The 71,861-nt window shown below is 48.1% G+C and overlaps 1 protein-coding gene across 6 annotated transcripts; it reads left to right on the top strand.

Annotated features, from left to right (window-relative positions):
• The first annotated feature begins 50,475 nt into the window (after positions 1 to 50,475).
• Positions 50,476 to 70,054, top strand: LOC119177751 (uncharacterized). 6 transcript variants are annotated; one of them, XM_075883592.1, is made up of 5 exons: positions 50,476 to 50,665; positions 50,895 to 50,994; positions 65,875 to 65,942; positions 68,522 to 68,608; positions 69,890 to 70,054. In XM_075883592.1, exons 2-5 carry the CDS (start codon positions 50,975 to 50,977, stop codon positions 70,024 to 70,026), a joined length of 312 nt encoding a protein of 103 aa, XP_075739707.1. In that variant the 5' UTR covers positions 50,476 to 50,665; positions 50,895 to 50,974; the 3' UTR covers positions 70,027 to 70,054. The 6 variants fall into 6 exon arrangements, with proteins under 6 accessions (XP_075739707.1, XP_075739708.1, XP_075739709.1 ...); XM_075883593.1 differs by lacking the exon at positions 50,476 to 50,665 and adding an exon at positions 50,675 to 50,817; XM_075883597.1 differs by lacking the exons at positions 50,476 to 50,665; positions 50,895 to 50,994 and adding exons at positions 51,003 to 51,151; positions 67,882 to 68,085.
• Positions 70,055 to 71,861: the final 1,807 nt, after the last annotated feature.

Genomic DNA, 71,861 nt, shown 5'->3' with positions numbered 1-71,861 from the left:
GCACAGAAGAAATCTCTCACCGGCACCACCTTGGTGGTCAAAATGTTATAGTTGTTACACACTACTACAACGGCTACGAGGGACAAACGGGTGTCGCTATAGAGAGAGAGAGAGAGAGAATTAACTTTATTAAAGGTCCTGAAGGGGACTGGGCACCCCTTATGGGGGCCAGCCCGGTGGCTCCGCCCACGTGGGGACTGGGAGTCGGAGCTCACCAGCTACCTTTTGGGCCTTCTGGACGGCCTGGTGTTTAAGGGCCCTGTCGGGGCTCCTGAGGTGGTTGAACCAGTCGTTCTCAGTGGCAGGGGACCCGAAGCTAGCGTTTAGCACGGGACACTGCCACAGCATGTGACTTAAATCGCACCTTGAATTTTGGCATTTGGGGCATTCTGGCCTTATATCTGGTAGGTATTTGCTGCAGATATAGGGGCTGGGGTAACTGCGCGTTTGCAGCAGTCGAAGCGTTAATTGTTGTGCTTCATTTAGTGCTGAGTGAGGTGAGGGGAATCCCTTTCTAAATAACTTATAGTGCGAGCGAATTTCATGATATGATAGGAGTGGCTCCCGGTGCGTGTTGGTGTCCCCGGCCAGTGAGCCGGACCGCGACCCCCCGCGGCACGTAAGATCACGCGCGAGGTTATGGGCCAGCTCATTACCGTTGGGGACCCCTGGTTGAACGTTGATCCTTTCATGACCAGGAAACCAGTGGATATGCTTGTCTACAGTTAGCTGAACAGATGTTAGAACTCTCAATGCCGCCTGGCAAAGTGTACCGCGGCGGTATGCCAGTGCAGCGGGTTTAGAGTCGGTAAATAGTGTGTCGCGCTGAGGGAGTGCTAGAGCAAGGACAATGGCCACTTGTTCAGCCTCGAAGGCTTTCTGCGTTTTTACGGTAAGAGCATTAAGAGCTTTTCCGTCTGGGGTGACCGCCACAGCTGCAAAATAGGGTTTGTCCACGTATTTAGCGGCGTCGATGAAAACCACGTCTGTCGCGTGTAGGTTGGCCGCTTTTAGTAAGGATTGAGCTCGTGCCCTTCTTCGAGCCTGATTGTGCACCGGGTGCATGATCCTGGGAAAGGGTAGCACTGTTATTTTAGCGTGAAGGTGTTGCGGTGATGGTTCTGGTTCGTTGACTTGAGTTGGGATAGGAAGACCTATGTGTGAGAGGAGTTCCTGACCCGCAGCTGTCGAAGACAGGCGTATGAGTTGGGACATTCTTTGTGCTTCGATGATTTCTTGGAACGTGTTATGTACCCCAAGGGATAGCAGGCGCTGCGTGCTTGTGGACATGAGTAGACCAAGTACTCGTTTTGTGCATTTTCGGATGAGGTTGTCTACTTTAGTTTCATCGCCTTTGCTCCACGGGTGAGCGCAGGCCCCGTAGTGAACGTGGCACATTAAGAACGCATGAACGATGCGTAGTAAGCTTTCTTCTGTGAGTCCTGCGTGTCTATTTACGACGCGTCGGGCAAGGTGCATGACTGCCTCAGCTTTTTTAGTGAGATGTGTGACGGTTAAGTCGTTTTTGCCATTCTCCTGTAGGGTAACGCCCAGAATTCGAACCGACAACACTATCGGGATAACCAAGCCATCCATTGTGGAGAGGTGTATGGTAGGTTCGGTTATGGTGCGGCCGTACTGTGGTGGCAGAAGCAGCAACGCGGACTTAGATGCCGATAGTCTGAGGCCCATGGGCTTTAAAATGTTTGTACTGCAGTGACTGCTTCCTGAAGGCTCGCTTCGATTTGTCTATCGCTCCCTCCAGTACGCCAAATAGTAATATCGTCGGCGTAGAGCGCGTGTTCTACGCCTTCGATGTGTCTCAGCTTTTGCGAAAGTTGCCTGAGGGCTAAATTGAAAAGAAACGGTGAGAGCACCGACCCTTGCGGGGTGCCGCGCGGGCCTAGGTTGTAGGTGTGTGACTTGAGATCCCCAACTTGAAGTGTGGCCGTTCTGGCTCTTAGGAAAGAGCGGACGTATTCGTAGAAGCGGCGGCCTAAGCCTGCCTCCTGAATCTCGTGTAGTATATGAGCATGGCTTATGGTATCAAAAGCTTTTTCTAAGCCAAGAGCTAGGATTGCTTTGAGGTCTTTGCTCCTTACTCTAAGTAACGTCTCCTGCAGCATAAGAAGTACGTCCTTGCGTGGCCATAGCCGGCCTGAACCCTACTTGATTGAATGGGAAGAGGTGTTTTCACTCTGAATATTTTGTGACTCGACGGAGAATGACGTGCTTTATGACCTTACCCACACAGGATGTGAGGGATATGGGTCGTAGAGAGTCGAGTTCTAGGGGTTTGTTCAGCTTGGGAATGAGTATGACGGTCGCGGCCCTCCATTCTGGCGGGACGCTTCCTTGCTCCCAAACCTCATTCATGTGGGTGGCTAGTGATTCAATGTCATGGTCAGCCAGGTTGCGGAGTAGCTTGTTGGTGACTCCGTCAGGACCCGGGGCTGACTTAGTATTGAGCTCTGCTATTACCGCGCGTATTTCAGCGCTAGTTATAGCCTGCTCAAATGGGTCGTCTGTGGCCCCCGCGTAAGGTGGATAGTCTTCATGTGAGGTAGGTTCTGTGCATAGATACCGGGCTGCTGTAGCATCTAAAATCTGCGCGTCGGTAAGTTGCTGTCCTCGCGCTTTGTGTAACAGTCTATCTAGAGTTAGTCGTTGCTCTGACTTGGTGGGCTTGTCGCCGAGCAGATGCCTGAGAAGTACCATTTTAGACGCTTTCTCATGTGTGCGTCAAGCGAATTACACACCTCATTCTACTGATTGCGTGCTAGTGTGTGACTGTACTCTTCGATTAGTCGGTTGAGCAGTGTAGTTCTTTTTCGTAGCCTATGATTGAGTTTATGCATTCGCCATCTTTCTTGAAGACTTTTGTGAGCCTCCAGGAGATGTGCGAGGTGGGTGTCCATGTGGTCTATGTTGCGTGTTGTAGAAATATTTTTGGTAGCTTGTTTTACGTCCCGCTGTAGTCTCGCAAAGAGTTAAGAGAGTGAAGAGTAATGGTTGGTGTCTTGTTTGTGTATTTGCCTAAAGAAGTTCCTGTCTACTACTTTAAAGTCTCTGGGCTCGAGGCTGCCTATATTGACTGTTGTGCTACAGATAAAGTGATCGCTACCGAGGTTAGTTTGCAGATTAATCCATGTGGGATTCGAAACGTTGCGTACTAGGGTCAGGTTAGGGGATGAGTCCCGTGACACTGAGTTACCTATGTGTGTGGGGGTAGAGAGGTCGTTAAGTAACATGAGATTGTGTTGAGTGATGTGTGTTTGTAAGTGGCGTTCTTTCTGTGTAGTGCGATTGTAACCCCATTCTACATGGGGGGCATTGAAATCCCCCGCGATGATGAGGGGATGGTTGCCTGCTATCTGCGTCGCTTTAGTTAGTAGCGTGATGAATGTTTCTGTGCTGTGTTAAGGCGAACTGTATAAGGATAAATGCCGATTGCTTAATGTGAGCGTTGGGGATTATCTCTATCATCTGATGCTCTATTTTGAGGTCTGGGCGTACTGCACGTGTCGTGTAAGCATAAGGCTTAGCCACGCAGGTGGCTATTCCTCGAGCTTTGTTCCCACAGACGGCCTCGACTCTGTATCCGCGAAGAGCGAATCGGTCGATACGTGTTTCCTGCAGGAGAATGACGGCCGGTCGTTGGGCCATAGAGCCAATGAATTGTTGTAACGTTTCTCTCCTCGTACGGAGGGTACTTGCGTTCCATTGCCAAATTGTGAATGATTGTGACGACGCCATTTTAAAGTCTAGGTATTAGCCCAGCGCGCTTACTGCGTGCCAGGTCCTCCTCCAACACCTTAGTCCTCGCGTCCATTTGCACTGGCCATGCAGCCTACTCGATAAGTTGTTTCTGCATGCTCTCTAGTTTAGCGTTGAAAGCGCTATACTCGGCCGTGGTCTCTGCGCGGTACTGCTCTAGTATCGCGTATATATTGGCTGTAAACCGGTCAAATTCGGATTGCTCTTCGGCCTGGAGCGTCGGGCCTGCCCGTTTCTTAGCGCCGCGTATCGAGACGGGGCCGCTGATAATGCTGCCCTCTCGCGATTCGGGGGCCTGTTGTTTTGCTAGCTCTTCTTTAAGCGATTGGATTTCTTTAACCTGCTCCGCATACATGCGTTTCAACTGTGCTAGTGCTGGGTCAGGTTGCTGTGGCGAGTGTCCCTGACGCTGAGCTGCGCGGGCCTCACTTTTGCATGCCACCTTGTCAGCCCAGGTAGGCTGGTCGGTGGAAGTAGGATTTCGTGGGCCTAGAGGAGGTCCTTGCGGTTCGGTGGTCTTGGCAGGAAGCGGGCTGGGTGCTGGGCTGGGTGTTCGCTGCTGGGCTTGCTTTCGTCGGCGACGGCACTGACGACGACGGCGCGCCAGGTAAGGCAGCTGGTAGCGATGTCGGCATTCGCGGTCGCCCGTGCGGTGCGCTTCGCCGCATAAGGCACACACTGGTTGGTTGCACACGTGTGGGTTGTCAGTCGGTAAGTGACCGCAGTGGTCGCAGACCACTGCGGTCACTTACCGCAGTGGTTGAAGGAGTGGGGCACACGTCTTGGCGATGGCCCACTTGGCCGCAGGTACGGCAGGTGTCTATTTGGCGCTTGTACAACGTGCAGTGGTAGATGACCTGACCGCAGTAGACGTAGTTGGGCACTTTGAGCCCGTTGAAGATCAGAATCACAGTTTCAGTGTTCTTGATGCGACGTGCTCCCAGTAGGCTTGAGTTGCGCGGTTGGATAAGCATGCGGTTGAGTGCGGCGTCGTCAAAGTCAGTGTCGACGCCGCGAATCACGCCTCGGCTCGTGATACCGGCAGGTGAGAAGTAGGCCGTGACCGGGTGTCTCTGGTCGATGAGAATTATCTCGGTTACTCGACTGTACACTGCTGCATTAGTAGCACTGGGCGTACTGACGACAAAAATGTTTTGCATCGAGTTGGGACAAATAATGTCCTCCTCCGTTACTGACGGCGCTAGCTGAGCTGCCATGATTAGTGCCGCGAGAATCCTGTGCGGGCTGCAGGCTTGCACGTTGAGGCCACCTCCCGGTCGCACGATGACTCGATTGTGACTACGTGGCATCGCCGACAGTCGGCTCGCAGCTGCGACGCGTCGTAGAGTAGCGTTAGGCGTCACTGTCGCGCCTCGTTGCGTTGCAGACTGGCGGGCTGCGTGTGACTTCGTGCACGATTCTTGCCATCTTTTTAGAATGGAGAACCATCCGTCTCCTTGTAGTTCCTCAGGGGTGACGTCGTCCCATTCCATGGCAATCTGCTGCGGCATCTCGCAGCTGGCGTGTGAGCGCCGTAGGAGGGGAGGCTCGCCTAACCTCGCCTAGACTTAGCTTGCCGGTGCAGCGAAAAGGCCTCTAAAATGATGAAAAACGAGCCCACCTTGGTGAACCAGGTGTCGAAATGTTCAGGTGAACTTCGCGGAAGAGGGTCCGTGAGGCTTAGAAAGATTCGAGGGCGTTGACCAGTCAGAATTGGCATTCGCAGCGGAGCGCGATGGGTGTGCGTCCGCACACCAGTCTGAGAGACGCTAGCTCCCGCTATAGAGAGCTTCGCCCCTAAAACACCAAGGTGGGTTGGCCGTGGGAACGTCTCCATGCAGTGAATGCATGGAGATGGTTCATAATGTTCCCAAATATGTAAGCCGGTACCACAACGCGCAGTTCACGTTCATTTGTGTTGACATTGCAATGATTCGATATGCCGCCCTTAAGCACTAACTATTGTGTAAATGAATTGAATGTTGCATAAGACAGGACACGCGTGCTGTTCATCACCTATGCTGCTCAAACTGGAGAAGGAGAGCACACATGTTGGCACTACCTCAAAAGCCTCAGGAAAGTACACTGGATTGCGGGTCAAGCAATCTATGTCTTGATGTAATCGGCCAGCTTTCTAAGACACTAATTAGTCATATTCTTGGAGCTGTGGTGCCCAGCGACGAAAACGCCCAGCAGGATCCTTCAAAGGCAGAAATGTTCATGGCTGTGACGCTGAAATCTTGACCGCTTAACTCCTACCACCCAAATACGACCAATGGAATTCCCTTTAGTTGACTGAGAAGTTTCGTTCGGTTGCGAAAAGGGGACGGCTGCCATAGGCGATAACACGGGCTCACTCAAATTCATGCTTGACCGACGCAGTACCATGTTTGTTACCACTCGTGTCAGTTCGAATCGAAACTGGACAGGATAAGTGGTGTTACCAACAATATTGTTATGGAAGAGAAGAGACGGCGTATAGACGAGGCTGTGGATGAAATATATTTCAAATCCGCAGCACTGGTTGACCAGAAACTGAGCGGAGACCACTCTTTGTCCTCTTCGTCCGGCACACATGCTCATCGTCTCACAAAAAGTCAACATGCATGTAGCATAATCCTCGGTAGCAGATGCGCCGTCTCGGTGCATCTAGACGTCAACGTCAAGGGGAGAGTTGTAAGGCTTAAAGCGTGCCACAAGTATGATATCGGTGGTCTGTGGGGCAGTTGAAGGCGATGAGGCAGCAGAGGCGATTTCGTATGTCACAGGCGTAACCTCATGAAGGACTCGATGTGGACCTGTGTAGCGGGAAAGAAGTTTTTCCGGCAAGCTGACTTGACGGGTTGGGGACCACAGCAGCACCAATGAACCGGGTATGAAGTGCACATCGTGGTGCCGTTGATCGTACAAACGCCGCTGGTTCTCTGGAGAGGCCAGAAAGCGAGTTCGGGTGATTTCGCGCGCGTGGGCAGCCCGACTCATAGCGTCAAGGGCATATTCGCTGGTCGGTGTCGTGGTAGACGGAATGACTGTATCTAGGGGTTATGTAGCTGTTCGGCCGAAGAACAGAAAAAATGGGGAGTAGGCGACAGTGTCATAGCGAGAAGAATTATGTGCAAATGTCACGTATGGCAAAGCAAGGCCCCAGTCAGAGTGGTTGTAAAAAACATATTTCGCAAGCGTGCCTGTAAGTGGTCGATTCAGACGCTCCGTGAGTCTATTTGTCTGTGGGTGGTACGACGTAGTGAGCTTGTGCCTCGTTTCACATGACTGAAAGATATCGGCTATGACCTTTGATAGAAAGGTGTGGCCACGGTTTGTAAGCAGCTGGCGTGTAGCTCCATGTTGCAAAATCACGTCCTTGAGGAGGAAGTCGGTGACACCTGTGGCGCAGCTTGTTGGAAGTGCTCGTGTGATGGCGTAGCGCGTGGTGTAGTCCATGGCTACAGCTATCCATCTGTCGCCAGATAAAGACAAATGAGAAGGGCCCAGGAGGTATAAGCAAACGTGGAAGAAAGGTTATGACGATAGATCAAGTGGTTGAAGGTGCCCGGCGGGAAGCGTTGATAGTGTTTTGCGGCGCTGACATTTATCACAAACCGCAACGTATTTTCCGACTGAGCGTGAAAGCCCTGGCGAGAAGAAGCGTCGGCGAATTCAGTCGTAAGTGCGTGACACACCAAGGTGACGGGCAGTTGGAAGGTCATGTAGTTCGTGGAGAACTGTCGAGCGGAGGAGTTTCGGAATGATGATCAGCTGGGCTAATTCATCTGGGTAGAAGTTCTGGTGGTATGGGACACCATCGTGGAGGACGAATGAGCGATAGGACCTGTCGGAAAATGGTGATTCGAGATGTTCGATTATAGCATAGAAGGATGAATCACGGCGTTGCTCGTCACCGACGCAGGTCAGTTGCGGAACGGAGAAGACGCAAGTATCGGTGTCAGTCTAAGGGATGGTGCTCAATTCATCGATCGGGTAGCGGGAGAGGCAGTCTGCGTTCTGATGTAGGCGTCCCGACTTGTACGTGACTGTGTAGGTATATTCTTGTAGTCACAAAGCCCAACGCCCAAGCCGGCCAGTAGGATCCTTCAGTGACGAAAGCACATAGCACATGGTGGTCAGTTATTACAGAGAAATTTGTGCGATATAAATATGGGCGGAACTTCGTTACTGCCCAAACAAAAGCAAGACATTCACGCTTTGTTCTTGAATAGTTGTGCTCGGCAGCTGTGAGAAGGCGGCTAACGTAGGCGATAGCTCGGTCATGTCCCCGCTGGCGTTGGGCTAGGTCGGGTTCAATTCCATGACCACTCGTATCGGTTCGGACTTCTTTCGGAGAGAACGGGTAAAAGTGGGCCAATATAGGAGGAGTCGTGAGGAAGGTGATTAGGTCAGAAAAAGCGGCAGCTTGAGCTAAAACCCGCGTAAAAATCACGTCTTTCTTCAGAAGGTCGGTGAGTGGTCGAGCGATTGTTGCAAAATCTTTCACGAACCTTCTAAAATAGGAACAAAGTCCCACAAAGCTCCGGACGTCCTTGACAGACTGGAGTACAGGAAAGCTCGTGACACCACGAACTTTCTCCGGGTCAGGCTGCACACCTGATGCGCCGAGAAGGTGGCCCAACACCGTAATCTGCTGGCGGCCGAAGTGACATTTTGACGAGTTTAGTTGAAGGCCAGTCGTGCGGATGATTTCGAGAACCAGTGACAAACGCTGGAGGTGTGTCTCAGATGTAGGGGAATATACAAGGACATCATCCAGGTAGCACAAGCATGTTGACCACTTGAACCCTTGTAATAGTCAGTCCATCATACGCTCAAACGTGGCTGGGGCTTTGCATAGCCCAAACGGCATCACCTTGAATTGGTATAGGCCATCGGGTGCTACAAACGGAGTATTTTCTTGGTCTTTCTCGTCCACCGCCATCTGCCAATAGCTAGAGCTAAGGTCAATGGAAGAAAAGTATCATGCGCCGTGAAGACAATCGAGGGCGTCATGAATTCGGGGCAAAAAGATAAATGTCCCGTTTCGTGACTTAATTAAGATGGCCGTAATCAACGCAGAAGTGCCACGTGTCATCTTTCTTTTAAACGAGCACAACAGGAGATGCCCAAGGGTTCGAGGAAGGTTCAATAATTCCTTTGGCTAGCGTCTTTTTGACTTCTTCTAGAATTACTTTACGCTCTGTGGCAGACACTCGGTATGGTCGGCATTGAATGGGAGGAGAATCAGCAGTAATAATGCGGTGCTTCACGAGGAAAGTCTGACCAAGTGGACTGCTTTCGATGTCAAATATGTCGCGGTAGGAAGCGAGAAGGCGGAATAGGGTGTCATATTGCTCAGGTTTGTGCTTCAGGGCGATCATGGGGCGCAAAGTCGCATCGAGGGATGAGGCATCCTGTGGATGACATGGAAGATCGGAGCACGCGTCTGCTGCAAAATGGTGTCATGAACGTGTAATAAGGGTCGAAGCGTGGCGACTTGAAATCCGTGTGGTTGTACTTGCTGCGGGAAACCGAAATTGATAATGGGCAGACATGTTTGGTAAGAGGCCATGGTTACGACCGAGTGTAGCACAGTGATGTCGTGTGCCGAGGAAACATCAGAAATAGACATGGTGACATAATCACTGTCAACAACGGGTGGACTTGTTGCCGATTCAATAAATTTGACGGCTTTTGGCGGTATCCGACTGAAGCCTGTGGTACAGAGGCTTTTAGGCAGCTCGGAGCGAGAATCTAGAAAAAGAGGGAGTTCTAAACGGAGAGTTCCGGCTGAACAGTCGATCAGGGCAGAATGCGTCGATAAGAAGTCCATTCCGAAGATGAGGTCATGAGGGCAATTGTCGAGCAGGGTAAATAAAACAGGAACATGGCGGCCGGCAAGGCTCATACGAGTGGTACACATTCCGATGACGGCCACAGTTCCACCATCGGCGACACGGACGGCTTGTGTTGCAGCAGGCGTGAGCACTTTTTTGAGGCGGCGACAGATACGAGCACTCATTATAGACACCTGGGCTCCAGTGTCAAAGCCGTCAAAGAAAGACCGTTCCCGTTCACATGTACTGCCACAAGTTCTTGTCAACAGGGAGCGTCAACGGAGGATTTGGGTCAGTCACACTTGATGCAGCACTACCCACAGGAGCTGCATAATCTAGTTTTTCATCTGGGGAGATCCATAGTTAGTCAACGATGGATAGCGGTGGGATTGGGGTGACAGAGAACGGCGGCGTTGCGTTCTGGGTGAACAAGCGGTAGAGCGCCTGTGAGCAGAGTACTCACGACTGGGCGAATACCGACGGGAATCCGCGTATGGCCGAGAAGAAAATTGGCTGCAATGGGGGTGGGGGGGCGTCCGAGTTCTGCGGCAGTAGCGGGAGGCATGGCCAACTCGGTGACAGCGGAAGCAGATTGGCTTGTCGTGTGCTGTTCTCCATTCCGTCAGATTCCAGGATCGGGGCAGAAAGTATGGGTCATGGCTGATGAATTCGTTGGCATCGGTCTGTAGTCCGGTCGGTAGACTGAGCAGGCGACAGGAAAACCAAGGTTAGGATTTTTTTGCCGCAAGACTGCCTGAATAACTGACACCGCCGGAAGTGTTTGCACGGTGCCCTGGTCGAGTGGAAGTGGATGAAATGGCGCCGGATGGGCCGCCTCAAGCTCGCGCCGAACAATGCGTGTAACATTCTTGTGCAAGGGTGCTGTAGCACCGAGATTGGTACAGGTTGACGTGACAGCCGTATTTTGGAGCCGCGAAAATTGAGGCAGAACTTGGCGGTTTGTTGCCATTTCGAAGCGGCGGCATTCCTTAATTATGAGATCGACGGTCGTGACGTTGTTATACACGAGCAAGTTGAAAGCGTCGTTCCTGATGCCCTTGAGTATTTAGCCCACCTTGTCGTTCTCGGTCATTTGCTCGTCCACTTTGCGGCACAACGCGAGCACGTCCTGTATGTGCGAGACATACGACTCGGTTGATGACTGTACACGGGGCTGCGAGTTCTTGTCGTGCGGCCATTTGTCGACCGGACGGTTCCCCAAAGTTGCGTAGTCGTTCCTTGACGACGTCTCAGCTGGTGAGCTTGGCCTCATGAGCGTCGAACCATACACGCGGGGTGCCATCCAAGTACAAGATTACGTTGGCGAGCATCATGGTAGGGTCCCATCGGTGAGACAGGCTAACGCACTCGTATATGCGGAGCCAGTAGTCGACGTCAAGACCAGGCTGTGCGGAGAACGTACTGGATACACGGGAGCGGACATCGCTAGGCACGTAGTAGATGGCGCTCCAGCTGAAGGCAGTGACAGGTTGGTACCATTGGAAGCCATGGCTGGAGGCTGGACGGTGCGGCCACTGCGAAGCTTCGTGGTTAGAACGAGGAACGTTCCACCTCCACCAAGTCTGTTACGGGAGAGACGTCGTATCGACGAGGCTGCGGATGAAATATATTTCAAACCAGCAGCACCGGTTGACTAGACACTGAGCGGAGACCACTTTTCCTCCTCTTCGTCAGACACACACGCGCATCGTCTCACAAAATGTCAACATGCATGTAGCAATTTGAATGTAGAGAATGCCATAGCCAGCACAATGCCACAGCAGAATGAGACATCTTTTTAGGGGCGAAGCTCCTTTTAGTCTATTTTATTTATTTATTTATTTATTGTACCCTCAGGGCCAGAGGCATTGAAGAGGGGAGTAGGTTTACAAAAAATTGATTCAGAAGGTGAGTAAAGGGGAGTACAGGATTCAACGTTTACTGAATAATCAATTTTAGCTGATAACAAAGTTAGGACACAAAAGTAGAACAAAAGAGATCTAGTGTACATATTTTAAATAATCCTAGTATACAATTCTAGCTACAAAACACATCAGAACACGCAAGAATATAAAATAACAAAAAAGGCACACGTAATAAGTAACCTCAGTTAACATTGTTTGTTAGTGCAGCGCGAAACAGCTGATAATCACTAATCGCAGCAGTCGCTCCAGGAAGCTGGTTCCAGTCTTTGCTGGTGCGTGGGACAAAAGATTCTGAACACGTTCTTGTTTGGCATATAGGTATACCAACTTTGTGCGCATGATCGATGCGAGAGGACACGTAGGACGGTGAAAGAAAAAGATTAGCACGAAGGTGGGGGCTGTTATGGAAGATTTTATGAAAAAGGCACAGGCGAAAAAACTTACGACGAGAAAAAAGGGAAGTCAGCTGCAACCAAGTTTTTCATAGCTGTAACGCTTGCTGTTCGATCGTAATCGTGTAGGATAAACCGGGCAGAGCTATTTTGGACCAGTTCGAGGGCTTTGATCAGATAAACCATGCTGGGATCCCAAACTGAAACAGCATATTCTAATTTACTTCTAAACAAGTTCTTATACATCAGTAGTTTTAGAGAGGCAGGTGAAGAAGAAAAATTGCGACGAAGATAGCCTAACATACAGTTTGCATTGTTAATAATGTTGCTTATGTGAACGGACCATGTCAGGCAAGAAGTAATGTGCACACTTAAGTACCGGTAGGATGGAACACAATCGAGTAGAACATTATTAAGATGGTACGAGGCGGGAGTGGTTGAAGTTCGACATACGCGTAAAACTTTACACTTTTTAATAGTAAGGTTCATTAGCCAAAGACTGCACCAGTTTGAAATAGCGTTAAGGTCGTTTTGTATAACACTAACTTCGCTTGTGTCGTTAATTTCACGAAATGTCACACAATCGTCAGCAAACAGGTGTATGTTTGATGAAACGCAATCAGTGAGGTCATTGATGTAAATTAAAAATAAGAGGGGGCCCAGGACTGAGCCTTGGGGTACGCCCGAATTAACAGAACATTCCGGGGAATTATATGAGTTGGCTGCAACAAACTGTGTACGGCCACACAAAAAGTGTTCAAGCCTTTGAACACATCACGATCAAGGTTAAGTTTGCTAAGTTTCAGGAGCAGGAGATTATGGGACACTTTCTCAAAGGCTTTTGCAAAATCTAAAAAAATACAGTTCGCTTTGGAGCGACGGTCAAGAATGCGGTGAAGCTGGTGTGTAAAAGACAGTAATTGGGTTTCACATGAAAATCCCTTTCGAAAACCATGTTGTGCATCCGTGAAAAATGAATTGGATTCGAGAAACGTTACGATGCTTGTGTACAAGGCATGCTCCAAGACTTTACAAGGAATGCTCGTAAGGGATATAGGGCGGTAATTTAAAGGAGATTCTTTGCTGCCTGATTTGTGAACGGCGACCACCTTTTCGATTTTCCACTGGATGGGTAGGGACCCGCTGTCAATGGATTGTTGAAAAAGTTTGGTAAGAAGAATTGAAGAATACGAGGCCGTACCTTGAAGAAATTTAGAAGTTATAAGATCGACACCTGGGCTTGAAGAGGGCTTAAGTGACTGTATTATTTTAAAAATTCCCCGACTGTCAATAATAATTGAATTCATGAGTGGATAATCGTGCAGCTTTGGGGAAGGATTAGATGTACTGGAAGAAACCACAAAATTACTACAAAAAAACCTATTCAGGACAACCGGACACTCAACTTCGGGAATGAATTTGTCATTATGGTCTAGCAGTTTAATTGACTCAGTCATGCTTGGATTAATTACACGCCAAAAGCTTTGAGGATTGTTTAGAAGCAGGCTAGGTAAGGTACTCTGGAAAAAGTTGGATTTTGCATTTTTGACAGCGGATACATAGGAATTGTTGGCTACTTTGTATGCAACCCACCGAGCGTTCGTGGGCAGCAGTTTCGCTTTACGGTAAAGGCGCTTCTTGCGGTTTGATAGACGTTTTAAGTAGGCATTGTACCATGGAGCTCTGGCCTGCGAAGAGATTTTGCGAAGCGGGATGTATTTGTTGGTTAGCTCGTCGACTTTTCGCAGGAATAAGTTCCACTTAGCTTCAACTGTACGATTGTCGAAATTGTCTAGAAAAATGTCAAGAAAAGTGGACAGTTCAGTGTTAATAGCATCGAAATTTGCTTTCTTATAATCACGAATTTGCTTAGTTGTCTTACGTGTTTCTAGAGCTGGTACTGAGATGTCGAAAGAAAGGATTAAATGATCAGATAAACCGGGTAAATATGTCATGCACGAGACAGAGTCGGGGCGTGAGGTAAGTACGAGGTCTAGTACCGTTGCTGTGCTGTCTGTTATTCTCGTCGGCTGGGCAACTAGTTGGGTAAGGGTGAAGGTTGAGCAAAGGTTCAGAAAGTCGCTAACTTGTGAGGAACTTGAATTAAACATGGGAGATTCGGAGGACCACATAATTTGAGGGAAATTAAAGTCACCTAATAAGAAAATCGGGGCGCTTGGCAGGCGAGTTCCTACGGTATTAAGAACATCGTGTAAGGAGGCAGTAAAAGTTGGCGGGGCGTTAGGGGGGCGATAACATGCCGCAAAAATGAATTTATGGTGCGCCACCTCAGCACACGATAAGATAATTTCAATATCGGTTTCAACAGCAACCTGGTAAGAATCGTGTGCATTCAAAACAGCAAGCATAACGCCACCGCCTTGGCGAAGGCTACGGTCACAACGGTAAATTGTGTAGCGGGACGCATCGTAAAAAATTTCCGTGTTCCGAATGTTATTATTCAGCCAAATTTCGGTTAACGCGATAACATTAGGTCTGCACGTGTCTACGATAGAGTTAAAAGAGTCAAGTTTATTAAGCACACTCCTGACGTTCGCAAGAAGTACAGATAAGCGTGATGGGGGCGGCAATCGCCCACATCCCCTCGCGTTTTCCTATCGTGTCTCTAGGTTTGCTGTTTGCGTAGCGTCTAGGCCGTTGTTTTGCGATGCTTTGCGTTGATGCATTTCAGGGTGGGGAAAGTTACTCGTTTCTGTTACAGTATCGGTTAAAGAGTCATATACGTAGCATTGTTGGTTGACATACAGTTTCGTGTAGCGCAATTTGTATTTGATTGATATGTGGGGTTTAACGTCCCAAAACCACTATATGATTATGAGAGACGCCGTAGTGGAGGGCTCCGGAAATTTAGACCACCTGGGGTTCTTTAACGTGCACCCAAATCTGAGCACACGGGCCTACAACATTTCCGCCTCCATCGGAAATGCAGCCGCCGCAGCCGGGATTCGAACCCGCGCCCTGCGGGTCAGCAGCCGAGTACCTTAGCCACTAGAACACCGCGGCGGGGCGCAATTTGTATTTCGGGGATCTAGGTAGACCCTTAGCGAATTCAGACAGTTTCTTTCGTGCCTCACGAGTCGCAGGTGAAAAGTCTTCGGATACCGAAATACTGGATTCTTTAAGTTTAGCGCGCGCTGATAATACCTTATCTCGGGTTTTAAAAAGAACAAAATTTCATTATAATGGGGCGGGATTTGGATGCAGATAGCGTCCCTATACGGTGAGCTCTTTCGACGTCTGAGGGGGGTATTTCGACGCCAAGTGCGGAGTGTAACGCGGCAAGTGCTTTCTCCTCCGTATCGTTCCACGTTTCTTTCGAATCTGATATACCATGAATGACGACGTTATTTCATCTGGAGCGATCCTCTAAGTCATCCAACCGCGTCTGTAACATCTCTTGTTGGGACGTCAGATGGGCGGTGGAGCTCCTAATTGACACGATATCTTCCTGAAGTGCATTTAGGGTTTTCGATTCATGCTCCAAGGTTTCAAGGCGGGTGAATATATCTGAGAGACTAGTTTTTATAGTCTCTTGGTTATCTTTTATTGCTTTAACATCCGTGGTTAGATTGGCTTGGCTCTCAGTTAGATGAATTGTTCGTTGATACCTTTCAGTATTTCAAGTATGGCGGCACTATGTACAGGAGTTTGTTCTTCACCTATGTCTGTGCTGGAACTGCGAAGAGTATGGGGGCCAGGGTTAGTTTCTACGCAAACTCACATCTAAGCATTCTTTCAAGATGATACACAGCTCACGTGGGCATGGGAGCACGACTAAGAAACGATTGTCACTTTTTTTAGCATGCAGTGGAGTATATGTACACACCTGTGGGGCGAAGAAGATCAACATGTTAGCCATGCTTTCGCAGTGGCTGCTCCCATGCTCACTGAAAGCGGGGAAGGATTTCCGGAGCCTTAAGTAGTCTTTGGGTCCAGGGGTCGCTGTGGAGTCTGTGCACTTGTGCGCAGAAGTGAAGGGCAATGACGATGCCTCGATGATTGCGCGCGCAGAATTGTCCGGGAAGGCTGGTACCGTATCGGTGTCGGCACCGAGAAACAGGCACGAGGCAGGGCAGGGTGTTGCAATCAGCAGAGAAGCTGACAAGGTCAAAACAACCTGTGGGGCGAAGAAGATCAACATGTTAGCCATGCTTTCGCAGTGGCTGCTCCCATGCCCACTCAGCAAGTCTAATGTTGTCATGTGTCAAGCGTCACCAAGAGAAGAAGAGACGAGAAAGAAAAGAAGGCAGTACCTCAAGAACAGTATAATACACGGCACTGTCTCATAGAAGTACACGCAAACTGCAGTTGAGTGAGAATATTATACTTGACACTGTACCGCTACTCTCCAATTGGCTGCAGCACGGGCTGTGCCTGGGTACGCACAAGTGCCTCTCTCAGTCTCCTGGATAGTCGCCGTACGTGGTGGATCGTTGGTGGGGCATGGGCGAAGCAAAGAGGCGGGCGCGTTGAAGATGCTTGCGTTCGGATTCCTTGGCTCCCGTCTCGTCGGTGTTACCCGCGTGACGTCAGCATTATCGAACATGATCGGACGCTTGAACGCATGCACAGACGGACTGACACATGGACGGACGGATGGATGGATGCTTCACTTCGCTCATAATCATTCACTCCGTGGATATGCTGTGATTTTTTTTTTGAGTCTGTGTGAGGATCTGCGACTTCTACAAAGCTGTTCACAAAACGTCGAAAATAAGAGTCGAGTCAGAGAAAGCTGCGGACGTGCTTATTGCAGGTCGGGACGGTCAAGTTCAGCACAGCTGCCACGTAATAATATGTGGGATTTTGCGTTTGCATTTTCGATACGATTATGACGGACACTGTCTGGGAGGTCTTCGGAAACTTCGACCATCTTGTGTGCTTTAACGTGCACTGACATCGCACAGTACAGGGGGGTTCGAATCCCGGCTGCGGCGGCTGCATTTCCGATGGAGGCGGAAATGTTGTAGGTCCGTGTGCTCAGATTTGGGTGCACGTTAAAGAACCCCAGGTGGTCAAAATTTCCGGAGCCCTCCACTATGGCGTCTCTCATAATCATATGGTGGTTTTAGGACGTTAACCCCACAAATCAATGAGACAGTACAGGGGACTCTACTAGTTCGCCTCCATGGAAAGGTGACCTTTGCAGCCTGGATTGAACCCTCGACCTTTGAATCAACAGCGGAGCAACATGACCACTGTTCCACCGTTGCGGACATTTTCGTGGAAGTGTGTGAGTTAGATTGATTGAATCAATGCGAAGGGTGGTGCAACATCGAAGCTCGCATGTGCGTAAGTGTGGAATCACATCATCTGAATTCTTCACTCTGAATGGGTCGTTTAGGCGATGCCTTGTGAGGTGTTCTTGCAAATACCCCAAATCCACGAGCCACCAAGTGTTCACTTCCGAGGTGATTGTGGGGAAATGTGGTTCAGACAGTGTCGGTTTTCGTATCAAAGAAACATCTGCAGTGCTTTTTTTTCTTACATCTACGCCCCTAGATAGCAGGTCTAGGTTCATATCCCGTAAGAACTTCTTAGCTTTTTTTCACTTTCCTAGAATCGATGACCACCCCTTTAAAGATTTTCGCCAGCGCGGCTGAACTATCTTGTGACAATTGCTTCTTGTTCAAAAGTGCAAAAAGCCTTCTTGATCAGCTGCCAATTATTCCACCTTATTATATATCAAGGATTGCGTGAGTGTCTGAATAAGATGACCTCTGCGATTTCTAGTGTGGCTTTCCTGGCATTCATGCTACAATGCACATAAAGGCCCTTATAAGCGCATATAAGCTATTCAGGCTGCTCAGCGTGAATTTCCCTGAGTCTAACAATATCAATCTTTTGAAATGGCTTGAAGTACTATTACATGCAAAACCTGGGGCCTAGTTTAAGAATCCCTAACAGCGTATCTGGCATAGTGATGTCCGTAAAGTTAATCATCTTGCTTTCTGGCGTCACAGTTTTTTTCGTTTTCCTTTGTTTCAGAATCAATGATGTGTTTCTGAATGCAATAATGTGCTTTGTTAGATAAAATACAGCCACACTGTAAATGAGAAAACCCATCAAAGTAAACCAGTCCTGCAATTCTTAAGAGGGAACTGCACAATTGACTGGCCAGTTGAGCATTTATTCCAGTTTCATTGAGTTTTACCAGTGCCCGACGCCCCCTGCCTCCATCGTTGGTACAACTAAATGAAAAAAAAAGAAAGAGTAGTCTCAAGTCGTAAAACCTCTAGTCAACGGCAAACGCCTCGGAAAAGTTACAAGACGAAATTCGTCAGTGGTTCAAAGATAGCTCGCATCACACAGAACCTACCTTGAATTGGGGCGGGGCACACAATACATCGTTTCTTGCAGAAGTGGGTTGCAGATTATAAAACTCCGTTATTTACTTATGTTACAGTTGCGTAAAAGTATCTTCTTGATGATTCATGAGTGGAATATGCCAACCACATTAAAAATTGGTAAGAAGGGAGGGCACTTGCTGAGCCCGCCCCCTCTTTGACCTTAGGTATTGGAAAGAGAATCCCCCCTCGCAACCCCCATCGATACTTCTATGTCTATGAATGAAGTTGGAGAGGTGTACCCTCACAGCTTCATTTGATGAAGCTTCAGATAATCAAGTGAGCTTCAAATACATGCCATTTAAAAGAGCTCAAATCAATGTATGGTAAGGTGTTTTGTCCTGTTTGGTGCTTTCTGACTTCCGTGAGTTAATTGGAAATAGCAACCATGGCCTTTTGTGGGGATGCAAATTGCTGCATGGCCTGTATACGCATAAGTCACGTTAATGATATATTCACCGGTCAAAGGTGTTCTGCAGTCCTACTATCCCGTTTTACTTAGCGCAGCAAGATCAGAGTGGGATAGCATGATAGGGCCATGTTCTGATTGGTTTATTAAGTCGCCTCGCTTTGTTTCTCATTGGAAACGTCATTCTTGTGTCAATGAATGAACATATGATTTAGTAACTTTCACAACTTCGCACGATGCTACACTGTCGACCGCAAGTATATAGCCCCAAAGTTTCCGCTGCGTCATAATTTTTCCTTTGGTGAATCAATATAGAAAGCGCGACACGTCCATAGGGCAACACACCAACCTACACAGGTGGTCTCTCTGTTAGTGCTTTCTCTGATGATCATATTAAGATATGTCACAGAGCTTTTTAACAGGTGAGCATTTAAAGCCCTCACTGGTTCTGCTATTCGCATGTCTTGGCGCCTTGCCACATTCTATGTTTTTGTGACATTACATGCGTTAAGGAGACTCCTCGCATTACATAACACTCTTATAGGGTTTTTACAACCACGAAGTTTTTTGAGGTAGCTGCACTCTATGCGGTCTACCAAAAACTATAAAAAATCATAAACAGGTATATGCCAGTGTGGCCTACCAGGAAGTCATCATCATTATAAACGGGTGTCTGCCGCAGAAATTCGGTCCAATACTTATCGGCAGTCTAATAAAAAACAGAATAGTTAGCCGCATAATGAACAGGTAGGTGCCAATGCAGCCTAGCAGAAAACTTTTATTTTCACTGAGGAACATGTGCCGCAAAAAAATCACAGCATATCCACGGAGTGAATGATGACTGGTGGGGCGCAGCGTTCGTCAGTCTGTCTGCCTATTTGTTCTTGCGTCCGCCTATCTGTGTGATCCTTGGTGCATCCGTCCATTTGTTTATTCGTCTGTCTGTCCGTCCATCTCTTTTTGCGGCCATCCCTCTGTCTGTCCGTCCATGCGTGTGTCAGTCTGTTCGTCCGTCCATATGTCTAGTGAAAACTCCACGCACAGCCATCTCACATATTTTTATCATGTATTCATCATATACAAGTGCCCCCATCTAGCAGACCATGTAAGGACCGCTATTTCGGGTATGTGCGACTGGTAGCTACGTACTACGAGGGACGCACAAGCCACGCCATAAAGAGCTTCGCCCCTAAAATTGGGCACATTCCACGACTCACCACTAGTCCCCTAAAGATGAAGCCAACATTAGTATAAGGGTTGCAGTGCAAGCACGAACGTGCTGACAAAAAAAAGAATGAAATGTGAGAAACGGAAGGTAAAGAGGAACAACTTGAGTGCTGCAACCCTTATTATAATGCAATTTAACCAAGTAGCCCTAGTAGCCATTCCTTTTCATTGAATGCAAAAGCCTATCACATGGCTGCGAAGCGGCAGCGGCAAGCCGAAAACCTCAAAGTCTTGGAAAGCCTACGCCATCGGCGACGTGCTTGTAGATTTGAGGCGGGTGAAAGCTTGGTTTGAGCGCGGGTTTCTGCTTCTGAAGTTTGGACATTCGTGGCATGTATACATGTGGCTGTCTGTGGTTTAATTGAACCTGCTTACGCTGGGAATCCACGAAAAAATAACCTATCACAGCCTAGCTAAAGCCTAGCTACAACCTAGACGCCACTTGGAAAGATATGCATTAACTAGCTCGGGCCTTGAAGTGACCAAGAAGCATGCAGTTTAGTCTTACGAATAATTCAATTTCACTGTTTCAAACCTTCCCCGGCTTAGTGCAAGCTTCACCCCCCCCCCCCCTTTTTTTTTTCAGAAGCAAGCAGTTCTGTGGCTCTGTAGCATGACATCTAGTTTGAAAGCTGAATGCCCATGTGTGTTCAATGCCCACTCGAACCGGCTTCGAACGCAGAGCTGTTGAAGCTTCTCGCCACCGAAAAGTGCGAGCCGAAACTGTCAGCCCCATGCACCGGCATGCGCTTTCTTTGTTCTCTTCGTCACCAGCTTCGCTTCCACAATACGCGTAATTTTGACTGGTCGTGTAATGCAATAACTATGACTGGCGAGCCCGTCTTCACAACGAATTACGTAATCGCCCGCAACAACTAGTCACAAGACCACATTCATGTAACATGAGTTAACGATGTCGAGAGTTCGACAGAATATCGTATGTTGAGGTAGAGGCATTGTTGAAAAACAAGTAACTGACTAATGTAAAAAAAAAACAAATGACTTGTTCTACAACGATCAGTCAATGAGAATTCACGTGCCGAGAAATCACGTAACATTCCGTAACAACTAGTTATGTGACAAAACATCAAGCAAAGCCACACAACATCTAGTAGTCACATTACTAAAATCAGGTAGCATCGGGATATTCCTCACGCGAGTAAAAATCATGTAATGTCTAGGGACACGATCAAATTCAAATGCTTTTTGGTCAAGGGACTAAAATCAATGCAGCATCTCGTAGTGTAGCAACTAGTGATGAAACTAAACCCACAAATAATCAAGTAACGACTATTCACGTCACTAAAACCTCGTAAGATTATGCAAAAACTCGTCAGGTGACCCATAATGCCGTAACATGTCGTCACATGACAAAGGAACACGTAAGAACAATTACCAAGTAACTTGATAAAATTTCGTAAATGGATGCAAGTGCTGGCATGATTAAAGATAACAATCTATAACGTAACAGTTATTCACAGTAAATCACGTAACATTTAGTCCTGCAACCCAAATCATTGTAGTATCTCGCATTATTCACGTGACTAAAGATAACGTAACATCATGCAATGACTAGTAAGGTGATCAATATAACGTCACAGCTAGCCCCGGCTGGCCACATGCTACGTTCCCATCATAAATCACGCAACTCGTCCCGCGACTGAAATCCTCTAAAATCGATACACGTGAAGAAACTCGCAACATCACGTAAGGTTTAGTCCTGCAACCCAAATCATTGTAATATCTTGCATTATTCGCGCGAATAAAAATCACGTGACATCATGCAATGACTGGTAAGGTGATCAAAATAACGTGACAGCTAGCACCAGCTGGTCACATGCCACGTTCCCATATTAAACCACGCAACTTGTCACGTGACTGACATTATGCGAAAACCAATACACGTTTATAAACTCGCTACATCACGTAACGTTAGGTCACGAGAATAAAATATTGTAACATCATGCGAACTGGTCACGTCACTTGCTGCTAAAAACCATGACTATAATCATGAAACAACTGATAACATAGGTAAAAATGACGTAACCACGCGTAAGTGGTCACTTCAATATCACGTAAAAAATAGTCACGTGAATCGGTCGGGAGAAAACCAAGTAACAGCTTGTTTTGTGACACGTTCCAGCCAAAACCACGTTATACGGTCGTTGTCAAGCCTAGAAATATTTAGTTCTAGTGTAAAAGCGCCATTTCTAGCAAAACCTTGACGTGACTAGGTACCAGGTAGCTCTTGTAACACTACTCAAACATCCCTGCAAAAACCTACGAGAACCTAGGTCTAACATTAGCTCTGATGATTGTTCTAGTCTTACCGAACTCGTGCAAACTGCGTGCATAATTTGATAATTTACTTAACTACATCTACCTATAATGCTCACTTCCGAACAAAGCTGATTTTGCTCTCACAATCAATGAGCCCGACGCAGACATCGGAAATGTTATGAAACGAGCTGTCTAAAGCTATCTGGGTATCTCGTATTCCAGCTTAGATCTTTTCTTTCCGTCTCCGAGCTTCATCGTTAGTCTTGTGGCAATTGGTTTCTTGTGAAGCAGATAGCGAGTAATTTTTAGGAGCGAAGCTCCTTAAGGCGTGGGCTGTGCGTCCCCTGTATGTAGGCACCTCTCGTTCAGTTCTAAGTATTACGCTAGCCACCGCCCGATCTAAAGGGTACAGCCATATCCATCCGTCCATCTGTCCATCCGTCCGTCCATCCATCCATCCATCCATCCATCCATCCATCCATCCATTCATCCATCCATCCATCCATCCATCCGTCCGTCCGTCCGTCCGTCCGTCCGTCCGTCCGTCCGTCCATCCATCCATCCGTCCAACCATACATCCGTCCATCTGTCCGTCCGTCCATCCATCCGTCCATCCATCCGTCCGTCCGTCCGTCCGTCCGTCCATCCGTCCGCCCGTCCGTCCGTCCATCCGTCCATCCATCCGTCCGTCCGTCCATCCGTCTATCCGTCCGTCCGTCCGTCCGTCCGTCCGTCCGTCCAAAAGATGCAAGATGTTATAAACTAGACGGCGGTACGTGTAGTTGATTATAAAAGATGCGAGGTGTTATAAAATAGGAATGATGCCACATATGGCGCGTGTCATCGTTCGATATAGTGCGGCGACGTACGCTAGGGGGAGCGTTGCAATAAAATCGACTGGGCAAAATGCACGGAGGATTCATGGTTTATCAGGTTTACCTCCGGAGCTTCGCCCACTCATCATCATTCACTTCGTGGATATGGCGGCATTTTTTTATGCTGTCTTTCTTTTTTTGAGCCAAGTGTTACGAGGTAGATCGACGTCTCTTCGTGTAGGAGTTGCGTGTCCATAGTGGACTTTGCAGAACCTTGACTGCACTGGCGTTTAAAGGGTAACTTAAGGCCTGACAGAAAGTCAGCAGTCAGGTAGAAGTGAAGACGCCACTAAAGTGCAAACGATGTGTTCCTTCCAGTGTGGCAACACGAATATTGTACTGAAATTTTGTTAGCATATTCCCCCGGGGTCTAGCAAGCTTTGAATATAGACTGCTGAATAATAACACAAATGTATTGTTTGCTATGAACTGCTATGGAATTGGAGTCCACGCTAGAACCACAATTGTCATCAACCCAGTCAAAATCCTGTTTCGCACGAGTACTTATGTAATGTTTATTGCTTTGTTATAAAATGAGATCGCCTGAAATCGTGCCACTATTGATGTTTCACAGATATTACGGCTTTATAAGAACAAAACGGGACGTGTCTCTTTGGTAGAACATCTTGCTGCCGGCCCCGCTGAATGATAGGTTTACATTCCTGTTCAATCGTTATTTTCATTTTTTCTATTCATGGGGTCAGCGCTCCTGGTGTGGTTCTTTCTCAATGTTTTCTGATCTTGACAGATTGATGTTTTCCCGTTCCTAAGTACATTACTGTCAATCACCCACACACCAGAGCCCAGGCTAAACAATTATCTGCCACATGTGTTTCGAGAAGAGGGTTTGACGATGTATGTTACAAAATTTTCACACTAAAACTGTTTCACACACAACACGAAAAAACAAACGAAAGGTTCACAAGGATCAGCGTAGAATATCAACTGACCTTTATTCAACAAGCACAATATATACTCGTTACAGCAACTTTTGATCACAGCACGTGAGCATAACTTCATATTATGTTTGTTTACATATAAATAACTGGTATGCAGTGAAATAAGTATGCAGCTAAGCCGAGAAGCCCATCTGACCGCATTTTGAAGATTTCACCTGACTCAAATGACTACGGCGTCGTGTTTGCGAAAACCTCTTACCGTCCCACAGCAATTTCGGTCTATACACCAAGACAAGGAGGTGATCACGAGTGCATTCAGACGTATAGGTATCTGGCTAGACAGACAGACAGACAGACAGACAGACAGACAGACAGACAGACAGACAGACAGACAGACAGACAGACAGACAGACAGACAGACAGACAGACAGACAGACAGACAGACAGACAGACAGACAGACAGACAGACAGACAGATAGATAAATAGATAGATAGAATAGATATATAGATAGATAGAAGAAAAGGTGGTCACTCATTATAATTAAATAGGCAGGCAAAACAACGTATAAAAATAGAAAATAAGGAAAAATAAAGAAGACAGGGATGAAATTGGAATAGCAAACTGAAAGAGCAAGAAAAAAAGAAACAGGCGGGAAGAAATACAATAAATAAAGGCAGAAAAAAAAGGCAGTAAAAACGGAAAAGCAGAAAAACACAAGCAACCAGAAAGAAAGTAGTCTACTCAGTTCCGCGCCTCTCTCAGGCTTGGCACGCCTAGCACGAAGCTGCCTTAATTTTCTTATATTCTTTCTCTTCATCTGCTGATTTTTTGTGTATATCTACCTGCGCATCACAGCTGCCTTTATTCCTGGCTCATCCAGATATCCAATCAAAATGTAATTGCTGTCGTTACGTAACCAATAGAGCAGTTCGTGTTATTGGTGCCACAACCTGTCCGTGAAGTGAGTCACGCATTTATAGCCTTCCATGCTACTTCCGGTACCTTTTGCGACCCATTTCGTATTCTTTAAGACGACGGGTTTGGTGAAGAATCTGAGGGGAACAAGGATCTCGGGGTGCTGGAGTCATGAAGTTTAGGAGTAGATGGTGCGCGGCTGCTTGAAATATTAAAGTGTATGAGACATTCTCATAGAACCAAACGCATTGCTTTTCTGCTTAGCCAAATTCACGCTGTGCGGGCAATAGTGGGTAGTATGAAACTTGCGTTGCCCGTCAGGCCTGCTGTTGAAACAGCCACGTGATTGAGTACGTAGGCGTTTATGACAGTAGGCTTTCCCATTCAAAGTGAGAGAACCACAATAATGAAAGTTGGTCATGTGACACTTGTGCTATATATAGCGATATCCTGGAAAAATTGTCATTTGAGGCACAGTTTTTCTAAGGGGACTCTTCGTGAACAGTTGTTTTGGTTTGACAGTCATTAAAACTTTAGAACAAAATGATGTTCATCATTACTTGCAAAAAATAAGTTCTCTTATGCAGTTTACCATTTTTTTGCTGCCAAATAGGTGGAAATGAAGCAGCTTTGACAAGAACAAATTGATTTTTGTGGTATGTTACACAACAGTGATTGACAAATAGTTCGGGTGTCTCACAAAGCTATTTAGACGCAATGTGCGGCACCGCAGCAGACAGTGTAACGGGTGTTACGCACCGATTGAGGACAGAAGTTTTTTAAACTTGAACACTAATCTAGCTCTAAGCATGTTGCGAGTTTCGGAGGTAGCGAGCGTCGTTCTTGTTGTAGTTCTTGCTTTGCCTCTTGTTCTGGGTAAAGCTAAGCATCAGCTTCAGCGCGAAATACCGGATGCAGCAAAGGTGAGCCACCAATAGCATTAAGTTTTCTTATAAAAATTTTTCTGTGACAAAATTTGGTGCTGAACAAGCTAAGGGTTCATAAAGGATAGTATGTTTAAGAGGCTATAGGCTGGTTAAGGTCGGTCACTCTGAAAAATTGTAATACATTTCGCATATAAGGATTGCGTGGCTTCGCTAGCTATAATGCGTATTTAAGGATTTACAATGGCAAGGAAAGGTAGCCACGCTCAAAGATGAAGATGCTCAGCTATAAAATTTATTGTAAGGAGAACTATGCCTTCAAATGGAGGAGCCGTGTTGTAGGGGTATGGTTGACCATAGCCCCAAATTGATGTGTTTGGAAGCTGCGTAGATCGAACTAGCAGTAACCCAGATGACACCTCACCAGTAATAATAGAAGAAGTCAGAAATGCCTTGGAGAGCATGCAAAGAGGGAAAGCTGCTGGTGAGAATCAGGTATCATCAGATCTGCTGAAAGATGGAGGACAGATTGTGTTAAAAAAACTAGCCACTCTGTTTACGAGATGTCTTCTGACGGGAAAAGTGCCAGAGTCTGGAAAGAATGCTAACATCATCTTAATACATAAGAAAGGAGATGACAAGGACTTGAAGAATTACAGGCCGATCAGCTTGCTCACTGTAGTATACAAGCTATTTACAAAGGTAATTGATAACAGAGTTAAGAAAACATTAGAATTCTGTCAAACAAACGCAGAAGCAGGATTTCGGACAGGCTACTCAACAATCGACCACATTCATACTATCAATCAAGTAATAGAGAAATGCTCAGAATATAGCCAACCACTATACTTAGCCTTCCTAGATTACGAGAAGCAATTGATTAGGTAGAAATATCAGCAGTCATGCAGACATTGCGGAATTAGGGCGTTGATGAAGCATAAATAAACATCCCTAAAGAAATCTACAGGGGATCAACTGCTACCATAGTGCTTCATAAAAAAGCAACAGATTACCAATCAAGAAGGGTGTAAGGCAGGGGGTACAACCTCCCCAATGCTATTTACCGCGTGTGCACAGGAGGTTTTCAGAGGGCTAGAATGGGAACAGTTAGAAATAAGAGTTATTAGAGAGTACCTTAGTAACCTGCTCTTCGCCCAAGACATCGCATTGCTGAGTAACTCAGGGATGAATCGCAACTAATGATTACGGAGTTAGAAAAGGAGACCAAAAGATGGGCCTTAAAATCATCTTCAGAAGACGAAAGTAATGTACAACAACCTCGTAAGAGAACAGCGCTTCGAGACAGGTAATAGTGCTCTGGAAGTTGTAAAATACTATGTCTACTTAGGGCAGGTAATAACCGTGGAGCCGAACAACGAGATTAAAGTAAATAGAAGAATAAGAATGGGGTAGAGCACATTTGGCAAACACTCTCAAATCATGACAGGTAGATTGCTACTATCCCTAAAGAGGAAGGTATATAACAGCTGTATCTTGCCGGTACTTAGCTACGGAGCAGAAACCTGGAGACTTACAGTAAGAGTTCAGTTTAAATTCAGGATGATGCAGGGAGCAATGGAAAGAAAATGGTAGGTGTAACCTACCATTTTCTTTCCAAGAAAAGAGCAGAGTGGATTAGGGAATAAGCGGGGGTCAAGGATATTATAGTTGAAATCAAGAATAAGAAATGGACATGGGCGTGGCATGTAGCGCGTAGACAAGATAACCGGTGGTCATTAAGGGTAACTAACTTGATTCCCAGAAGAGGCAAGCGGGTTAGGTGGCGACAGAAGGTTAGGTGGGCAGATGAGGTTAAGAAGTGTGCGGGTATGAATTGGCAGCAGCAAGCACACGACCGAGTTTACTGGTGGAACATGGGAGAGGCCTTTGTCCAGCAGTGGACGTAGTCAGGTTGATGAAGAAGAAGAAGATGATGATGTAGATGGAAACCGTGCCTGGTAAAGCATTATGCCAGGCGGTGAGTTTTCAAGTGTTATCCACCCTTATGACGGCGTATAACATGGACTTCGATAATAACTCATTGAGTAAAATCTGAGAGGAACATTGAACAAAAGTTAATCAACTAGGAGAAATCATATTGGACCTCTCAAAATAATATTTGTTATGCCTACCGGAACTATCAATGCAATTACCGCCGCGAGAAATCTCCGCAGCACCGCATACAAAAGATCGAATAGTTGCTTACTAGAATTACTAGAGCGGAAAATGACATCCACATTACGCATGTCGCGTTTTCTGCATCAACGCGTAGTTATCAACACAGTAGTGAAGATTAGCTGTTGATAATATATTGGAGAGATCAATCTGTAATATTTATTAGTATGCCACGTAAACAGCGCGATTTGAAACCGCTCAAAGCCCGCCAATCCACAATGCTAATAGCGCCATCACGCCGTCATCTGGAATGGTCACGCCCCATTTTATCATGTGGTCCCACGAAAGAAGCAAGACGAGTTGCAGCTGACATAATGTCTATAAGGCGCACACCTATAGGTGCGCGCCTTGCAGGGTTTCTAGTTGTGGCGCCACGAAAGTGACGTGACTTAGGTGAAGCAATATATATATAGACTGCTTCTTCTGAGGGATATGGGCGCTGCCATCTTGTCCTGTTGAACCAATGCTTTTGTTCTTTTTTATATTCCGATGGAAAGTAACAAGACCGTGAAACAGCTTAGAACCCAAATCCTCTTCATGCGTATGCGTCTAGCATGACACTGTTCACTTTGTTGTTAAAGGGCCACTCAACAGGGTCCATAACAGATTTTAGTCAGACCACGGAAGCTGTTGTGTGTCGGATGAAGGGCATTATGCCATAAATATTTTAGGGGCAAAACTCCTTATAGCGGCATCCGTTCGTCCCCCGTAGTATGTAACAAGTATAACATTTTGACCTCCAAGGTGGGGCCGGCGAAAGACTTCTTCTGTGCGTTGTTGAACAATAAAAATAGTGCTCAATGTACATGTAAATGGCTACTAATGGGGAATGAGAGACAGGAGCATTCGGCTTTTAGTTAACGCGCAGGCTGCGATGACCATTAGCAGCCATTGGCATGTACACTGAGCACTATCTGACAAGAAAGCGTTGCTACGTTATACTCGCTAAGTGTGACCTCCTTAGCTTTAGAAAGGTTTAGCGAGCGTTGAGCCACAGTGCCATGAATACAAGGAACTTGTATATACCAATTATGAACTCGAGGTGGTTAAAAATGGGAAGTAGATGCGAAGCGCAAGCCGTAAGAAAGAAAAAGCCGAATTCTCCGCCTCTCATTTCTCATTAGCAGTCATTGGCATGTACATTGAGCACTATCTGACTGAAAAAGTTTGCTACGTCATACTCGCTGGGCGTAACTTCCTTGGTTTTCGAAAGGTTTAGCGAGCGTTCGGCCGCAGTGCCATGAATACAGTGAATTAGTATATACCATGAACTCGAGGTGGTTAAAGGTGGGAAGTAGACCCGAAGCGCAAGCCGTAAAAAAGTGTGCGTGTGCCACCTGTCGTTTAGTCCTTGGAATGTCCGCTGGATGGCGGTGCCTCTATATGGGGAATATATGATGAAAAGATGCGAGATGGTGGTACTTGGAGTGTTGAATAGATGGACGGACGGACACACAGACAGATGTATGAATGGACGCATGAACGGACGAAGGGGGGATGCATGGACGAACGCAGGGACGGACGCACGAACAGACGCACGCACGGACGGGCGGATGGACGCATGGACGGTCACACTGACGGACGCATGGACGGATCGTAGCAAGAACGAATGGACGGACGAATTCTTCGCCCCACTCTCCATCATTCACTCCGTGGATATGCTGCCATTTTTTTCAACTTCTCCCAAAATCAATCTTGTGGCATCCAACCACTTAGAACCCTGCCATTGAGGTCCGTTATCTGCAGCATGACCATTCACTGCAGATGCTCTCACATTTAAATGCGAAGCATTTTTTAGCAAACTTTGGTGACTTTGAGCGGATCTATCTATCTATCTATCTATATATCTATCTATCTATCTATCTATCTATCTATCTATCTATCTATCTATCTATCTATCTATCTATCTATCTATCTATCTATCTATCTATCTATCTATCTATCTATCTATCTATCTATCTATCTATCTGTCTGTCTGTCTGTCTGTCTGTCTGTCTGTCTGTCTGTCTGTCTGTCTGTCTGTCTGTCTGTCTATCTATCTATCTATCTATCTATCTATCTATCTATCTATCTATCTATCTATCTATCTATCTATCTATCTATCTATCTATCTATCTATCTATCTATCTATCTATCTATCTATCTATCTATATATCTATCTATCTATCTATTTATCTATCTATCTATCTATCTATCTATCTATCTATCTATCTATCTATCTATCTATCTATCTATCTATCTATCTATCTATCTATCTATCTATCTATCTATCTATCTATCTATCCACCTACGACATTTAGCTCTCCTGGCTGTTTTGATAATGGTATCGATACCAAACTTCGTATGGTATAACATGACTGTATAAAGAACGTATTTGACTAGTCATAACGTAAAAAAATTGGCAGCATATCTACGGAATGAATGATGGAGAGTGGGGCGAAGCCTTCGTACGTCCATTCGTTCTTGCTTCCGTTCGTCCATGCGTCCATCTTTGTGACCATCCATGCGTACATCCGCCCGTCCGTGCGTGCGTCTGTTCGTGCGTCCGTCCCTGCGTTCGTCCATGCATCCCCCCTGCGTCCGTTCATGCGTCCATTCATACATCTGTCTGTGTGTCCGTCCGTCCATCTATTCAACACTCCAAGTACCACCATCTCGCATCTTTTCATCATATTTTCCCCATATAGAAGCACCGCCATCCAGCGGGCATTCCAAGGACTAAACGAGAAGTGGCACACGCACACTTTCTTACGGCTTGCACTTCAGGTCTACTTCCCACCTTTAACCACCATGAGTTCATGGTATATACTAATTCACTGTATTCATGGCACTGCTGCCCAACGCTCGCTAAACCTTTCTAAAACGAAAGACGTTACGCCCAGCGAATATAACGTAGGAACCTTTTCCAGCCAGATAGTGCTCAGTGTACATGCCAATAGCTGCTAATGGGAAATGAGAGACATAATAACTCGGCTTTTACTTCCTTACTGCTTGCACTTCGTATCTACTTCCCACCTTTAACCACCTTGAGTTCATGGTATATACTTGTTCATTGTATTCATGGCACTGCGGCTCAACGCTCGCTAAACTTTTCTGAAACTAAGGAGGTTACAGCCAGCGAGTATAACGTACGAACCCTTTCTTGTCAGATAGCGCTCATTGTACATGTCAATGGCTGCTAATGGGGATTGCATTAGTGCGTTAACTAAAAGTCGAATGCTCCTGTCTCTCATTCCCCATTAGCAGCCATTAGCATGTACATTGAGCACCCTTTTTTTTGTTCAACAAAGCACAGAAGAAATCTCTCACCGACACCACCTTGGAGGTGAAAATGTTATACTTGTTACGCAATACAACAGCTACGAGAGACGAATGGATGCCGCTACAAAGAGCTTCGCCCCTAAAGCTAAATAATATTGCCACGTTCCATTTCCCAAGTTTTTGTTATCGGCCCAAAACACCACACGATTCTCAGCGCAAACCGCGCCTGCAGTTTTTGAGAGGGTTCCGGACTGTAGTAGATCATTTCGATAAGATCACGCCCACTGTGCGAATGGTACAGATTGTTCTGGAACGTATGTCGCCGCCAGCGGTAGCGCTAGAACATTCGACGGCGGGAGTATAAATGCCGACGCGCTTCGCCGCTTGTCAGTAGTTGATCGAAGGCCGACGCTCCGTTCGCTGCTATCAGTCTGAGACTGCTATCTGTGCGAGACTGCTGCTGTAATTAGACTTTCTGTTTACCGGGCACAGGTTCGCCCAAATAAACAGTTAAGTCCCGACACGAAGTCTCCTGTCTTCGGCCACGTCACGACCCCGTGACATCTGGTGGAGGTGCTGCTTCGTTCATGTACCGGACGCCCCCGTCAAGCCGTGAAACCAGCCCACGTCGCGGAGAGAACACTGACGCCAACCAGGAGCAGGGAACAAGCCGCCGACAGCAAGGGCTACCACCGGAGTACGGGCTTCTACACGACAAGGCGCGGAAGACCAAGGCCATGACCGCGACTGCAGCGACAATGACAACCGCAGCGTTCCAGCCCACGATGGTCATGCATCAACCCAGGGAACCACCAATTTTCCATGGGTCATCGTTCGAAGACCCGGAGTCCTGGCTAGAAACATACGACCGTGTGGCCACCCTCAACCACTGGGATCATGACGAAAAGCTGCGTCGTGTGTTCTTCTATTTGGAAGACACCGCAAGGACCTGGCTTAAAAATCGGGAGTCCACGCTCCGAACGTGGGATGTTTTCTGTGGTGCATTCCTGCAAACGTTCGCGAGCGTCGCTCGCAAAGAGAGGGCCGCTGCTTTATTAGAGACCCGGGTTCAGCTACCAAATGAAAAGGTTGGAATTTTTACAGAGGAGATGACCCGCCCATTTCGTCACGCTGACCCAGACATGCCTGAAGAGAAGAAAGTTCGTTTCCTCATGTGAGGGGTCAAACAAGACATCTTCGCTGGACTAATGAGGAATCCACCGAACACGGTCCAAGAATTTGTATCCGAGGCGACCACCATCGAAAAAACCCTGGACATGCGCACCAGACAGTATAATCGTCGCCTGACTCCAGAATGCGCTGCTGCTCAAGCCAGTGACTCCGACAACCTGCGTGAAACGATCCGAGCGATCGTGCGGGAAGAGCTGCGCAAGCTGTTCCTTTCGGCGCAGCCTCAAGTGAATTCAATCGCCGACATTGTGCGAGGAGAAGTTCGGCAATCGTTTCAAATTCCCCACGCACCACTACCCGAGCCGGAAGCTATGAGCTACGCCGCTGCACTGCGCCACAACGCTCCTCCCCGTCCACGCCAAAACGCCGCCCCATCGCACTTCCGTCGACAGACGCCACCGCCGCCACCACCCCCACCGACGTCATACCGTTCGCCAACGGCCCAGCGCAGTGCACCGAGGAAGACTGACGTCTGGCGCACCCCTGACCATCGCCCGCTCTGCTACCACTGCGGCGAGGCCGGACACACATACCGCCGTTGCCAGTACTGACAGATAGGACTGCGTGGCTTCGCCGTCAATGCACCACGCCCACAGCCAGGAGAACGACCACGTGACATCGCCGACTACCTGACAGGAACTCGGTGGACACCACGAAGCCCTTCGCGTTCGCCGACGCCCAGCCGCAGCACGTCAACGCACCACCGAGAGTACGCTGGCCCAACGCGGGGCTGGTCTCCTAGCCCGTATCCGGGAAACTAAGGGCAGCAACCGGTGGAGGTGCGGTTGCTGTGCGACGAACTACCGAAGATCCTCCGACGACGACGCCGCCGCGACGGAGCTTTCCGAACACACCGCCAACCAGCCAAAGCCCTGACGGCGAAAGCTCACTTACCGAAGGTGGCCTGACGACGCAACATGGAAGCAGCGGAACAAGCCGACGCAGCCGTGACCCGACGCCACGCCCTAACTGTAATGCGAGACGGCGAACTAGCGACCTCGACGTTCTTATCGACGGCCACAGTGTGACCGCTCTCGTCGATACTGGAGCCGACTATTCTGTCATCAGCCGGTCGTTCGCCGCGAAGTTAAAGAAAGTTAGGACAGCTTGGAAAGGCCCTGAAATCCGCACAGCCGGAGGTCATCTCGTAACGCCTGCAGGAATCTGCACAGCGAGAGTCACCATTAACGGCCGTATTTATCCTACAGACTTCGTAGTCCTACAGCGTTGCTCGAGAGATGTCATCCTTGGCATGGACTTCTTATGCCTCCATGGTGCTGTCATCAACCTAAAAACGAAGTCGATAACGTTATTCACAGAAGGAGCACTACCGCCGCGCACGCCGTCAGGACACCATGCCTTGAATGTGCTGGAAGAACAAGTCACCATTCCGCCTCGCTCAAGCGTCATTATTTCAGTCGGCGCTACTAAATCTCCTGACTTGGAAGGCGTCGTTGAAGGCAGTCAGCATCTGTTGGTCACCCCAAATATTTGCGTCGCAAGAGGAATTGCAGAGCTGCGGGGAGGCAAAGCAACGGTTATGCTCACGAATTTCAGCAATGAGCACAAACATGTGAACAAAGGAACAACGGTCGCATACATCGAAGAAATTGTCGAAGCCACCAGTGCTTTCGCCCTCGCCGATTCTGCGGAACCTGCTCAGAGGAACCAAGCCCCTGCCATAGCTTTCGACATCAATCCCAGACTTCCGAACGATAAGCAAGAACAGCTCAAGGCACTCCTCCTGCAATACGAAGATTGCTTTTCGTCGTCATCGAAAATTCGGCAGACCCCAATCACGAAACATCGCATCATAACCGAAGAAAATGCCAGACCACTCCGTCAGAGTCCGTACAGGGTTTCGACTCGAGAACGTGAGGCCATGAAGAGACAAGTTGATGAAATGCTGCGGGATGACATTATCCAGCCGTCCAAGAGCCCATGGGCATCCCCCGTGGTGTTAGTGAAGAAAAAGGATGGGACCCTACGTTCTTGCGTCGATTATCGCCGCCTGAACAAAATCACGAGAAAGGACGTGTATCCTCTCCCACGAATAGACGACGCACTTGATCGGCTCCATAACGCCAAGTACTTTTCGTCAATGGACCTCAAGACTGGCTAATGGCAAATCGAAGTCGACGAAAGAGACCGAGAGAAAACGGCGTTTATAACACCGGACGGCCTCTTCAAGTTTAAGGTGATGCCCTTCGGCCTTTACTCAGCGCCTGCAACTTTTCAACGCGTTATGGATACAGTACTGGCAGGATTGAAGTGGCAGACTTGCCTTGTGTACTTGGACGACGTCGTCGTGTTTTCCTCGAGTTTCGACGAGCATCTTCGGCGCCTTGAAGCTGTACTTCAAGCCATCAAGACTTCCGGACTCACACTGAAGCCAGAAAAGTGCAGATTTGCGTATGAAGAGATCTTGTTTCTGGGGCACGTTATCAACAAGTCTGGAGTTCGTCCCGATAGACGGAAAACAGCCGCCATCGCCGACTTCCCGCCGCCCACTGACAAGAAAGCCGTGCGCCGATTTCTGGGCCTGTGCGCACATTATAGGCGATTCGTGGAAAACTTCGCCCGCATCGCCGATCCTTTCACCAACCTTACTAAGGCCGACGTGGAGTTCAAGTGGGAAACGCCACAGGAACACGCTTTCCAGGAGCTGAAACATCGCCTCCAGACGCCTCCGTTACTTGCCCATTTCGATGAATTCGCCGAGACAGAAATACATACTGACGCAAGCAGCGTAGGTCTTGGCGCCGTTCTTGTGCAGAAGGCTGACGGACTTGAAAGGGTTATTAGTTACGCCAGCCGATCGCTAACCAAAGCAGAAGCAAATTATTCCACAACAGAAAAGGAGTGCCTCGCCATCATCTGGGCTACGTCGAAATTTCGCCCCTACCTCTACGGCAGGCCCTTCAAAGTTGTGAGCGACCACCACGCCTTGTGTTGGCTAGCCACCTTGAAGGACCCTTCAGGTCGCTTCGCACGATGGAGCCTCAGACTTCAAGAGTATGACATTACTGTCATTTACGAGTCCGGCAAAAAACACTCTGACGCCGACTGTCTCTCTCGTGCGCCTGTCGACATACCGCTACCCGACGACCCGGATGACGAGTACTTCTTGGGAACGATAACTGCCGACGACTTCGCTGAACGACAGCGGGCTGACCCGGAACTTAAGGTCCTAATAGAATACCTCGAAGGCAGGACCGCCGAAGTCCCGAAGGTATTCAAGCGCGCTTTGCGTCGTTCTTTCTACGAAACGGTCTTCTACAAAAGAAAAACTTTTCACCGCTTCGAGCTAAGTACCTCCTTTTGGTGCCTTCAGCTCTGCGACCAGAACTCCTGCAGGCCCTGCACGACGATCCGACGGCAGGGCACCTCGGTGTTTCTCGTACGCTCGCGAGGATACAAGAAAGGTACTACTGGCCACGTCTTACCACCGACGTCACTCGTTATGTGAGGACATGCCGGGACTGTCAGCGACGCAAGACACCGCCGACAAGGCCAGCGGGACTTCTGCAGCCAATTGATCCACCTTGCCGACCTTTCCAGCAGATTGGTATGGACCTCATCATCATCATCAGCCTGACTACGTCCACTGCAGGACAAAGGCCTCTCCCATGTTCCGCCAGTAAACCCGGTCCTGTGCTTGCTGCTTCCAATTTATACCCGCAAACTTCTTAATCTCATTTGCCCACCTAACCTTCTGTCTCCCCCTAACCCGCTTCCCTTCTCTGGGAATCCAGTCAGTTACCCTTAATGACCAGCGGTTATCCTGTCTACGCGCTACATGCCCTGCCCATGTCCATTTCTTCTTCTTGATTTCAGCTATGATATCCTTAACCCCCGTTTGTTCCCTAATCCACTCTGCTCTCTTCTTGTCTCTTAAGGTTACACCTACCATTTTTCTTTCCATTGCTCGCTGCGTCGTCCTCAATTTAAGCTGAACCCTCTTTGTAAGCCTCCAGGTTTCTGCTCCGTAGCTAAGTACCGGCAAGATACAGCTGTTATATACCTTCCTCTTGAGGGATAGTGGCAATGGACCTACTGGGGCCTTTACCGACGTCGGCTTTCGGAAACAAGTGGATCGTGGTAGCTACCGACTACCTCACCCGCTACGCCGAGACAAAAGCCCTGCCAAAAGGCAGTGCATCCGAGGTAGCTAAGTTCTTCGTCGAAAATATCGTCCTACGTCACGGCGCCCCGGAGGTCTTTATCACCGACAGAGGAACGGCATTCACTGCCGACTTAACTCAAGCGATCTTGGCATACAGCCAAACAAACCACCGCCGGACGACAGCGTACCACCCACAGACCAACGGCCTCACCGAGCGGCTTAACAAGACGATCGCCGACATGCTGTCAATGTACGTCGATGTCGAACACAAGACGTGGGACGCCATTCTTCCGTATGTGACCTTCGCATACAACACGGCGGTGCAGGAGACGACGCAGATATCTCCATACAAATTGGTCTACGGAAGGAGCCCGGCAACGATGCTCGATGCCATGTTACCCAACGTCACCGACGAAGAAAACCTCGATGTCAGCGAGTACCTTCGTCGCGCCGAAGACGCCCGACAACTTGCGCGGCTCCGTATCAAGAATCAACAGACGACCGACAGCCACCGTTACAACCTTCGACGACGCTTCGTGGAATACCAGCCCGGTGAACGTGTTTGGGTGTGGACGCCGATACGCCGACGTGGGCTAAGTGAAAAGCTTCTGCGACGGTACTTCGGACCATACAGGGTGGATCGACGTCTCGGCCCACTTGATTACGAGGTTGTCCCCGACGGCATCACGAACTCTCAACGACGCCGATCGCGACCTGAAGTCGTCCATGTCGCACGCCTCAAGCCGTTTCATGTGCGTTAACAAACTGAAACAGTGCTTTTTGTATTATTGTTTTATCGTAATTTATTCCTTGTACTTTCTTGCATTATTATTGTACCTTCATTTTGAGTTAAAGCATCGAGACGAGGCCTTTTTCAGAGGGGGCAATGCCACGTTCCATTTCCCAAGTTTTCGTTATCGGCCCAAAACACCACATGATTCTCAGCGCAAACCGCGCCTGCAGTTTTCGAGAGGGTTCCGGACTGTAGTAGATCATTTCGATAAGATCACGCCCACTGTGCGAATGGTACAGATTGTTCTGGAACGTACGCCGCCACCAGCGGTAGCGCTAGAACATTCGACGGCGGGAGTAGAAATGCCGACGCGCTTCGCCGCTTGTCAGTACTTGATCGAAGGCCGACGCTCCGTTGGCCGCTATCAGTCTGAGACTGCTATCTGTGCGAGACTGCTGCTGTAATTAGACTTTCTGTTTACCGGACACAGGTTCGCCCAAATAAACAGTTAAATCCCGACACGAAGTCTCCTGTCTTCGGCCACGTCACGACCCCGTGACAATATGATGACATGTATGTAATGAATGTCATGGTTTCCATTTCGTGGTCCTGCAGCTCTTCCACCGGTTTCGTTCGCATGGCATGTTGCAAAACTGGTATGGTATGACATGATTTCATGGCGAACACAAGCGACAGACTCTAACATGAAAATCAAGAAATGTGTCTTTTGTAACAACAGGACTACATGCCACACTCATGATGCGCACACGGCCGTTTCGCTGGCGTCACATAAACCACATTTGGTATTACAGTACATGAATGGATTACGAAGGTATGTGACTTGTGCAAACATGATTATCATGAGATGCGTGTCATGTAATAATATGACTGCAGGTCGCGCTCATGACGCGCTTGTGGCCATATTACTACCTTCAGTTATACCAAATTTGGTGTTACGGGACGTGAATGCATGACGAAGGTGTGATACCGGTGGAAACAGGGTAAACACAAGACACATGTCATGAAACAACATGACTGCATGCTACACTCATGAAGCGCTCGCAGCCGTTTTGCAAGCTTCACATGTACAAAACTCGGTATTACGCGACGTGAACGGACGACATAGGTAAATGACACAAACAGATAATCATGAGATGCGTGTCATGTGAGAACATGACTACATGCCACAGTCAAGGCACCAATACATTTTGACGGGACGCGGTGCGCGTGCTCGCCGGCGTTCATTTCGTTGCGGCGTTGCCACGCCAGGCGCCGGTGCTGTAATATACTCGCAGGCGCGCGCCGCGCTGCGTTTCTTTGACGCATGTGCGTTTCAGCGCGTCCGGCGTCCCTCCGTCACGAAAACAGGGAGACGCAGTGTTGTCTGGGTAACCAATCGGCGCGAAATGCAGCTTGCGCATTTCGCGCCGGTTTTTGTCGGGCCACGCCGACGGGCGCTGGTCGCGCCTGGCGTCAGACTATAGTGCCACGTTCCACTTTCCAAGTTTTTGTTATCGTCCCAAAACACCACACGATTCTCAGTGCAAACCGCGCCTGCAGTTTTCTAGAGGGTTCCGGACTGTAGTAGATCATTTCGATAAGATCACGCCCACTGTGCGAATGGTACAGATTGTTCTGGAACGCACGCCGCCGCCAGCGATAGCACTAGAACATTCGACGGCGGGAGTATAAATGCCGACGCGCTTCGCCGCTTGTCAGTTGTTGATCGAAGGCCGACGCTCCGTTCGCCGCTATCAGTTTGAGACTGCTATCTGTGCGAGACTGCTGCTGTAATTGGACTTTCTGTTTACCGGGCACAGGTTCGCCCAAATAAACAGTTAAATTCCAACAAGAAGTCTCCTGTTTTCGGCCACGTCACGACCCCGTGACATTTGGTGGAGGTGCTGCTTCGTTCATGTACCGGACGCCCCCGTCAAGCCGTGAACCCAGCCCACGTCGCGGAGAAGACACCGACGCCAACCAGGAGCAGCGAACAAGCCGCCGACAGCAAGGGCTACCACCGGAGTACGGGCTTCTACACGACAAGCCGCGGAAGACCAAAGCCATGACCGCGACTGCAGCGACAATGACAACCGCAGCATCCCAGCCCACGATGGTCATGCATCAACCCAGGGAACCACCAATTTTCCATGGGTCATCGTTCGAAGACCCGGAAACCTGGCTAGAAACATACGACCGTGTGGCCGCCCTCAACCACTGGGACAATGAAGAAAAGCTCCGTCGTGTGTACTTCTACCTGGAAGACACTGCAAGGACCTGGCTAGAGAATCGGGAGTCCACGCTCCGAACGTGGGATGTCTTCTGCGGCGCATTTCTTCAAACGTTCGCAAGCGTCGCTCGCAAAGAGAGGGCCGCTGCTCTACTCGAGACCCGGGTTCAGCTACCAAACGAAAAGGTTGGAATTTTCACAGAGGAGATGACCCGCCTATTCCGTCACGCTGACCCAGACATGCCTGAGGAAAAGAAAGTTCGTTTCCTCATGCGAGGGGTCAAACAGGAGCTCTTCGCGGGGCTGATAAGAAACCCACCGAAAACCGTCCAAGAATTCGTAGCCGAAGCGACCACTATTGAAAAGACCCTCGACATGCGCACCAGACAGTATAATCGTCGCCTGACTGCAGACTGCGCTGCTGCTCAAGTCAGTAACTACGGAGACCTGCGTGAAACGATCCGAGCGATCGTGCGGGAAGAGCTGCGCAAGCTGTTGCCTTCGGCGCAGCCTCAAGTGGATTCGATCGCCGACATTGTGCGAGAAGAAGTTCGGCAATCGCTTCAAATTCCCCACGCACCGCTGCCCGAGCCGGAAGCTATGAGCTACGCCGCTGCACTGCGCCACAACGCTCCTCCCCGTCCACGCCAAAACGCCGCCCCATCGCACTTCCGTCGACAGACGCCCCCGCCGCCACCACCCCCACCGACGTCATACCGTTCGCCAGCAGCCCAGCGCAGTGCACCGAGGAAGACTGACGTCTGGCGCACCCCTGACCATCGCCCGCTCTGCTACCACTGCGGCGAGGCCGGACACACATACCGCCGTTGCCAGTACCGACAGATGGGACTGCGTGGCTTCGCCGTCAACGCACCGCGTCCACAGCCAGGAGAACGACCACGCGACATCGCCGACTACCTGACAGGAACTCGGTGGACACCACGAAGCCCTTCGCGTTCGCCGTCGCCCAGCCACCGCACGTCACCGCACCACCGACAGTACTCTGGCCCAACGCGGGGCCGGTCTCCTAGCCCGTATCCGGGAAACTAAGGGCAGCAACCGGTGGAGGTGCGGTTGCTGTGCGACGAACTACCGAAGATCCTCCGACGACGACGACGCCGCGACGGAGCTTTCCGAACACAACGCCAAACAGGCAAAGCCCTGACGGCGAAAGCTCACTTACCGAAGGTGGCCGGACGACGCAACAGGGAAGCAGCGGAACAAGCCGACGCAGCCGTGACCCGACGTCACGCCCTAACTGTAATGCGAGACGGCGAATTAGCGACCTCGACGTTCTTATCGACGGCCACAGTGTGACCGCTCTCGTCGATACTGGAGCCGACTATTCTGTCATCAGTGGGTCGTTCGCCGCGAAGTTAAATAAAGTTAGGACAGCTTGGAAAGGCCCTGAAATCCGCACAGCCGGAGGTAATCTCGTAACGCCTGCGGGAATCTGCACAGCGAGAGTCACCATTAACGGCCGTATTTATCCTACAAACTTCGTAGTCCTACAGCGTTGCTCGAGAGATGTCATCCTTGGCATGGACTTCTTATGCCTCCATGGTGCTGTCATCAACCTAAAAACAAAGTCGATAACGTTATCCACAGAAGAAGCACTACCGCCGCGCACGCCGTCTGGACACCATGCCTTGAATGTGCTGGAAGAACAAGTCACCATTCCGCCTCGCTCAAGCGTCATTATTTCAGTCGGCGCTCCTGAATCACCTGACTTCGAAGGCGTCGTTGAAGGCAGTCAGCATCTGTTGGTCACCCGAAATATTTGCGTCGCAAGAGGAATTGCAGAGTTGCGGGGAGGCAAAGCAACGGTTATGCTCACAAATTTCAGCAATGAGTACAAACATGTGAACAAAGGAACAACGGTCGCATACATCGAAGAAATTGTCGAAGCCACCAGCGCTTTCACCCTCGCCGATTCTGCGGAACCTGCTCAGAGGAACCAAGCCCCTCCCATAGCTTTCGACGTCAATCCCGGACTTCCGAACGATAAGCAAGAACAGCTCAAGGCCCTGCTCCTGCAATACGAAGATTGCTTTTCGTCGTCATCGAAAATTCGGCAGACCCCAATCACGAAACATCGCATCATAACCGAAGAAAATGCCAGACCACTTCGTCAGAGTCCGTACAGGGTTTCGACGCGAGAACGTGAGGCCATCAAGAGACAAGTTGATGAAATGCTACGGGATGATATTATCCAGCCGTCCAAGAGCCCATGGGCATCCCCCGTGGTGTTAGTGAAGAAAAAGGATGGGACCCTACGTTTCTGCGTCGATTATCGCCGCCTGAACAAAATCACAAGAAAAGACGTGTATCCTCTCCCACGAATAGACGACGCACTTGATCGGCTCCATAACGCCAAGTACTTTTCGTCAATGGACCTCAAGACTGGCTATTGGCAAATCGAAGTCGACGAAAGAGACCGAGAGAAGACGGCGTTTATAACACCGGACGGCCTCTTCGAGTTTAAGGTGATGCCCTTCGGCCTTTGCTCAGCGCCTGCAACTTTTCAACGCGTTATGGATACAGTACTGGCAGGATTGAAGTGGCAGACTTGCCTTGTGTACTTGGACGACGTCGTCGTGTTTTCCTCGAGTTTTGACGAGCATCTTCGGCGCCTTGAAGCTGTACTTCAAGCCATCAAGACTTCCGGACTCACACTGAAGCCAGAAAAGTGCAGATTCGCGTATGAGGAGCTCTTGTTTCTGGGGCACGTTATCAGCAAGTCTGGAGTTCGTCCTGATCCACGGAAAACAGCCGCCATCGCCGAATTCCCGCCGCCCACTGACAAGAAAGCCGTGCGCCGATTTCTGGGCCTGTGCGCCTATTATAGGCGGTTCGTGAAAAACTTCGCCCGCATCGCCGATCCTCTCACTAATCTTACCAAGGCCGACGTGGAGTTCAAGTGGGAAACGCCACAGGAACACGCTTTCCAGGAGCTTAAACATCGCCTCCAGACGCCTCCGTTACTTGCCCATTTCGACGAATTCGCCGAGACAGAAATACATACTGACGCAAGCAGCGTAGGTCTTGGCGCCGTTCTTGTGCAGAGGGCTGACGGACTTGAAAGGGTTATTAGTTACGCCAGCCGATCGCTATCCAAAGCAGAAGCAAATTATTCCACAACAGAAAAGGAGTGCCTCGCCATCATCTGGGCTACGTCGAAATTTCGCCCCTACCTCTACGGCAGGGCCTTCAAAGTTGTGAGCGACCACCACGCATTGTGTTGGCTAGCCACCTTGAAGGACCCCTCAGGCCGCCTCGCACGATGGAGCCTGAGACTTCAAGAATATGACATTACTGTCATTTACAAGTCCGGCAAAAAACACTCCGACGCCGACTGTCTCTCTCGTGCGCCTGTCGACCAACCACCACCCGACGACCCGGATGACGACTACTTCTTGGGAACGATAACTACCGAGGACTTCACTGAACGACAGCGGGCCGACCCGGAACTTAAGGCCCTAATAGAATACCTCGAAGGCAGGACCGCCGAAGTCCCGAAGGTATTCAAGCGCGCACTTGCGTCGTTTTTTCTACGAAACGGTCTTCTACAAAAGAAAAACTTTTCACCGCTTCGGGCTAAGTATCTCCTTGTGGTGCCTTCAGCTCTGCGACCAGAACTCCTGCAGGCCCTGCACGACGATCCGACGGCAGGGCACCTCGGTGTTTCTCGCACGCTCGCGAGGATACAAGAAAGGTACTACTGGCCGCGTCTTACAACCGACGTCACTCGTTATGTGAGGAATGCCGGGACTGTCAGCGACGCAAGACACCGCCGGCAAGGCCAGCGGGACTTCTGCAGCCAATTGATCCACCTTGCCGACCTTTCCAGCAGATTGGTATGGACCTACTGGGGCCGTTCCCGACGTCGGCTTTCGGAAACAAGTGGATCGTGGTAGCCACCGACTACCTCACCCGCTACGCCGAGACAAAAGCCCTGCCAAAAGGCAGTGCATCCGAGGTAGCTAAGTTCTTCGTCGAAAATATCGTCCTACGTCACGGCGCCCCGGAGGTCCTTATCACCGACAGAGGAACGGCATTCACTGCCGACTTAACTCAAGCGATCTTGGCATACAGCCAAACAAACCACCGCCGCACGACAGCGTACCACCCACAGACCAACGGCCTCACCGAGCGGCTTAACAAGACGATCGCCGACATGCTGTCAATGTACGTCGATGTCGAACACAAGACGTGGGATGCCATTCTTCCGTATGTGACCTTCGCATACAACACGGCGGTGCAGGAGACGACGCATATATCTCCATACAAATTGGTCTACGGAAGGAGCCCGGCAACGACGCTCGACGCCATGTTACCCAACGTCACCGACGAAGAAAACCTCGATGTGAGCGAGTACCTTCAACGCGCCGAAGAAGCCCGACAACTTGCGCGTCTCCGTATCAAGAATCAACAGACGACCGACAGCCACCGTTACAACCTTCGACGACGCTTCGTGGAATACCAGCCCGGTGAACGTGTTTGGGTGTGGACGCCGATACGTCGACGTGGACTAAGTGAAAAGCTTCTGCGACGGTACTTCGGACCGTACAGGGTGGTTCGACGTCTCGGCCCACTTGATTACGAGGTTGTCCCCGACGGCCTCACGAACTCTCAACGACGCCGATCGCGACCTGAAGTCGTCCATGTCGCGCGCCTCAAGCCGTTTCATGCGCGTTAATGAACTGAAACAGTGTTTTGTTTTTGTATTGTAATTTATTCAGTGTACTTTCTTGCATTAGTATTGTACCTTCATCTTTAGTTAAAGCATCGAGACGATGCCTTTTTCAGAGGGGGGCAATGCCACGTTCCACTTTCCAAGTTTTTGTTATCGTCCCAAAACACCACACGATTCTCAGCGCAAACCGCGCCTGCAGTTTTCTAGAGGGTTCCGGACTGTAGTAGATCATTTCGATAAGATCACGCCCACTGTGCGAATGGTACAGATTGTTCTGGAACGCACGCCACCGCCAGCGATAGCACTAGAACATTCGACGGCGGGAGTATAAATGCCGACGCGCTTCGCCGCTTGTCAGTTGTTGATCGAAGGCCGACGCTCCGTTCGCCGCTATCAGTTTGAGACTGCTATCTGTGCGAGACTGCTGCTGTAATTGGACTTTCTGTTTACCGGGCACAGGTTCGCCCAAATAAACAGTTAAATTCCAACAAGAAGTCTCCTGTCTTCGGCCACGTCACGACCCGAACGTGCTCGCGTTTTCATAACGTAGCGTCGCTGTGCCCAGCGTGCGTGTGCGTAAACGCTTCATTGGAGTATATTGGACTCTTCATGATGCAATCGCGCCAGTTTTGCTAGCTCCACATATACCAAATTTGGTGTTACGTGAAGTCAATGGATGTGGAAACATGACTGGGGCAAGCATGATAATCCTGACACACGTGTCATATAAGAACACGACAACATACCACGCTCATAGCGTGCTCGCGGCCGTTTTGCTAGCTCAAAATATACTAAATTTGGTATCACGTGACGTGAATAGATTACGAAGGTAAACGACACTTAAACATAATAATCATGACACGGAAGTCATATATACGGCATCATTCACCTCCACCTCGTAACGTTGCGCCGATTTGAAGGTGACATATCAACAGTTCTCTTTCGTGCTTCACATATAATTGATTTTCACTGTACGTGGGATCTGCCAATTTTTTGGCCATGGCTTAGGCTGTCAACGAGAGGTGACCGGATGAGCTATTCAGCACTCACACCGCTTCCCGTAACCTCTCCATCAAGGCGCTGCAGTGCGCTGAAGTAACTAACGTCACATGCACCACTCATTCACAAAACGCTCTAGACATATAACACCGAGGCGATGATGTGTACTGGACGTGGAGGGTGATTGATGTAAGATATGTGTTTAGAAAAAGTAGTTAACGATTTAGAATACTTAGTACTCTACTATGGGAGAGTGCACCACACCAAATGATGCCTGCAAAAATATAAGATATTAAGACTTCTCGACACTGGGTGTCACATTCCTGTTTGAGCCCCGAGCTTGGCTGCACCCGAAAAACTTATAAAACTTTGGTACTCTATCCCGGAGTGCTCGAGTTGCGGAACAGATTTTTCGTCATCCTTGCAATGTATACTACTCATGTCACCATAGCCCGGCGCGCAACATCTATGCGATTTGCGCTTTTTGAGCAACATATCAAGGGTTTTATCAATATTATTTTTAGTTTGGACAATACATAAACGAGTTTTGTTACTGACTGTGCAAACGGCCTCTTACAGCTACAGTTACGTAGCACCACCTGGTACAACACCGCACCTTCGTCATGTTTTTCATCACCAGAACACGCACCAGTTCTATTTCAAGACACCAGATGTGTATATTATGTCGTACTTTCATAGTGGCCACTGTCTGATGGAAAAATTCCTGCTGGTTCACTTAATAGACGTTATGTTCGGTACTGATATTGCCGGTCCTTATGGGCTCGTAGATGTAAATGCAATTAGTGTATTATTATGCGCGGTCTGATAACTATCCAACAATCTAGATTTAGTATTCCATTGCCGTCAAACTGCCAACGTAGCACATGTGGTTAACGCATCTACTGTAGTGCGAGATTGAGGGCAAAGAACTGGTAAGTCTAGATTGTTAAATTGGCAGATGACGAGTTCAGTTTAGTGGTACGCAGACATTTCCTGCCTGTGATGCCATGATAAAGGAGTGTCAGTGTTTAGAGGAATACGAAAACGGCTGTAATGAACGATAACTAGCCTGAATTCTTTCCCGCCACGTCCACTCTCTCACCAGCGACTGTCATGTATGCAATCACTGGACATTCTTGAGTACCCTTGTTTACAGTCTACAAATTTGCTGCTTCAATCAGTAATACAGCTATTAGAAACTCACCCCTTGTTCATTGTTTTTTTCTATTCCCATATGCATTATGCGAGATTCTTCAAACAGTAACTTTTATTTATTTAGATGTCATAAAATGTTTGACAAAATACCACCAGTGTTTAATGGAGCTGAAACATGAAATGTGATCTCCATTTAAAATAAAACTGCACGCAATTTCAACTTAGTGTGCAATACTTTTTTTATCACCTTTTAAACACATGTAAACCTATGCGTACTTTAGAACTTGTTCGAGCTGATTCATATTCTCTACTTTTTATTGTTTAATGAGCATGTGTTTCAGCTACATAAGTTGCGAACTAATAAGTACCAATGTATTAGAAGGGTAATTGTATAGCTGAGCATGAATCTATTTATATGTTAATTTTCGTTTTTCTTCTCTCTTGGTGGACCTCTACTTATTTTATTCTATACTGCATTGAAACGACCACTATAGCTACTTCATACTACTGGTGTAAAGAACCCTCGCATATGAAATTTTTCGTTTCGGAAAAAGTATCACAGCATATCCACGGAGTGCATGATGATGAGTGGGGCGAAGCGTCCATCCGTCCGTTCGTTCTTGCTTCCATCCTTCCGTGCGTCCGTATATGTGACAGTCCGTGCATCCATCCGTCCGTGCATTCGCATGTGTGTCCATGCGTCCATCCTGCGTCCATTCATTCATGCATCCGTCCGTGCATCTGTCCGTCCATCTAGTGAAAACTCCAAGTACCACCATCTCGTATCTTTCCATGATATATTCAGCACACAAAACTACCGCCATCCAGCGGACATTCCAAGAAGTAAACGAGAGGTGGCACTCGCACACTCTCTTACGGCCTGCGCTTCGTGTCTACTTCCCACCTATCACCGCCTCTAGTTCATGGCTCTACACTAGTTCACTATATTCATGGCACTGCGGTCCGATCCTCGCTAAACATTGCTAAAACCAAGGTGGTTGTGCTAGCAATTTTAACGTGGCCACCCTTTCTGGTCAGATAGCGCTGAAAGTGCGTCCTTCTGATACTAGTTGTATTGCGAGAGGTGGAGAGGGTAGTGTCGCGCGAGGTGGAGAGGGTGAAGCGAGAAAGAGCTGACACGCGGCGAGCGCGTGGCAGGCGAGGGATAGAGGTCACCACGCACTGCTAAGTGGGCGTGAGCTGCTTGGCACCACTCCGACACCTGCGGCGATGGGAGTGGTATGGACTCAGGGACAGCGTTACACAGGCTAGTCAAAAAGCTGCTTCGCACCTAATATACTTTTGTTGTTTGTTTGAATAATTGAATGATCGATTGATTGATTCCCAATACCGTCGCCGTGCCTTCAAGCGGTGTACACCCTCCTTATGACCTTGATTGATGGATATGTGGGGTTTAACGTCACAAAACCAGCACATGATTATGAGAGATGACGTCGTTGAGGGCTCAGGAGATTTCGACTAGCTGGGTTTCATTCTCAGTATGACCTTTCGCCTACGTTGGTGAAAAGTGTTCGCTAGAAGCAAGCAATGGCTCCTGCTAGAGTGTCTCCACGAATCTCAGCGTCGATGACTGTGAAGAAGCAGACGTTCTCTGCATACAAGCCATCTAGCGGAACGAGGTCGCAAATCACTGTGCATCCACTACGAGCACTTTACCTCTTAGCTGAACGCAACCAGATTGGACATAGCCACATCCATTTTAAATGTCACCGTGTTGGCATATTGCCGGTTACTGTGGAAACTGCGGGTCATTCCCATCATTACATTGTTTGTCCATTATTGTCACTACGAATCAAATCTCCGAAATAGCCGCCAAGCTACCTTTCAAGTTTCTCCTAGTTATCTGGAACGCGCCTCGTTGTTTGGCTCTATTCTTAAAGTTTTCGTCATGTTCCTCAGAATTTCATAAGGTGAAATGGACTCTTGGTAACTTCCGCTATTGGCTCTTGCCACAGGCCTATTCTTTAACATCTGCCTTCACAGCTCCTGACGTGATGGACGTACTAGGAAAGGAAGCATGCTCTCCCGTAACCTGCTTGTACAACGAGCTTTGCCAAGACATCAGCCTACGGGGATATTTTTATGTCACCAGCAGTTTTCTTAACTCCATTATGAAGAGCGCAACTTGAAAGAGCACCATGCCATATTACTATATTGTTGAACTCTTAACAACTTCAAGACTACAACAGGGGTCATTTAATAATTTAAATTGAACTTAGTTTGTGTTACCATTGACTAGCACCTCAGCATTGCGGCAGCTGTCACCAACGCTGAGAGAAACAGGTTACTGTTTTTCTTTTCATTTCAACCACATAGCCTTCTCTAGCAAAAAAAAGAACGCAAAATCACCCAAAGAAGCTGACCCTTATTTGAAACTACAGCATTACATCGTGTCGTGCCACGTCTTTTGTTGTACGGCATTATTATTACAAGTCGTTCCAAAGCAGTGCTTTTCATTTTTACTTCATACCCCGCTGACTTGTGCTCACGGCTTCTAATTAAAGCACACCTACTCCATCCTCTGACATATCTATCGAATGCTTGCTAATTTGCGTGAAAATTGTTAAAAACAAACTTATGTGGGTAATTTATATAATTGGTGGATATTCAAAATGTTGAAATGCACAAAAATGCTAAGAGTAAGCGAGACAGTGTGTCCACTAAAAATTTCTGTCTGAAACATGGTACATATTGGCCATATAGATATCGCTAAAATATTTGATCTTCATCAATAATTGGTTGTTTGTGCAATAATATTTGTATGTGACTGCTTAGTGCACATATTATAATTTAGGATGACATTACGAATAATTTACCAAGAGAGAATAAACTTTTTATAACGAGTGCATATAGGGGAAGCCACGGTTGGGTGGGGCCTCTAGTCCAGAGCTCTACTGCTTTGCGCGACACTACGAGGCCGCTGGAACAGCTGCTACTGTTCCTACCGGTGTAATCGGAGCATTGTAGACTCCCAAGAGGAAGGAATAGGTTTGTGAATGTGAGGAATACCCCGTGGAGCACAGCATTCCCACGTAGAGTGGTACACTGCCGGTACAGATCCACAGAAAGGGCAGTAGGAGGGTTGCTGAGCTGGATGAAAGTGATTTAGCATATATAGGAAAGGAAATGAATTGGTCTGCAGTTGCTGCGAAGCGGCCGCATCTGCTCTGTGAAGGGAAGGATGTGGAGGAGGATATGTATAACGAAGCGAGTTTGAAGAGCTTGACAATGAAATCGATAACATAAAATACAGCTTCTTATACGTTAAGACAGCGTAAACCAAGAAACAGATAACTTAAAAAAACCATGTGACTTGAAGAAAGTTATGTGTGCCTAGCACCCAAGATCAATAAATTTTGTAATTTTGCCCAGAGAAATAAAAAAAAACTCTAAAGAATCATAACTGTGTTTCTCTCACGGACGCGCACAACAAAAACAACAACAACAACAACAACAACAACAACAACAACAACAACGACGACGACGACAACAACAACTACGACAACAACAACAACAACAACAAACGTACAAACAAGCAAACGGTGTATTGAATTGATACTGTGTATACACATATACTTTTTATGGTGTAGTCCTGTCTCTTTTCAATAATAAATACATGCATATCATAACGCTTCTTTTACGTGAGTCAGAAACAGCAGGGTAATTATCTTTGTCATTTAATATTTATATTTAGTGAACCAGGGAAAAGAAAGCTACATTGACCTACGAAAGGAAGGTTATATGTTGTCATCTTTTTTTCACAAGGCCCAACTTATTGAGCAGTTACTTTTTAAGCAAAACACGTCCAAAAATGCAAGTCAATACGTAGGTTTGCAATGGAGTCCGTTCCTCTCGAATTAATTATTCTGAAAAACAACTGCTCTGGGCTATTTCAGAGGACGAAATTTTGTAACATCAACAGTTAGGGGGAGTTCACTCGTACAAACAGCACCTGCTCCACTGATAACAGTAACATGACCTCACAAACATCGCACCCCACTGTGTTTTTATTACAACATGCCGGCTTCAGTGACGCCGTTGCAATTCATCTCGTCTGTCCAGATAATTCTTTCTTGAAAGTTAGCGCGTGTGTACGTGCACAAGCGCTTACGCCAGTGCACCTATTACAAAAGTCGTGAGCCATTGGAGGATTACTTTATTTGGGCCACTCACATTGTGTGACGCCCGGTGTTATTCTTTTATGTCGTGTCTTGTTGCATCTGTTAAGACGATTCCTTGCACGACATGAACCCCGTATAGCGCTTTTTTGCGAAAGGGTTGGGGCCTGCTTTGGCAAAGTGGTTAAGTTTGATTGCCTTTCGGTCCTTGATATATTTATCTCATTGTGCGCTACGGCAGTTACGGAAAGCGGCCGCGGTGGCGGACCACTACACCACCAAAATGTGTTGTTGTTGTGACCTCTAAACTGCTTTCACTGTCAAAATGAAATAACGTAATCTCTACTTTTCGTCATGAAGGTGAAAGGTTGACACCCTGCCCTTAACAAAACCCCTTGGTGTATCTTTTCAGGTGTTTGATAGTTTTGACAGCATCGTCGCCATCTTTGATATAGACAAGGACGGGGATCTCGATTGTTTGAGTGGAGCAAGATGGAAAACTGGGCTAGTTGGTGAGCATTCATCGTGGTTAACAGCGCGAAACACCCGGACAGGAGCGATAGAAGGACACGGTACAGCGTGTTTGAGTGGTGCACGCACATACTACGACAAGCATTCGTCAACCGCTACCTACGTCTGGTTTCTTAAAGGTTTAAATGGCCACAAAGCGTGAGTGATTGTTGTATTTTGCAACTTCGATTCGCTTAATAATGCATTAAAAGCTTGGGTAAGTACGATGGTATGACATCGGAAATCATCTTATATCGGCTAGTGACTATATCATACTTGGCCCTTCTGCTCCGAATGACGTATAAGGTCGTCTAAAGGTAGTTCACGAGATTCTAAGCTATGTTGTATAAATAAGCATAAACTACCGCAAAAACGGCACCTTGTCTGCTAAGCAGCACCCATTTAACATTGTGTAATATATATGACGTAGGTAAAAAACTACGCAATATCCCACTAAATATAACTATGAGTAGCAGGCGAAGCAGCGGATGGGTCGACTTAAAGTTCCGTTCATCACAGGTACCTTGCCCGATGTTAACCAAAGTGAACGATTGGGCCAGTTGGTGAAACATGATCTAAGAGTACTGCGCGGTAGGAAACACGGATGAGAAAAAGACAAGGACAAGTGCAGACTTTTTCCCGTCCATGTTTTCTACCGCGTAGTACTCTTAGACCGATGTTAACGCGTCCTTTCAAGTGGAGCACACCATGAATTCACTGTAGTTTCTGTTGCCGTTACTCGTCCCGAACTCTTGTTGGAGTACAACACGGGGGTTCGCTAGATTCCGTGCTGACCGGTTGTGCCCTCGTGATTTCCAACAACAGCGCTGCTCTGGCCGACTAGGTTGGTCCTACGCCACCTCCTACCGCCGGTCCCCTACGACGAGGACAGCGCATCTCTGGCCGACTAGATTAGCCCTATGCCATCTCCTGTTGCGTGATAGCATATCTTGCGTGATAGCATATCGTCAACTTATTCTTCAAAGAGTTTCGTTTCTGATTGCGAGACACGGTAGGGCCGACGGCGTATAACACCAGAACCATTCGTTTCAATGTGCTGTACAACCACGGGAGTCTGGCTAAGTGTGACGACACAGCTGTCGAAGCAGGCCTTATGCTTAGCTAAAAGCGCCAGTAACGCTGTGGACTGTGGAAGTGTTAGATTAGGGCAGATGTGTTAGATTAGTGCGGGGAAGGAGGAAGAACTCGCACCTGACGTGGGCAGTGACGATGGAGACGGGCAAAGTGCTGCGATGGAGGTCAGTGGAGAGGCGTCCATCGTCGCTACAGACATCCCCTTGGGTAACATAATTGATTCTGCAGTTGTGTTGCAAATGGGCAGAAGAGCGTGGTCATGAGGCAACCGGAGCAGACAAGAGGTGTCGAGAATTCCACAATGGGTGCAGCGCGGAGCAGGGACAACTAGGGCGTCACCATCATCTACTTGGCTAGATGCAACAGCTACCACGTGTTCACGATCAGGGTGCAAAACACAGCCTTCAGCGCCTTCAGTGACTTCAGCGTCTTCAGTTGAATACCAATGAAGGCGGATCTGACAGAGATGCTTCCGATGTATCCCCGATGTGAACGAAGTGTTCTTTACTTGTTATGACAGCGGAGGCGGAATGCAGGAAGCCCCAACCCAGGATAAGTTCATGAACGTACGTGCGTTGCGCAATCATTTCGATGTGGGCACGTAAGCCGTCGATGAAAACGCCAGCCGTACACTGTCCATCAGGTTCGATGAGTGCGTTATTTGTGCCACGCGACACAGGTCCTACAAATGGTGTTCCTACTTTGCGCAGCAACGAGCACAAGACACTACGTGTAACAGAAATAGCGGCACCGGAATCAACGAACGCTTGCCCAGGAACACCTTTAGTAGTCACTAACAACACGTTAGCCGACAAACCAGGAGGTAGTTTTGATCATCGACTGGACGCAGTTTTCCCTCCAAAAACTGCTACCCTTAGTTTTGTGACTGTTAATCAACAGTGCGGGAAAGGGAGCGAATCGGCGATGCCGAGCGTCAGTAGGGTGATGGAGAGCATCGTATGGAGGAGCGGTAGTCCTGATGTTGACGTGGGGACGCTGGAGGAAACGGAGACTTGTACTGCGTGAAGGAGTAGGACTCTGGAACATAATATTCCGGCTGTCAATAGCGGTCTCACTCGAACTCAGCGTAGCCTCGTCGTTCATCCTGCTGGCGGCGACAGCAGTAACGTGATATGTGGCCTCGGATACCGCAGTAAAAACAAACAGGACAGTACGAACGCAACTGAGGATAAGAAGTTGGAGCAGGTACGCCGCATCGCACAGAAGCCGAATGGCCACAAGTAATTGCAGCAGGCCCGAATGTGGTCGCGGAATGCAGAATAGCTGCTATATATGCATATGTGGGCATCAGTGGTTGATCAACCGAAGCTGTCGGAGTCATCACGGAGGCCACATCAGCGTATGTGGGCAGCGAGCATGCTGATGGAGCGACCAGCACTCTCGGTGTTGTCCTGGCCACTAACTCCTGCTTCACAAGATTCCGCAAGTCGAACAGTGCGGATGGAGTTGAGACGGCAGTGAACCGCAGCTATTCCAGGTCTCGAAGTTCTTCACAGATGATCGTGTGGATGGAGGCATAAGGCGGGGATCGCTGTCTCGTTGAAGGCGGAGCGACTGCAACTGATCAAGGTGTTGGCTCATGCTTTAAACTGTAGTGGGACTGTTTACAGCCAAGGCGTTGAATGCAATCGTGCCGATTCCTTTGAGGATGTGGCGAACGCGCTCGGCTTCCCTCGTATTGCTCTTCGCACGGTGACAGAGAGCCAAAACATCCTCGATATACGAAGCGTATGTCTCGTGTGGATGTTGAACCTGCGTTGCCAGCTTCTGTTGTGTGGTTTTGGAACGACCTGATGAGCATCTGAAGATCTTTCGAAGCTTCGTGGTAAAGGTCGACCATTCAACAAACTCAGTTTCGTCGTTGAAATACCACGTTTTGGTTACGCTGGTGAGATAGAATGGGAGATAACTCAATATCTCCGCTTCGGTCCACCAATTGGCTGAACTCACATGGTTGTAAAGGTCGAGCCAGTCCTCGACGTCATCACCGTGGAGGCCTGCGAACATAGGTGGTTCGCGATTAAGGCTGGTGACAGTGGACGAAGGGAGGGTGGCCGTAGGCATTAGTGTGGAAGGGTTAGGGCTAGGTATTGGTTCCGTTGTCGGCATAGCTGTGGGGGTGGCCGAGCGCAATCGGCAACCGGATTGTTGCTCCAGGTGAGGCATGAACGAAGGAGGGCCTTGGGATCTTTTTCCGGCACCCTCACCACTCTCTGTGATGCAGGAAGACTTCACTATGCACAACCAGCAGAAGCGTTTATTCCGGGATGATTGCCTTGGCTCAGAACAGCAACGAAAGAGCCTGTCACGCCCCAGAACTCGGCGCTCGTCAAAAAAGAAGAAGTTGGCATTGGGCCGCGCGGCGGATGCAGCGCAATTATAATAAAAAAATCAGTTCAAAAACTGAACGCTGTCAGGGCTGGATCTTTCTCGTGTGAGCTCCGGCAGTTAATGGTGACCCAACAAAGAACACACAACCCCGATCACCCCACATGGGTCTCGCCTGCTCTTCCACCAATCCTACCGGTTTGATGCCCAAGAAGACGCCAGACCTAGCAGTGCTGCAGTCACTGCGATTCACCATGTCAACCTGCCACCATTTTGGCCTAACAGCCTCTGCACATGATTTCTGCAGGTCAAGGCACACTTCCGTCTACGGCAAATCACCAGCAGACAAGCCAGGTACTGGCATCTGGTGTCCTGCTTACCTCCGGATGTAGTCGACGACTTAGCTGAAATTTTAGCGTCGCCACACCCGAGCCATCTCTACGACACGTTGAAGACAGCTATCATTTCCCGCATGTCTGAGTCCGAACACAGCAGACTCCAACAGCTCATCACGGCTACAGAGCTCGGTGACCGTCACCCATCACAGCTCCTGCGACGCATGCGCCAGCTTCTTGGCGGCCCCTCCGCCCCCCAAGAGGAGAAGGTGTTACGTGAGTGTTCCTCTAGCGCATGGTCCCGGTACTTGTAGCCGCAGATGTCCCAGTAGACACACTCGCTGAAATGGCTGACCGAGTGGCGGCCTACTCGCGGGCACATATATCCTCAACGCCGTTACCACACCGCCACCGGCCACGTGGCGCTGCAGACCCGGCACTCGCGAGCATCGAGAACCGTTTGGACGCCCTTGTCAGGCACCTCGATGACTTTGTACCTGCGCATCGTCGACCGTAACCCAGGTTCTAAACACATGGTCGCTCCCCGACGCCCCCACGTTCTCCTGAATTTCAGCCAACCGACACGCCGCGGGACGTCTCATTCTCAACCGTTGGCCGGTACCATCGCCAATTCGGTGGCTCTGCTCGCAAGTTCACTCACCCATGTTCCTGGTCGGGGGAATGCGACGACCGGCCAGTAACGGCGGCAAGTGGTACTGGTCGAAAATCATGCCGCCTTTTCTATGTCTCTAGCAAGATCACTGGCGCTTGTTTCCTAGTGGAAACAGGAGCCCCGATTAGCATCATCCCGGCCACGTGTGCAGATCGCCGTCGCAACAAACAGACCTGCCCACTGCAAGTGATCAACAATTCTGCCATTCGCACATACGGCCATTGCTCTTTTACACTTTATCTTGGACTATGCCGTACGTTCCGCTGGATTTTCATCCTCGCTGATGTCTCGCAAGCTGTTCTTGGAGCTGACTTCCTCAGTTTTTCAATCTTGCTGTGGACATGCCTACTCATCGCCTCATTGATCTCAACACCCACCTCTCCATCAAAGTGTACTCTGTACTTCCTCGCCAACGGGAGTGCGAGCTCTCACACCTGCTTCGCCGTATGCAAAAATACTCTCTGATTTTCCCAGCATCACGAAGCCGCACGCCAGAGAGTCACCGATGGCGCATTTCATCACTCACCACATTGTGACCACTGGACCTTCCGTTTTTACACGACCCCGTCGACTACCTGGAGAACGCCTCGCCATCGCCCGCCGTGAATTTGAGCACATGCTGGAACTCAGCATTGTGCGGCCTTCCTCCAGCAACTGGGCGCCGTCATTCCACATGGTGCCGAAGAAAGATCCTGGTGACTGGAGACCATGTAAGGATTACCGCGCTCTCAATGCCCACACGTTACCAGACCACTATGCACTTTCTCACTTACAGGATTTCACGTCAAATTCAGCCGGGTGCACAATCTTCTCTAAGATTGACTTAGTGAAGGCTTACCATCAGATTCTTTTAGAACCCGCTGACAGTCCGAAGACGGCCATCACCACCCCATTCGGTCTGTTTGAATATGTGAGGATGCCTTTTGGATTGCTCAACTCAGCACAGACCTTTCAGCGCACTATCAACGAAGTCACGCGAGGTCTCGATTTCGTATTTGCCTACCTTGATGACCTCCTTGTAGCAAGCTCATTTGGCCCTGAGCATGAAGCCCACCTGCGCATCATGTTCCACTGCCTGGATGATCACGGCCTCGCAATTAATCCCAATAAATGCCTCTTCGGCGTCGCTACACTAGAGCTCCTAGGCCACCTTGTTACTCCAAAGGTTATGCGACCACTGGCCAGCAAAGTGAAGGCTATTCAAGACTTTCCACCTCCGACTCCACTAAAAAGACTCCGAGAATTTTCGGGCTTACTAAACTTCCATCGCCGCTTTCTTCCAAAATTTGCAACATTCCTAAAGCCCTTGACTGACCTATTGGCTAAAAAGAAAGACCCGGCTGCGCCACTGGAGTGGACCGAGGACACTGCATCTGCCTTCGACACTGCCAAGAAGGCTCTGGCAGACGCCACCATGCTCATACATCCCGTTCCTGATGCCCCAATTCATCACCAATGAATCATGTGTGGCAGTTGGCGCCGTTCTTGAGCAGCATGTACATATCCGGTGTGCAGCCCCTTGGTTTTTTCTCGCAAAAACTGAAGCCTTCTGAGGCGAAATACAGTACATTTGCCTGAAAACTCCTCGCGGTATACATCGCCATCAAACATTTTCGTCATTTATTGGAGGGCCGGGACTTTTACGTCGTTACAGACCACAAGCACCGGACGTTTGCCTTCCATCGAAATTACAGCAGTTATACTGCACGGGAGGTCTGTCAACTGTGCTTTATTTCCAAGTTCATTGTGGATCTCAGACACGTATATGGGCAGGAAAATGCTGCTTCTGATTCACTATCCCGCATCGATGCCTTGTCGTCCCAGCCACCACTAGGAAGAGCTAGCAACTGCCCAAAGGAACGATCATGAGCTGCATCGTCTTTGCTTTTCGTCCACGTCTCTATCGTTCACTGAGTACCCGCTTCCATTTTCTACATCATTAATAATAACGTGCGAAATGTCTAATGGTGTCCATCAACCCTTCGTGCCTTCAGCTTTTAGGCGTGCAATTTTCGATCAATTGCACAACTTGAGTCATCCTGGTATTCGTGCGACCCAGAAGCTAGTCACATCTCGTTTCCTTTGGCCAAGCATCAATGCTGATGGCCAACGATGGGCGCAAACCTGCTTTGAGTGTCAGCGGGTCGAAGTTCACCATCACACAGTCACGGTAACATCCCTCTTTCGGCCTCCAGAAGCAAGGTTTTCTTCCCACGTCCATCTCGACATCGTCGGCCCTCTTCCGTCATTGCAAGGAGCCTGTTACCTGCTGACATGTGAGGATCGCTTCACCAGGTGACCGGAAGCGTTTCCAATTTCCGACGTTAGAGCACCAACAGTTGCCAAGGCTTTCACAAATGGCCGGGTTTCGCGCTTTGGAGGCCCTTCTGTCGTCACCACTGATCGCGGTCGTCAATTTCAATCGACCCTTTTCACCGCACTTGCCAATATCCTGGGAATTTGACACATCCACACAACTGCCTATCATCCTTCCGCCAATGGTATTGTGGAAGGGCTTCATCGACAACTGAAAGCTGCCCTCACTGCTCAACAGCCAAGGGAACGTTGGCTCGACCCCCCCCCCCCTCTTACTTCTGGGCATCCGATGAGCATTGAAAGTGGATCTCGGCTGCTGATCAGCTGAACTAGTAGTCGATGGCGTTTCCCTGCATCTTCCAGGAGAATTATTCGAGCCATTATGGCCACCTTCCACTCACAATGCCTCCACGTACATTAGAGAGCTGTTCGCCACGTTTCAAGACCTTGCTCCTATAATCCCTGCCGACCGACCCCCTCATTCTGTCTTCGTCAGCCACGATTTGCATGACTGCAGTCACGTCTTCATTCGGCGTGACAAAATACGGTCACCACTCACACCGGCCTATGATGGCACATTCCGCGTACTTCATCGTACACCTAAGACGTTCACGCTGGACACCAATGGCCGTGCAGACGTCGTGGCTGCTGATCGACTGAAACCTGCGTATATCGCCGCTCTCGCGGCCACGGGATTTCAATCTTCCGTTAGGATGCCCACATCCAAGCTTGTCCACTGGGCGACTCCTCTGGTGACTCCTATGACTCTCGCTCTACGGGGGAGGGGGCGGCTGTCGCACCCCAGAATGCGGCGCTCGTCAAGGAGGACGAAGTTGGCATAGTGCCGCGTGGCGGGTGCAGCGCGATAATAAAAAAAAATTAGTTCGACAACTGAAGGCTGTCAGGTATGGATCTTCCTCGTGTTAGCTCCGAAAAGCCCAATCACGATGATGATGGTTATGTAGAAGTGGGAATGATGAAGTACGATAAATGTGCTTGCAATATATATATATATATATATATATATATATATATATATATATATATATATATATATATATATATATTGAAATACAACGGTTCAGCTGACGCCTTATTCAAGCAACAGCAAGATGACACCGATGATGAAGAGGAACGGAGCGAAGACTGATGATGGTTATTGACAGATGAGGAAGATAACGTCCAATGAATTCTTACTTTAATTTCTCCCGTCGACGGAAGCGGCCAGCCTGGCCACGGATTACACTGGGGAACGCAAACGATAGGGCTTGAGACGCGAAACGTGCACAATCTCTGTCCGGCAGCAGCGTTGGTCAGTGGGAACATGAACAGGTGTGACATGGTAGTTCATCGGTGAGGTCTGTTCTAAAACTTTGTAGGGTCCAAGATAGCGTGACTCAAGTTTCTCGCGTAAGCCAGGCGTTCGCGCAGGAGTCCACAGAAGTACATCGTCGCCAGGGCGGTAGAGAACGACGCGGTGAGTGGCATCGTAACGATGTTTGCGATCTTCTTGGCTAGCTTCGGTGTTTACACGGGCAAGACGACGGCATCGAGCAACACGGGACAAAAACTGGTCGCAAACGAATGGTGAAGAGTTGACGGAGACAGAAAAGAATGAAACGTCGAGGGGTGATGTCGGTTGGCGTCCGTATACTAGGAAAAATGGAGAATAGCCTGTGGTTAGTTGAACTGACGTATTATATGCATACGTGACAAAGGGAAGTATGGCATCCCAATTGCGATGATCTGGTCGGATATACATGGACAGCGTGTCACACAGCGTGCTATGAAATCTTTCCGTTAAGCCATTGGTTTGCGGGTGATAGTTAGATGTTGTTTTATGAGCTGTTTTTGATGCTTGAAGAACTTCACTGAGCGTGCTTGAAAGAAACGCCTTGCCCCGGTGCTCAAAAGAACACGAGGGGCTCGGTGACGTAGGTAAATAGCATTCAAGAAGAAAGTTGCTACTTCCGAAGCAGTTCCTGAAGTGATCGATGATGTCTCAGCGTATCGGGTCAAGTGATCAACGGCGGTGACGATCCATCTCTTGCCATCTAATGTAGTTGGAAGGGGCCCGAAGAGGTCAATTCCGATGACAGAGAATGGCTCTGATGGACAAGGAAGTGGCTGTAGGGTCCCGACTGGAGCAGTTGTGGGCCGCTTGCGGTGTTGGCAAAGTGCGCACGAGGCAATATATTTAGCTACCGTCGTGGAAAGACCTGGCCAGAAGAATCGACTGCGGATGCGCTCGTATGCTTTGTAGTAACCCAAGTGTCCTGACGTCGGGTCGTCGTGAGAAGCGCGCACAACTTCAGTGCGTAGTGCGCGTGGTGCGACGGCAACCCATCGGTGGCCTTCCGGGTGGAAAATGTATCGATATAGCACATCGTCCTCAAACTTGAATAGTCGGAGTTGTTTCCGGAGCCTGGCATTAGGGGAAAACGAAGCGCCGGTGAGCCGACCGATGATGTCAGTGCAGTAAGAATCGGCTCGCTCGTGAGTAGTAAGTACTGACGGACGGGTGGATGAAGGTAGGAAAGAAATAGCTGATATCGACGAGGCGTCCTCCGTATAGCCAATTTGACAAGGGGATGTGACGTGCACCGAAAACTGCGGCAAAGGGCATCGTGACAAAGCGTAGGCATCTTGATGTTGTCTTCCAGTCTTGTAGATGACGTCAAAGTCATTGGTCTTAATCGAAGAATCCAGCGGCCAAGTTTTTGATTGTGGACAACCAGCAAAGAGCATGGTGGTCTGTCACAACAGTAAAATGTCGACCATGTAGGTATGGACGAAAGTTTTGGATGAACCAGACAACAGCCAAGCACTCTTGTTCGGTTATCGAGTACCTCTTCTCTGCAGAGGTCAGAGTGCGGCTTGCATACGCGACAACTTTATTGCGAAAGCCAAGGTCGCGCTGGAGGAGTACGGCGCCGATTCCTTGTCCACTAGCGTCAGTGTGTAATATCGTAGGTGCCCTGTCATCGAAATAACCAAGCACTGGTGGGGATGTCAGTGCCTGCGTGAGTTTTTGAAATGAGGCTTCGCATTGATCATTCAAATCGAAGAAACCGGTACTGGCAAGGAGCTTGTGGAGAGGAGCGGCAATAGTGGCAAAGTTGCGAATGAAGCGGCGAAAGTACGATGCGAGTCCAAGGAAACTGAGTAGTTCTTTGGAGCGAAAGGGTCGCGGAAAGTTGAAGACTGCGGAAATTTTGTGAGGATCGGGCTGGATGCCATCTTTACTAACGAGATGTCTTAGAACTTTTATAGCTGTGTTGCCAAAATGGCACTTCTTTGTGTTTAGTTGAAGTCTAGCATTAGAGAGACATGTGAGCACTTCATCCAGGCGTTGCAGGTGATCAGCAAAAGTGGAAGAAAACACGACGATATTATCGAGGTAACATAGACAAGTTTTCCACTTGAGGCCAGGTAGAACAATGTCAATCATCCTTTCAAATGTCGCGGGAGCATTACATAGGCCGAATGGCATTACGTTAAACTCGCAAAGACCGTCCAGCGTAGAAAAGGCGGTCTTTTCTTTGTCTGCTTCGTCCATTGGTATTTGCCAATACCCGCACTGAAGGTCAAGGGTGGAGAAGTATTGGGCGCCTTGCAATGAGTCAAGTGCATCATCTATACGGGGTATCCGATATACATCCTTTCGGGTAATCTTGTTGAGCGCGCGGTAATCTCAACACAAAATCGTACTGATCCATCCTTCCTTTGTACCAGCACAACGGGTGATGACTAAGAACTGGTAGAGGGTCGTATGATGTTTCTTTTTAGCATATCGGTCACATTCTTCTCGATGATTTTGCGCTCGGCTGAGAAGATTCGGTAGGGACGACGGCGTACAACAGTCTGACCGTCAGTGTCGATGCGATGATGCGCAACTGTGGTCTGTCCTAGTGCCGAAGCATTGGCGTCGAAAGACGCCTGGTGTTTCGTTAGCAAATTTTGCAACGCCTCACGTTGAGAAGCAGAAAGGTCAGGATTTTTCCCGGGAGCAAAGGAGGAGGAAGTAACAGACTGGGCCTGTTGTGGCTGAGCTGTCAAGGCGTCAAGAGAGACCAAAGATACCGGTTGGGCATCCACATAACATGACACTGCAGAACCTTGGGGTAGGAGGCCAGGCTCTGGGGTAGGGTTCAGGCCAAGGATTATCGCAGCACTGTCTTTGAACAGCACCGGGCTGGAGGGGACTACAACGCCACGATCTAGACAGATGCTGGAAAGGGTGATAAGGACGTCACCATTCGCAATTCTCGAAGAAGTGATGGTGAAGAGTTGCTCCTGACCCGGGAGCAGTATGGATTCGGAAGCTGTGAAGAAACGCAATGGTTTTTCGTCGACGCGTTCGCTGCAGTGATCGGTCTTGGTCATTTCGACTACACGTTGAAGGCAAAAAATTAATGCAGATGCTGATGAGAGAAAGTCCCAACCTAAAATTAGTTCATGAGCACATAAAATAAGACGACGAAGGTGATGTGATGACGAATACCATCAATGAAGACACGTGCTGTACATTGGGCCGATGGTGTAATTATTGCTCCATTGGCCCCAATCAAAGATGATCCAAGGTAGGGTGTCTTCACTTTCCGCAATCGAGAACACAGGTCGGCACGCATAACTGAAATAGTTGCTCCCGTGTCCACCAAAGCCAACACGCACACACCTTGCACAGTTACCAATAACGTGTTTGACGGTCGTTTAGGAGGACTTGGGTCATTTCGCCGCGATGCAGTTTTCCCTCCAAAAACTGCACTGTTTAGTTTTCCGATCGCTGGGCAGCCAGTTGAGAAACAGGGCGAAGTGGTGAAACAGAGCGTCGGAGTGGTGAAGTGGAGCGTGGTCTGGATGCACGTGTATTGTTGATCGTGTTGGAAATGCGCACAGGAGACGGTGATCGGTGGTTGGAACGACTGTCGGCATAACGGTAGTAACCTCGAGCACATGTGTCGTCTCGTTCAAAAGCGGCATAACCACGACGTTCATCTTGCTGCCGACGTCGACATACCCGGGAAATTTGTCCTCGAATTCCACAGCAGTAGCAAATAGGCCGTGGGGCCCGCCAGGAAGAATGGTTGGTTGGGTTTGATGGACGGGAAACTAGAGGTGCGAGATGTTCATGATCAGGCACAGCTGGTTGTACTTGAGACGGCGAGGGTTGCATTGAAGCGATCTGTGCATACGAAACGGGTTAGGGGCATGGTGGAGCACGGTGGGTGCTTTCAAACGCTGACATTTTTACCCTAATAATGACACGCAGATCGCTAGAGGCGGGTTGAGCGGGAACGTTGTTAGAAGGAGGTAAACTGTAGGCTTGAAATTCCTCACGAACTATGGCTCGAATGATGGATCAGAGCTCCATACTGTTTGCCAGGGGGTTCTCAGAGAAGTCCGGTTGCAGGTGGATTGACTGCAAGGTATCAAGTCGCTGGCATACAGAGACGACGTCGGAAACCGTCGAAGGGTTGTGCGCGACGAGGGCGTTGAAAGCGATAGGTCCGATACCCTTCAGAAGGTGGCGGACACGGTCACCTTCTGGCATGGTGTCGTCGATACGGTGGCAAAGTGCAAGCACATCCTCAATACAGGAAGTGTAGGACTTACCGCAATGTTTAACGCGTTCTGGCAGTTTCTTGCGAGCAACCTCTGAACGGACGGTTGGTGTGCCGAAAATTCGTCGGAGCTGGTCTTTTAAGGAAGACCAATCGCGGAAGTTGCTCTCATGATTCAGGAACCCTGTCTTGGCAACCTGAGAGACGTAAAACTGGACGCGAGCTAATTTTGATGCCTCGTTCCAGTTGTTGTAGACACCTACAAGGTCACAGTTGTCGAGCCAGTCTTCGACATCTTCACCAGGCAGACCGGAGAAGATTGGAGGCTCCCTAGGGGGGTTGTTGACCGGGCTAGGGTTGGCGGCTGGTGGTTGCGCCAGCGGGTGGTTCGGTTGAGCTTGCTCTTGTGCCATGGTGCTCTGCTGGCGTAAGCGACGTCCCGAACGGAGCTGCAGGAGTTGGCTTTGGATTGAGAGAGGTCGAAGAGATCGGGAAGCACCTTCCATAACTTGAAATACAACGGTTCAGCTGACGCTTCATTCAAGCAACAGCAAGATGGCGCCGATGATGAAGAGGAACGGAGCGAAGACTGATGATGGTTATTGACAGATAAAGATGACGTCCAATGAATTCTTAAAATTTATATATATATATATATATATATATATATATGTATATATATATATATATATATATATATATATATATATATATATATATATATATATATATATATATATATATATATATATATATATATATATATATATATAATGTAGTGTTCCTACTTAAAGAACGGAAAAGCATTATAGCCTCAGTATGGAACTAGCGTCCACCTTGGCTTTATCCCTAACTTCATTAACTTCATCCTTCTCTTCTTTCCTGACCCCCGGCTCTCGTGCTTCTTCTCCTGTCCCAAGGCTCATAAAGCTTTCATCTTTCCCGGTTTCTTTATTTTATACTCTCCTGGGGAAATATTTGAAGACATTTCCAATTGAAGCACATCCAACTGATCCACGTTCACCAGTGTACCAGACAGTTTTCAAAATTAGGTTCTTTGGGCTCACTTGGTCACATAGTAGAGACCGTAAAATTGGTGCTTTCAACTTTGATTCCTTTTCTCACTAGTACGAGGTCAGTGACCAGAATATCTGACATGTCTGCTCGATGCCTCTGGTCGAAATTCTTTTTCATTCGTTTTCAGTGTCTCTCCTCCTGTAATTTTTCTTGCTTCTCCTTGACGATCTTGACGTTTTCTAGGAGTCCCAACTCACGGTCTGCCTGCAGAATAGGGGTTTCTCCTGAAAAAGCGTATTGTGGACTGCACGCCAAGCTACTTGTATAGGATCGATTATGATGTTTCACGGCGGCATTTAAAGAACATTTCCATCCTCCAGGAAAACTATTGTACATCTTGATGTACTGTTTCAGGGCCCGTATGGCACGTTCTGCCAGCCCACTCGCTGCGAAATAGTATGGAAACAGAAATCGATCGATATATTGTGATCCCGAACCCATCTTGCCAACTTTTCGCTCTTGAACGCAGGCCTGTTATCGCATACGATTGACCACGTTGTCTTAAACATGTCTCTTTCGAGGAGGGTTATGACGCTATTTGCATCTTATTTCCTGCCGGTGTGGCAACCATCCTCGTGCATTCATCTATGGCCAAAAGAAAAGCTTTCGTTTTCTTTACTCGTTCCCATTTCTCATTTAGTTCGGCGAAATTCAGATGAACTACTTCTAAAGGTACGTTCGAGTGGCGAGGTAGTAAAAAGCACCCGTAGGCTTTTTATCTTTGTGTACTTGACACACATGGCAGGAACGAACGTACTGACTGATGTCTTTCTTCATGTGAGGCCATGTAAATCTCTTGACCAATTTATTGTAGGTGTGCCAAAATCCATCGTGTCCTCTAGATTCCGGGCTATCGCGGTACAAATAGAGGACTCTGGAAACAAGTGTTGGTGGGTCTTGATACCGACCTTCAGTAAAAACCAGTTGTTAGGAGCCCAAGAAAAGAATAGATATTTTTTATATATACTAAAATAGGAAGATAGCTGAGGATTCTGCCCTGCGGCTGGAGGGCAGACTGTTTTTTAACCAGGCATCTCCATGAATTCTTTCAGGCCAGAATACCATAGAGATATACAAAAAGTGGATATCACAAACTTTACTGTATTTCTAGTTATAATAATAATCACTGGAGATAAACGTCCCAAAACCACGATATGATTATGAGGGACGCTGTAGTGGAGGGCTCTGTGAATTTAGGCAACCTGGAGTTCTTTAACGCGCATCCAAATATCAGCTCACAGGCCTAGATCACTTTTGCCTCCCTCGAAAATACAGCCGCCCCGGCCCGGATTCGATACCACAATCTGCGGATCAGCAACCGAGTGCGTCAACCACTAGACCACCACGGCGGGTCGTATTTTCAAGTTTAAGAACTATTTTGTCATATAGGACTGCACTAAATGATCTAAGGTAGCCTATAAAACAATAAGGCACGTCATTATACTTATTATGAATGTTTTATTCGAATTTCAGTCAAAACATCTCGTATGAAGTTCGTCCAGGACGTAAACCTAACCAGTTTCTTGTCAAAAATCAAGACAGTAAGTACTTGTTCACTCACTTCAAAGGATCAATTTTATTGTGATAGCAATGAGAAGGACACTCTGAGCTAGATTTTGCCGCCGGCTTTGGTGTCGAAGTCACTTACCGTATATAAAACCGTATCTGTATATATGAAAATGCAAGAAAGAAAAAAAAAACCCAGAAAATTCACTCCGACGTGCGGAATCGAACGTGAGACCTCTGCGTCGTCAAAGCGAGGCTTTAACCACTCAGCCACCCCAGAGCACGTCCTTCACCACCAATACGGGAAGCTATTAAAGACGATATCTTTCTTGGGGACCTGCGACGCCAAAATTATGGTCGGTCTTTCTGCCTGTATGTCCATCCTGTATGTTCCTGTCTGTACATTTGTCTGTTTGTCTATGGCATCAATCTTGGATCCGCTTAAAGGCACCAAACGGTCCCTTTAACGGTCAATCCCATCCGCAGCGTCCACCAATATTGCTCAAGTTTCAGCGTTCATACATGTGGGATGTTAAATTAAAACACTTACTGCGCATATATGAGGTACCATAACAACACGTCGATGTTTTGTATGTGTGCCTTTATACTGGAGAAGGCACACACAAGTAATTCTAAGGACCGTAGCATTTAGCACGCTGCGCTGACAATGCAACGCGATGCTCAAATAGGCAAGCGTTTCCAACGCTTTGCTAAGACGACAGGGTGGTGGCACCTGCCCGTCGCTTCGCGTTCTACTCCTTATCGCCTCCGAGACAGGCGCGCATCTTTCTCCGCGGGCGCTCACACTTTCCTTCGTTTTGGAAGATAACTGTCAGATGACGCTTGTGCCTAACGTGCCTCGATGCGCTCGTTTGCCTTCGCTGCACGGATCGAGAGAGTCTCTAACACAGCACTTTCAGAATACAATTCACCGATTTCGTCACCCAGAACAGTAAATAAACGTTTTGTTCACTCTCTCCCCACGCAAGACTATTGTCTTTCGACGACATTTGCAGTGAAACATGTAGATACGGTGCCATTGTTTTATATATATATATACCACTTGCCGCTGCTCACGAGCATCTCGGGGATAATTACGTTTTCAGCATTACCAGCCCGATGGCGCAATGAGTGTGCGTCGCCACATTGCGTAGTGGCGCCCACTTCAATCTTCTACGCGTACATTGCATGGCTTAGAGAAGGAAACCGACGCTCCCTCGCGCGTTCTTATATCGTGGTGGCGAGGAGGGGAGGATCGTACGTCTTCGTTGGACTCTGCATGTACCAGGAACGAATCTGCTGTAATTATCGGGTGCAAAAAGGTCACTGCAATCATTGCAGTCTCCATTTGCGAAAAGCGTGCGTTTTTAACACAAAGCAAAGTAACTCATGATACGCTTATTCGCGTGCATACGTACCTGTGAGTACGTTTCGTGCGCTATTTGTGCGTCAGAAACGCAGGGCACGTTTCGATCTGCTTTCCATTCTGCTCGTCAGTTTGTTGCTATCGCGTTCATTGCTTCGTCTTTACGGTAAAGTGGAGAATTTTTCAATGTCTCAGTAAAATACACCCACTAAAACAAATTCATAAGCCGGGCAAAGTTGGTAGCAGTATGGTGTCTCCTGAATCATCTATTGAGCTTTTGGCGCAAGGTGGTGATTATTGAGTGACATAAACACCAAATACAGAGAACTTCATGGAACGTTCAGGGCATTATTTCCGCTTTAATGCATGGGCCTTTAATAAACTGGATACGGATGTCGGAAGCAAGGCATTATACAATTCAACGCCTCAAACGTGAGCCTCGAACGTATGGCCCGTCCCTCACCAGTTCTCTTTTAGTTATCGGTACAGCAGCCAGTACCTCCCGCGGCGTTCCTTTGTTACATAAGCAGCTCTTGCGGTTGTGTTCAATCACGTGGTTATGATATATTAGGCAACTAAGTGATACATTTTCTAGCACTCTCTCACAGCGCCTGGTCACAGGAAGCATGACCTCCATGGCTTGTTGAGGAAGGAAGCTTTAATAAAGAGAGAGCAACGGTCCAAGCGTATTGTGGGAGGAGACGTCGGCACAAATGGAACTTCTTCAAGAGAGTACGTTCAATAATAGAAGTGACTTCAGGCTCCTCACGAAAGACATATAAAAGCTTCCGTTCTTCTTGCTGGCATGGCAGGTGAGTTTAGGTTTCATCTGCAAAGACTGTCGGGAATGCTATAGGTACTAATGGTCCCACTATGTTTGAGGAGCTTGGACATTTTAAAAATAATGCTATTAAGTGTACGCGCTGGACGAGAGTAGTAGTGTTTATTCGAGTGCTTACGAGAGTACCAGCGGTATATAAGGCTCCAATATTCGATGCTTAGTGTGTAAATGCCGATGCTCGTAGTAGCAGATCAGAGCACAAGGTGGCCGGCACTGTTCTCGCCGCTATCAATGTACAGCTTGAAGTGCTTACGACTCGAACCTTCCACTCTCCGGGCACGGTTAAGCCCAAGCAAAAAAAGTTTCGTGATGTACACGCCAACTGCTGCTTTCGTCAACGCATATTCAAGCTGTCATCAATATTTCTCCTGCCAGATTTAGTAGAAACTTTTTCTCTTACTTTTCAGCCGATGAACCTGTTCAAGAGGGCACTTACGACTACACAGACTACAAGAGCTGCGTCGTCATGGAAATGCCTTACCATGACAGTGAAGGTAAAAAAGAGCGAGGCCTTTAAAGAACGAACAGCTTACGTCCACGTTTCCACCAATTAATAGTAACAAAGCTTCATTTAGGAATCATTAAAATAACACCGTTTAACAGAAAAACCCCTGAGTGTAAAGGTAATGCAAGTTTAATGCAGTGACTCGATTATCACTACTGAGAACCACGTTCTTGCACTCAGCAACATTTTAAGATAAAAATTGTTTCAATAGCTCTCCCGGTATTCCCTGAATGAAGTTTCTGGATAGAGCTGATGGATAACTTGTCTATCCACAGACGATTTAAAAACTTGAAATACATGCACAATGACGAATTGGGGCCTGCATGCACCTCTCTTCCTTATACCCTTTTTCTGGTTGTACTCAATTAACCTTTTTTATCTCCAGAATGCCAGTCAGAGTGTCTTAGCAGAACAAAATGATGTTTTTATGTAGACTAATTTAACTATGCAAACTTTGCAGGTGTATATATATCAGTTAATACGTGGCAGTCGCACCCGACAGCCATCTCACCATGTAGAGTCAGAAGGGAAGTACTTCTTTGCCTCATAGTTGATAAGTGCAGCAAGAAGGGAAGACAAATAATAAATGCTACTTGACCAAACCCGGGTGCCCATTCAGTGGGGAGTCTTTATGAATAGGAACGTAGTTGTAAAATTATTCGAAATTCACATTCTCATCCAACACATCTAACGCACGAGTTCTCCGGGACATCTTCATCTAAGAATGCAGCAAATATCAAGATTAGCAGTGCTTTGATATCTGTTAGTAAACCTTTTGTCCCATGAATTTACTTTGGACATCCTGACTCCCCCGGAAGGACTTCCGAATTAGCATGACATGTTTCATTCCGATATTGCGGTCTTCCGCGGTAATAGCACAGCAGAATTACGGAATCGTTGAAATAAATGAAGACGTATTTCCAACCTGAATATACTATAACACGTTACAATGAAGTTCAAACTTTATTTGAAAAGAGGTAAACAATTTTTCGGGCACATAAAAGCAGGTCACTTCTCGGAAAGCCGACGCAAACGAGCAAAGACAGCCGTGGTGCAAGCTCTGCGCAAAGCGTGTTTTTTTTTTGAAAGTAGGAAGTATACGGTTTCGGGGGTAGAGGCAAGTGTTAGCTGTGTTATGCATTTAAATTGACCATACAAAGTGTTGTACAAAACTCATGGTTTTGAAGTGTCAGATTTGTTGTAACTGAGCTAAGGCTCTTCTCGCTCCTTTGTTTTTTCACGTGCACTGACAACATCTCTCCTGGCGCAGAATGCGTCCTGTGGGTCACCTGGAATGTCGTCAACGACATCCCACAAGATTGCCAAGATCAATACGAAGACAACTGCGACGATGCAAAGCTGGCTTATGACAAAGAGTCCTGTGGTGCCTTCGAAAATTTTAACTAAATAAATCTGCCATACTTGCCGCAACTAAGATTGTTGCCTTCTTTCCGTCGGTTTCTACCGTCGATGTTTTTCTGGAGCAATGCCCAGACGTAACCCATATGAATGTGCACTGTCTTTAGGACTATATAGTGAGCGCAAAATGGCTGAAAAAGTAAAAATAAAGGTGCAAGGTGACTCGGCTTTTGCGACCCCTTATTATTTTTTTTTTGCCGATATTGTGGTACGTGGTCATAGCTTTATGAATCCCGCACAGAACTATTTGGTTAGCCCAACAGCAAGTCTTTCTCAGTAACCGCAAAGAGGTGGAGAAGCTCTGTAGACGCAGCAGATACTGACTGAATGGCTGCAACACGAAATAGTTTATTTAACAATTGAAAAGATCGCAATGATTTGAAAAAGAGGAGAGACGTGCGATAAGAAAGTATGTGACAGTTCCAGGTCAAGGCCGAAGCAATGAATGCGATAGCTGCACATCGCGCTGCTATACGAACTAAGGCTTACGCGGACATACCTATTCCCATAAAAAAGTGGCAGGTTTCCGGATATGGGAACAAATTTAAGGAAGTCAACGAACACGCACTTAAGCTACGCTTAACTGATTCCGCTGAAACAAGAACAGCCGTCTTTCTTCGTTTACTGGGACAGTGTGCGCCCGCATTCTATACCTTTTGGCGTCTCCTGGAGAGGTGCTCGTGAACACGAGCTCCCTTTTTACGTATCCAAACTACGAGACACCACAATGTGTGAATTTTAAATATTTTGATCGCCGAACGCCTACACACTGTGTAATCCATGCCAAAAAACATGTTTGAACTTCACAGACACTCTAATGAAGCTGAAGAGGTCAAACTAATTCGTTCATATCTGTATCGAAGCAGCCAACGTGTGCTCACTGCAAAGTAGTACTGAGACCTCTTAGAACAGAAATCACACAACAAAGCAAATTTTTCATAGTGTCTCCGAGCAGACAACAATTCTGATGACTTTTTACAGACCTGATTGTATTAGCGCGTATACCACGGAGATACTGCAACCTATAGCATATATCCTGTTTGCTATTTCTACTGCGCGTGTTTTGTTACATTAGCGTGCACCCGCCAGAGTTCCTGCCTCAATGAACCCTGCCCACTTGCTACAGCTTCCGGTAATCCAAATCTTATATTCCAAAAGAATAACGGTGTACTGAAGCAGTTTTATGGCACGCAGTAACGATCATTAACAGCCTTTGCTGCATTTCCTTCCCACAAAGTGGCGCTGTAATACAATAGTACTATAAATATTGCTATGAATACTTGTATTTCACTATTAAGATGCATTTGGAAAAGGTATTGGCACATTTGTAGCGAAACAGTTTCAAGATGTGTGCGTTACATCGTATTAATGTGCCGGACACGCGAATATAATTTTATTTCTTGTCGGGAAGGAGACGACGTGTTTCCGAGTGGGAAAAAAAATATTTGTTTCCGCTAAGCATGTGTGCGCCGCCACCCTGCAACACAGTGAGAGAGGTACAGGGATTCTCACACGTGAAGGGTGGTAATGTTATAGAGCGTCCAATGGCACAGGCAGCCGAATCGTGGAGGTAGTATGTCGGTTCTTACGATGGAACTTGCCTTCTCGTTAGGCCTCTTTCATTCGATATGTGAAGTTTAACATCCCAAAATCACGACGTGACTATGATGGAAACCGTAGTGGAGGAGTCCGAAAATTTCGACCACCTGGGTTCTCGCTAGGCCGCTCAAAGGGACACTAAAGACAAATAATGTGCCGACGATTATTGTTGAATTAGCGCTCCAGAAATATCGTTATGCTTGTTTTGTGCCAAGCAAGTGATT

This window comes from Rhipicephalus microplus, unplaced genomic scaffold, assembly GCF_043290135.1.
Source record: "Rhipicephalus microplus isolate Deutch F79 unplaced genomic scaffold, USDA_Rmic scaffold_18, whole genome shotgun sequence".
Classification (NCBI taxonomy): Eukaryota; Metazoa; Arthropoda; class Arachnida; order Ixodida; family Ixodidae; genus Rhipicephalus; species Rhipicephalus microplus.
The sequence above is the reverse complement of the archived record's forward strand: the minus strand, read 5'-3'. Positions and strand labels throughout refer to the sequence as shown.

Coding starts and splice junctions, on each gene's coding strand:
- LOC119177751 (XM_075883592.1), top strand. CDS start 50,975: ATGGAAAACTGGGCTAGTTG. Junction 50,995..65,874: donor ATGGAAAACTGGGCTAGTTG/GTGAGCATTCAT, acceptor TTCGAATTTCAG/TCAAAACATCTCGTATGAAG. Junction 68,609..69,889: donor GCCTTACCATGACAGTGAAG/GTAAAAAAGAGC, acceptor CTCCTGGCGCAG/AATGCGTCCTGTGGGTCACC.